General features: G+C 46.5%; 1 protein-coding gene across 1 annotated transcript; it reads right to left on the reverse strand.

Annotated features, from left to right (window-relative positions):
• Positions 1-322: 322 nt before the first annotated feature.
• LOC108933588 (zinc finger matrin-type protein 4-like) lies at positions 323-51,363 on the reverse strand. Its single transcript, XM_029259108.1, has 7 exons — positions 51,090-51,363; positions 34,477-34,581; positions 30,207-30,299; positions 22,743-22,902; positions 18,485-18,739; positions 10,394-10,493; positions 323-1,444 (listed from the first exon to the last, which is right to left on the reverse strand). The coding sequence occupies exons 2-7, from the start codon at positions 34,579-34,581 to the stop codon at positions 1,423-1,425; spliced, it is 735 nt and encodes a 244-aa protein (XP_029114941.1). The 5' UTR covers positions 51,090-51,363; the 3' UTR covers positions 323-1,422.
• Between the last annotated feature and the right edge of the window lie 5,918 nt (positions 51,364-57,281).

Below are 57,281 nucleotides of genomic sequence, written 5' to 3' on the forward strand. Positions count from 1 at the left end.
GTTTCTTTCTTTTATTCTACTTCCTTTAGTTTAAACTTAACGCTCTCCAACTTCCATAACTGTCTGTAACGATGAAATTCAATAAATTGCATTATTTTTTAAATAAAAATCTTTCATTTTAGTAAATTTACCTGTAATTATTCATTTGTGGTAGATTTTATTTAAAAATCTAAATCACAAAGACTTGGCAATCGTGCGATCGATAGACAAGCCATCATTAGCTGAGGCCATGCTGCGACAAAACACAGAAGTTCCAGATGTTCAAGAGTGAAAATGACATGTCATTGGGTTTGTTCACATTTACACAGCACAGAACAGAAATGGCACCACGAAATGCATTTGTTTTGAATTCACTCCTCTTGCCTTTAACACAGACACACATAAAAGAATAAACGGGATCGATCGCTATTCAGAGTTGCAAGAAGACGTAACCGGTGCACACTGGTAATTGACCAATCATCCACTTTCGGAGAGCTGCCGAACACTGTCGTTTCTCAAAAACTCTGAAAGCGACTGGGTCTTTCATTGTGCTCATTAAGGTTTCAGAACACAGAAAAACTTGCAGGAGAAATAGTTATACAGCTGAATTTAATGCAGTGCATCACTCTCAAGCTTGAAAAAAATTTGAGCGTTGAGTAGTAACAAACACAACTGAATTTTTCTAGCATTTATATATATGCTGTATGTATGTTTTTAACTTAGATGACACATCCCTGCACAAAACTACATTTCAAGTCTATAGTGTTCATGACATCATCAGTTAAAATTAATAAAGTCAAAAGATCAATACTACTTTTTCTGTTGATTTTTTCAAACTCTTCCAGGTAAGTCTCTTTAGCCCAGCAAGCTGCCACTGTTTTTCCCCAAGAGAATGTCTGCATGATTGAGGTCACAGGACTGAATCCATGTCCCCTTTAGGCTACTATCAGGTTCCCTGTGCAACACCGTATCTGGTGTTTGTCAAAGGCCACCTGTACCAGTCAACCATCAGGCAGAATGTAATATAATAGCACTACAAACTGCCACAAACCAGTTGTTGCTTCAAGTGCTCCAATGTTATCCTCTTGGATAGAAGGTTGCAATTCACAGCTTTGCTGAACATCACCACCCTCAGTTTTAGACCTTAGTATTTCTATGTGGCAATTGTTGTTATCCTTATGATTTTCATCAAAGTGACATCAATTAAGATTAGCAGTTGCAGAGGTGATTACTATAGCTCCTTTACATATGAAGACAGTTTGGTCATTTTGTTGTTGTCAGTAACAATGTCATAATAAGTCATTGGTTCCTGGAAATGAATCCCAAAGGTACCGATTGCTGCTCTGATGTCAAGGAGCCAGAAAAGTTTCTGCAGGTTCTGTGTTCCCATTACTCCTCACTGTTTTGGCAGGGGTCATATTTGGTACCCAAGCAGATTGGTCATCATTTCTGATGCTGCTTTAAGCTGGAAGAGGAAAAAAAGGCAGAGATCAGTCAGTTGCTAGAGCTAAAACAGAGAATCAGTAGTACTGGTGGTCAAATTTGATGTTGAGTTGAGTTTGCACCAAGCTTACCACTTTTGGTGCAAATATTTCTTTACTCATCAAGATAACACTGTCAGAGTGTTGTAAAGAAACCAGGAAAGATGGATGAGGCTAATTATAGTCCTGATTACAGCTGGTTGATCAGTTTGTGATTGATTTATTTCCTTGGCTCTTGACCTGCACACAAAAAGGTCAACAACTAAGGTTCAAGATCAATCACAAACAAATCAGTCATCATCACCATACATCACAGAAAGTCAGTCTTCCTCTGAATACTCCTGGTTCTTGCAAGACGTCATGTTTACAGAAATTTTTACACCAGTCTTAGAACCTATCTCAGAATACCGTAACCTGCAGAGGTTCTAACTCAAGCCAAGCTTCTCAAAGTTTACTCATTTACACAGTTGGAAGTTTATAGATATACTTCAGAGTAAGTACCCAACTTGAGGGCATAATAGCTATACCCCAGCTGAGATATGAACCAGTTACCATCTGGTCATGGATGTACTTACTTAACCATTACCCTAGACCGGCAAGGGAAGGGGATCTTAATGAGCCGTTTAAACTCTTATTGACATTAGAAAAAAATGTTCAGCTGCAGTTCTTAACACCAAACAAGAGGTAAAGTTTGACCCAATGGTTTTAATTTGGGCAGCTTTGTTTCTTGATAAAGCAGAGAAAAAGCAGGTGGCAACAGAGTGAAAATGGTTTGCAAGTGTCAGTGGAGAGGGGGTTAAAACAAAATGAGCTGCAATAATCTATCAGAAATCTGACTCGGTGTATGACAGTCATGATTTGCATTGGGGATTTGTTACCATGGTATCAGAGTTCATTTTTAGGAAGGTCAGTTAAATGTCCACAGGACACAGCAAGCAATTAGGCCTTTCTTCTCTTTTCCTAATTAATGACATTCTGAAATAATTCCACAAAAAATCACCTCAAAAAAGACCAGAAGCTTCAATTATTGCACACAGATACAATTATTCTGCAATAATCTCATTTCAGTTAGAGTCAAAATCCTCTTAGCATGATTTTATGGCATTACTCTACGGTTCAAATCATTTGCAAAAAAAAAAAAAAATGCACCATACAAAGATTAAATATGAACTGTTTTCTAAGCTTTTGTCGATTCGTTATGCAGGGTCATCACAGTGTGCAAATGGTAATCAAGTCATTACTGTGCTATATTTTTCCATCAGCCTCCTTTGCAACATTTATTTCTGTGCCAGATATTCAAAGCCAACCGTGTTGTTTAAGAAATTAATTAGAACAGAGAGCAAGGGTGGGGGCTTGTGGGGGGTTGCCTAGAAATAGATCTTGTTTACTTCAGAGGAATCTAATATTGAGCTGCAGAGACTTTTAAAGCGTAACACAACTGCAGCTGGTGAAAAGTCAGTGTGCCACTGTCAACATTATTCACGACAAACTCTGCTTTTTATTTTTCTTCTTCCTGTGCATCACAATGTAGCAGACTTATTGATACAACTAAAGGGAGAACTTGAACCTCAAATGGCTCCAGGCAGAAAATGAATGGCTGTTATCACAGTTACAGATTTTGCCAATACATTGATGATTCCGGTAACCGGTGTAAGTTGCCCTTGATGATACATGCTTCAGGATCACGTGACTTGCCCACATGGGAAAAAATGTATTAATAGAATGTGGAGTTTTTCAAAGGGGGGGGGGGTCAGAGCAAAAGTGACGTGAGGATATAAACATGACTGAAGAGAGATTGCAAAAACTAAATGGAACGTTTCTGTCTAGCCTACTAGGCTGGAACATTACATAAAAAAATGTGCTGTCAAAAGACGTTTTGGCTGTAGGTAATAAAACATGCTATCTCCTACACCTACACTGCTGTCACCCAAAATCATCATGTTATTCTACAATAATGAAGAATGATTGTAGTGGAAGGGTGTGTCAACACATAAATCTGCACCTGCCAGTCTACGCTAGGCCTCTCTCAGTCACCTCTGCTCATCTCCTTCAATACTTGGAACATGGTGGGGCCTGTGACACAATTTTGTTACTGGTTCGGGAGAAATTTGAATTCTCTTGCCTTATTTTTTTTTTGACTCTCTGCAGTGGGCAAATGTTAGATGACACAATCCAGAAATAGGAGAAAATTCAAAGGTGTCAAAAAACAGGTCCCTGAGGAACACCTTTGTACCTCTGGTGGAACCCTTGACCTCTTTCTAAGTCTTTGAAAAAGTAGCTGGAACAGCCTGACGCCAAATAGCCAAGGAGGCTGTCTAGTCCCCAGAGGGCATAAATTCCTGGAGAGAACATAAATGAATGCCCAGGTGCCTATCTGACTCTACGATTAGTACAATACAGGTTGCCTTGGTAACCACATAGAGCAGGTACATCACTGGAGCTACGATGGCCAGTAGGGAACTAATTAAAATTAACTTCCTTATCATAAAATTTGGAACCCCTAAAAGACAGAATGGGGCTGGCAGAGAAACCTATCTTGTACATAAAACTCCCATATTTTTTGGCCTGATGGTCCACTTGCGCCAGTTGATGCAGGAAAATGAAAAATTTAGTTTGCCATCAACTCAAAGAAAAAAATCCAGTAACCTCTCAGAGGTGCAACCTGTCTGCCATTCTGTGAGAGAAAATGCTTCTTTAATTTAATATTTATCTATTGTCACATAGTATGACATACACACACATTTTCTGAACTGCTTGTCCCATACGGGGTTGCGGGGAACCAGAGCCTAACCTGGCAACTCAGGGCGTAAGGGACACACCCAGGACAGGACGCCAGTCCGTCGCAAGGCACCCCAAGCAGGACTTGAACCCCAGACCCACCGAAGAACAGGACCTGGTCCAACCCACTGCGCCACCACTAGTTTGATATACTGTATGCTAAATACACACACACACATACATTTTCAGAACCGCTTGTCCCATACGGGGTCGCAGGGGAACCGGAGCCTACCCGGCAACACAGGGCATAAGGCCGGAGGGGGAGGAGACACACCCAGGACAGGACGCCAGTCCATCACAAGGCACCCCAAGCAGGACTCAAACCCCAGACCCACTGGAGAGCAGGACTGTGGTCCAACCCACTGCGCCACCGCGCCCCCGTATGCTAAATATTGTTCCTTTATACTATTGAAATATATACTTTTATTTTTTCATCTTGTAAGTGCATGATAAATGTGTAAGTGTTTATGTTTAATATTTTTTGATAAGAAATTGTAAAATGGATAGCCTTTTATAGACATTCTCATGTGATGTATAGTGGTTCATATGGTGGGATGTGACAAATTGAGTGTAATGCACTCAATGTATTTTTCTCTGAGCATCTGCTCAATGAATAAATCTAACTGTAAAGCCTTGATAAACCTTGTGAAATAGACGGTAACTTTTTTGCAGCACCACATCTCCTACAAAGGGGAAAAAAATATTTTCTGTGCACTTCAGCCTTAAGATTTCTATTAAATTGCTGGCACCTTTACTGTGGAATCAGGGATTTTGGATGAAGAGGATTTCAGTTCACTCTCCCTTAGAGTATAGCTGCAAAGGGCACTATGACAACCAAAGCAATATTGACATACTGAAGGCTGCAGAAGAAATGCAATGTGGCGGACACGTGTGTTTGTTTGTATGTGCGTGCCTTTGGAAATATAAGCTTATTTGTGCAGGGGGAGACATCTGGGATAAGTAGCAAGACACCCACGCAGAGGATCTATACAGGATGCACCCCATCCCATCTGCTGAGTGAAATTATTACTATTCTTCATTTATTTATTTATTCTTTATTCTTCGTGGAAGACAACCTACAGGGCCAGAGTGACAATAGCAGATCCCTCTAGAGTCTGAGCGGTATGAGTGGTATGACAAGGCCATGGCAGTTTCACTGGTGAAAAATGATTCTATGCCATTGGCCAGGTGACTTTCAAATGATTGGCTAGGTACTCCACACCAAGGCACAAAACAACCATATTCACGACAAAACACATGTTCATTGCTAAGAACCAGTCCCTAAGTGCACTGAGATGAGCACTTGCATTTCTGGGAAAGCTCTTACTTTATTCTCCTCTAGGAAAGGGAAAAGTAGAGGAATTGGGGGTGGAGGTGTGTGGTTACCCTCAGACCTGCTGGCATATTATCTCCAGAGCAGCACTCCTCAGCATGAAAGTCTAATCAATTGACATCAAATCCTTTGGAAGAACCATAATTTACCTTTTCCTCTGTTTTTTTTTCTCACTTTTTTCAAGGCTTTGAAGGTGACTTTTCTGTGCAAAGCAGTGTTGTTGCTGTCTTTATAATGAGAGGTTTGACACATTTGAAGTGCGGCTGAAAATACATGGAGAGGAGGGCACGATGCGAAATTGATCGCTCCTGCTCCCATTCCAGTTCCCTAGCCAAAATACACTGCACAGCAGATTAGAGGACAATGTCACAAATTAATCTTTAACAATAGAGTTCTCAGGAAGCAATGCAAGCCAGCTCAGAGTCTCATCGCTCTGTTCACTTATTGAGCAAGACAAGCGATGAGATTCTGTTTTTAGAAGCGAACAAAACTGTCAACGGATCAATGAGTATTTCCTGCCCCAAAAGGCATTTTGTGTAAGGCAGTTCTCTGTCTGATGTCCAAACTGTGATCGATATGCTTAAAGGGTTCTCCTAGCTTGAGTGGATGTTGCAGTGCTTCTCGTCATCGCTACTGTTCCAAGTGCTCCCTGTGGTTCAAACTCTTAGTAACTTGCAATGAACCGGCTGCATCTGCATCTTAGAATCTCTCTTGGACCTGAGAGGACAGCTGCATGGAGGTCTGAGGCCAGTCGGCCTTCTGACCCTGAATTATCTACCCTTCCAGAGTGACCGGCTCCCACAGCTGAGATAAGCGAAACCTAATGTTCCCAAGGTAGCACAGTGATAAGGGACCATGACGTGAATGTCATGCGGTAGTGGCCACCTCTGAGGCCGGTATGTAAACTGCAGGTGGCCCACAGCACCAGGACAGATGGACAGAGCTGCAAGGCAGCCCTGGAGGAAGGTAGGTCGGCTCAGTTTTGAGACGGGACAGTTCCCTCACATGTGAGACCCAATGACTGGGTGACAGCAAGGTTTATTGGTTGGGGAGGAAGCGGTTGAGGGCAGAGAAGGAAATCACACAACCATTCACTTTGGTGGTCCATCCTGATTGAGCGTGGCTAACACATTCTGTCAGCAGCAGCTCCGGTAAACTTCGGCATGCTCGCTTCCAGCTTGGCAGCTCCAGTGTAGTGAACCTCAGCCCGTGCATCTTTACCACCTCTCGTTGGGAAATCTGGACAGGCCAGGGATTGCAACTGGCCTCGGGGCAGGACGAGGGGACAGGAGAACCTATAAATAAATAATCCCAGTCCATGCAGGCTGCTTCACTCTTGAGATCTTAACCCAACCTATCAGAAGAGAATGAAGCTAGAGCAGCTCTAAAGGAAGACTATGGACCCTGTCATTTTCAAGGTGCATCAGAACTCTGACATCTAATAGCCACTTTGCTCTGAAAACAGCCAAGCAGCAAGCTCTGAACACCAGTCTGTCTGTGGTGCCAGAGCAACTCGCAGTAGGCTTTTTCGACGCTCTTAGACGGAATTGCTTGGAAAAGCAAGCACACTGTACATAATGACAACAGGGCTCTGCGACAGCTGTATGACAGCATTAATGTCCACATTTAATCACACTATTCTGCTCAACAGCCATTAGTGAAAGTGATCTGCCATGATTTGAAAATGAATACCAGCTTGTTAGACGTGTGTTCCACCTGGGCTCTGGGAAAAACAATTCCAGCGGAGAGGACCGGCTTCGTCCCTCTCTATCATACTAACAAGCAAAGAAATAAACGTTACAGAAATAGTGACACTGAAACGAAAACAGAGAACGTGAAAAGTTCACAATCTCAGCTCATGAACGTTAGCTAACGCCGCCCCTACGAGCGATCTGAGTGACAACAGTAATGAAAGAAAACTAAGTTAAACTTGCTGGAAGGATAATAAATGGGGAGGAAGCAGCAAACGGTCTTTGAGGGTTACACAGATCATCTGGAACGTCATTAGGCACCAACGCTACCATTATCCCTCCATTAAAATGCGGACCGCCTTTACCGCAGTAGGGACAGTTCCCGTAAGGCTGATCATTTCTTCACTGTTTGTTTAGCCACGCTACATTATTATTGCGTTGTTCTGTTGCTCAGCAGACTAAAGAACGGCTCATTTAAGATTTGAAAAAGAAAAAAAAAACATGCAAAGTTACACCACAGGGAGTGTTCCTAATATGCATTTGATAATAAACCCCTGCTTATCGTTACTGGGCTGTTTTTCTTCCTTCTTATCTTCCAATGCAACTGTTTCATAGGATTGCTGGGGGTGGTGTGGATGATGAGAGTCTGCAGGCCCTCTGCGCTGTTAATGACTGGTCTGCGTTTATTGGATGCCCCCCACGCTCAACCCGTGCCATGCGATAGCATCTGTCCGCAAAGAGTGCTTTTTCTCTTGCGAGGCAACGGGTTGCCCGGCAACTTGGACGAAGAGGAGAATGTGAGAGCACTTCACAGGCACGTGTGTGCGTGTGTATTTTTAAAAATTACTTTGTCATAGGACATCTTCATATGCCGTGGTATCTGCAGTACTGCTGGTGGTACCATACAGAGTCCCACACCTGCTTCTTCACGCCTCAGCTCCAATACCTGTGCTAATCTACCATGAGTGTGTCAAATGGAGACCTGCTATTCCACAGTGAGCACCATCGGTATCCAGAGCAACAAGCCAAGTCCAAATGCTCTTCTATTAGGCTGGACTGGAGATCAGTCCTCTCTGTCTCCTATTCCTCATACTGCCTCCAAGGGATGGGATGTCAGGTGTGTGCAAATGTGTGAGACAGCATCGTCCACTGAAATCATTAATTATTATTACTGTTTCATCTTGTCACATCAGATTAATTAATTCTGCTATTGACACTCTAAAACATCAGTGTGAAGTGATTTACATCTCTGACTCCACGTACAAAGATAAATACTGTATATATACAGTCCATCAGTGCATGACCGGACCTCGGGTGACTGCATATCGGAATGACTGGACAGCCTAACGGATTACAGTTATTACCTTTTTAATATATATATCCCAGAATTTTCCAAAAAAATCTGGTAAAAATAGTAACTGGAAGGGAACTTGTAAAAAGATTTATTTTGTTTCCGTATTTGAAGTGATTTACTTGCATAAAATTTTAAAACGAACTTATGTTTTAAATGTAGCTTTGATATGGAAGTGCTATAAATGCTGCATCAACACACTCGCAGTACAGTTCATTCATAAATTATACACCATTTTCCAACAGGCCATCAAGATCACTTGAGTTGTTGGTTAATTGGTGAAATGAAACTCTGACTGTTCAAAATCACTGTACTATCAAAGTGAAAATCATGTATGCAAAACATTGGAATGACTGGACTCCATCCTCACCCTATTAATCTAGTCATGTGAGGATGAACTGCATGTGCAATTCAAGTTAAATAAACACAAAGGTACAACTGTTGAGCCATGTCTAGGAACCTTCTGTTCACAAAACCACATCCCTTCTGCCTAGTTCTCAAACGCTGCCGGATGTGAAAGCCATGTTTTATATCGTACACTCACTCCTTTTTTTGGCTGCATGAATTTATCGCAGCAGTTTCAGAAAAGACCTTTTAAAATTCTTGTTTTCTTCGATGGGGATTCTCCAGAAAAGTATAAGCACGTCAGAAATAAATATAATTGATCCCATGAACTCAAATTAACGTGGGCTGTGTTCAGAGCCGTTGAATCACGGAGACAGTGTTGTCCATCCCAATGAGAAAGAATCTCCTGGGAAATCTGAACCTGAGCGACCATTTTTTAAATTATGACTGGTTGAAATTGGGAGGGTCTTGGCGGTGGAAATGGGTTTGAGCGGCATCCGAACGGTGTCATCTGTATTGCGTAATTTTATACCACGAGAGACTTCAACTCTTGGAATTCTGGACTGAGGGCTGCTCATTACGGCTGAATCCACTGGTTTGCAGTCTAAAGTCATGCTAAATTTAGCCCTATTGTTCTCCTGATACTGAAAACTTGTACTTGCACAAATTGTATTTTCTGAGATGTACGTCGCTTTCCGTCCTGGGTGTGTCCCCCTGCCCCTTCAGCCTTGCGCCCTTTGTTACCGGGTTAGGCTCCGGTTCGCCGGGACCCCGCTCGGGATGAGTGGTTTCAGCCTGTGTGTGTGTGTGTGTGTGTGCGCGCGCGTCACTTTGAAGAAAAGCGTCTGCTAAATGAATAAATGTAAATGTACATGTAAATGTAAAACTTGTGACACAACAGGGCAATGGTTCTGATCACATTTTTGTCTTTTTTCCCTTACTTTTCTCCGGTTCCTTCTGCAGGGCTTTAATGGATTCTCATTGACAAGGGTGTGTGTCCGTGGTTACGATTAACATGAATAATGAGCGGCACACGCGGCATCATTCCGCACATTTGACAGCTGCATTAGAAGAGCTGTCCGTACAGGAGAAGGTCTGGTTTAAGCTGCCCAAACTGAACAGAGAAAAACAGTCAAATTGACTTACAAGAAGATATGATGAATAAATAGAATAATAACAAAATGTCAGAGCCAAGACGTTAACTCAGGGCTGTAAAAACTGTAAGGATTAGCTCCTATGTCTGAGGAAATTGTACTTGGGCTAGTGTTAGCATGTCCACTAACGCAAGCATTAGCTGGGCTAGTATAACAGGATCATTTATTAGGACACCTAAGTGAACATTAACTGTGCTATCATTAACAGGGCTAAAGATTAAGTTACCGGCAAAACCCATTAGCAGGGTTGGCACCAACTTAGCATAAGCGAAACAACTCACTTGTTCTGGTGCTTGGAGCCACGGAGGTGAGCGTGATACTGCTCGATGGAGTTCAGGATCACGTTGCACATGCTGCACGAGTAGCTGCTGCGCAGGCCTGCTGAAAAAAGAAGCGTGTGGACAAAAACACAAACACACACACACACACACACAAACACGCATTTTAATATCCACCAGCTAATTTCAGCCCATTGCAAAAGTACAAATTAACACACACCGGAGCAGTGTGATAAAAATCACAGCGAAAAGAGAAAAGAAAAAAAATCCATACTTTTTAAATCTTTAAATATTACAGGAAGTTTCAGAGCTAAAGTGAGCGGACAGGTGAAATTGAGCCCATTCTTCTATCGCCTACACAAATGACATTTTGTTCTATCCGACGCTTGGGATTTAAGACTTGTAAACCGGGACAAAAGCACAAAATGCTCTCTTGCTCATAAAGGGCCTCTAGAGTATATGACTTTTTATCCCTGACAGAGGCTGCTACACATTTATTTATACATTTCTACACATTTTACACCCATAATCTCGACTGGATTGCGGGATCCATCTCGGCACTCTATGGGAGAGGGGTCTCGTAAAACAAATAGCCGTTGCCCGTAATAGCTCGTTTTAGGGCGGAATACATGTCTCCAGCGCTAGTCATCTTTGTCAAAGAGGAGGTAATTAACACATAAGGAAATGAGAAATTCCAGGGCTGCGGGACGAAGCCATGGGGAGCTAATGAGATTGTCTATTTGGGGGGCCGGTGCAGAATGCTGCTTCCAGGCCGTGGCAGAGGAGACGGGAGCCAAGCGGCGCCTATTAGCTCTACTGCTGATGGAGAGGAAGCAGATGTGCGCTAATTAAAGGGTTTGCAGGTGGCGCTCCAACTGCAGTGGCCCGAAATAGGACAAGGACGTTGAGGTGTCGGGATGCAAGGGTTCGGGGGCGCACGACGGGCGTAGACGTCTCCGCACACGCACACGTGGTCCGTGAGGAAATAATGTGAAAAGCTGCCCCTTGGAGCATCTGCACACTGGTTCACTTGCACAGGTATCACTCCTCTCCAGTATCATGTCTCTCTCGTCGTCTGACAGCCGCTTTGCAATTTTTGGGATGCGAAACTTGTAGGAGAAGCACTTCACCACGGAAACACAAAAAAGCTCTTAGTCGGTGGTTGAAGATGTTCAGAATATGAAACCTCTTTTGAAGGGGGTGTGAGCTACATGGGGGAAGAGGAAGGTACATTAGGATTATACACCACCATGAAAGCATCACCATGGATACGGGTGTATAGATGCAGTCAGCAGCATGTTGGTCAAGGATGCAAACTGAAAGTTGCAGGTGAAGTCCCAGGAGGAGTAGTGCTGTAGTATCCTTAGGAAAGGCATCTAATCTGAACTGTTCCAGCAATACATTCAGCCATATAAATTGGTACAAGTGCAAGTTTTGGTATAAGCATCCATGAAGAAGAGTAGTAGTGGCACTTAATTTTCAGGTTTTAAACTTTTTTTTAATGTTTGGCTAACATGAGCAGAAAAAGAGCAGTGTGCGATGCAGGCTGACTAAGCCGCAATCTGTCATGGAGCTGAAGGCCTGGGTTTAACGTGAAGTTCTTGCCCACCAAAAACCTTGCCGCGATTCATGCCAAGCGCTATAATCTCTTAATAAGACTTCTTTTGATGAATCTTTTAGTATTGCGAGCATCGCTCACCAACTGCCGAGTTCCGTTAACAAACTCATTCGCTAGAGTCTCACGTTCGCCCGTGATCCAATGTTAATTAAAGCATGATGGGGGGTAGCTGGGGCATCAGACAGCATGCAATCTGAGAGAAGCAGCAGGATGCAGGGTTCCCCAACACTGCTCTTTATCCTACCTGAGTGATTAAGCAGACCGTTGGACTAATTACATTTACATTATTTCACTTAGCAGATGCTTTTCTCCAAAGCAACTTACAGTGTCAAAGTACTTGAAATTATTTAGCAGCAGCTCTACCCACTTTGCTACCAGCTACCTATAAACTACAGGTGTTTAAAAACCGCTGGAACACCACTGGAAAACCTGAACAAGTTACTGGGCTGGGTTCGGGCACACCACGTCTCTCTCCATTGGCCTCCAGGGTCTCCCACGAATTCAACACTCTGGTTACAACCAACAAGACAGTGAAAGGATCAGTACTCAGATGCCTACAGAACAGCTTGCTGATCACTTGCCAATCACTCACTAATCACTCCCAGGCAGACTGCTGCACTCCTCCATCTCTGGCTGCTTGGTAGGTCCTCTCACAAGGGGTCCAAAATCAAAAGCCCAAAGGTTTACCTACCCCATAAACTTGCACTACATAATCTGTTGACAAGTGATTAAAGTCTTTTTTAATTCTGCTCGGTTCTATACGCAGCTGCTTGTGTAATATGCGAAGGTGAAAATTGTGGTTTCTGAATAAATGACTGTTGTTTGAGAGTCATGTGTCCGCATCTAAGTGCAACGCCCCCTTGTTTACTCTGAGTTTTATGTTGATTTGGAGTAAAGTATCTGCTACATGAATAAATGTTAATAAGTGTAAGTAGAATCATTTGAGTTAAGAGGCAAGGGGTTAGTGTAACTGTACTGCTAATGGACAATGGTCCTGCACCCTTGAGAAAGGGCTTTGGTGTCAACAGCTTCAATTAATGTTAAGCAGCAAAGATTAATAAAGTGCAGCACTATAACCTGGGATAGTTGCCCCAGTTAAACAAAATAAGGACATCTGCAAAGCAAGTAAATCATACGAATGTAGAGATTTTTCCTTACATATAAATCAACATGATGCTTTCTTATGTAACTTTACAACAGTTCTAAAATTATAGCACCATTCACAAAGGTACTTGCCCTGCATATGATAGCTGTAGTAAATATCAAGAGTACAAATGTATACAATTATATGATTTGTAAGTTGCCCCAGATAAGCGCTCGCCAAGCAAGGGCATCTGCGAAATGAATAATTCATGCTAATAATGAGGTCAGTTTTATTCAAACATAAATATAGATGATTTTCTATGCAGCAGTGCCACTTATGAACTGCTCACTTTCAACAAGAGAAGGATCGGAGCTCTGGGATCTGTGCAGCCTGTTCTGGTCGTCCAAGAGCAACAGTGCACAGAAAGCGCCATATATAAAGGATTTTCATGCGTTCCATTGAACAGGAAATACATTCAATGGCAAGTGTGTATTCAGGGTGCTGAAATACTAGTTTATGTATTATTCTTCTTCTTCTTCTTCTTCTTCTTCTTCTTCTTATTATTATAATAATAATAATAATAATAATAATAATAATAATAATAAATACTATACCTAATTCAGTATAAAGGTGTGTGCACTTGATTAGGTATAGTATTTAAATATAAATAGTGCAGTGCATATTGCATATTGCAATATTAAAGTCCTGGGATTGAATCCACAGTGTAGAAGTGTGGTTTCAATCCCAGGACCTTGAGATTGCAATAGGACAACCCTAGCCACTACACTACCAGCTGCAAAATCCCTTGCGAAATCTATGGAACAGATGATTTCACAGACTGAATTGTTAACGTGCCTTATGATGAAATATTTTTGGATTCTGACTCAGATAAAATTATTAGCATCACCAATAAAAAATATGAATAACAGACATGTAAGGTATAAAAACTGACTGCTGAGAGGCTCGTTATATTCTAGATGTGCAGAGGAATGTATAAATTGGACGTGTTATTTTGGGTCATATTCGCTCCACACATGTCGCCTTCAAATGGCAGCAGCTTGCTCTCTTTGCTAAAGCATATGCAGACAGCAGACTTGGAATACGAGGGGGGGGGTGACCCCGACCATCTTTAGACCCTGAAGACACTGCAATTAGAACCATTTAAGGCTTCTGTCTCGTCTCTGTGTTTCCAGGCCTGTCAAAACCGAATGTCTCATAATGACGACACAGTACATTCAAGCAGCCCATTGCATTTTAAGAAAAATGACTAAGGCATCAGCCAAATAAGCATTTATTCGTTTAGCAGGGGCACTTTCCCTTAAGACAACATACACTGATTTACTCTTTTATGCAGCTGGGCAATTTTCATTGTTTCAGTGGCTCAGTGGTACGATCAGGGGTACGACGCCAGCAGGTGGGATTTGAACCTCGTTCCAAATCCCACCCCACTTTAAACACGGGTCCATCAAGTCCAAAGGCAGCGGAACTAACCATTAATCCACCTGCTGAACTGACTCTTCGATAAAATCCCTTCGCAGAAAAACATTTTCTCTATTTTTTCATTCTCCAAAAAAGCCATTTTCTTACATGTCGAAATCAACCTGCCATATAAACTGTGTACAAATTAGCATTATGAGAACACACGCCTACATTCATTTAGAGAAGACACCAGACATAGAGACTAAAACCGGCTGAATGTCATCAGTTCAGATTTATGCCTCGGCAGGCCTTCGAGCATTTAATTATACTTCCATAAACGCCAGTAATTAAGTCAGGTGAATTACCAAAGTGTCTCATTTTCAAATTTACATCCAACTGTCACACATCCGACACGTGACCAGCTCCTGATACAGCCAAATGGAACCCCTCATTCTGTGTTCGAAATGAGAAACATGTCCATACGGGTGTCTTTCATTAGCACATAAATGCGAATATGAGTTTGACTCATTCTGAGAATGCAGGGAGGGGTTATAGAAGCATAAAGTGTTTATCTTTCTCCATTAAAACTGAGTTAGAGGCTCCCGTTAGCAGGTGAACACAGACACTATGCTCCATTTTTCATGTATAACTCCCCTCCCCCTTCCCCTTCTACACGAGCGAGAGTGGCTTTCGGCACGTGAAGTCCAGAGCGCCGGCGTTCTGCAGTCCAGGCACAGCATGCTGTCTTATCAGGCCGATCCAGACAGGCTTTCCACACCAAGGTTCTGCTGCTGTTTATGGATCATAAACCGAAACGGCCAAAGACGTGCAGGTGGGTGGGGGCAGGCTGGGGACGTCCACATGGCCTGTCCTCATCTCCGGTGTCCTCTCCCGCTTTCCTTCAGAAGCAGGCTTACAAGGGCCACACCGTCTCAAGTTTCGCTCGCTGGAAGGAGCTGTTGTTGGTACTTTTTAATGAGACATAAAAGCTTATTCGATCACAGCATCTCGCTGTATTTGGAGTGCAGAGAAAGGGGAAAGTGTAAGACCACCATAACAACTGACTGCTAAACTACATATAGGTCATAAATAGGATATTTAGAAAAACTAATTCAAATTAATCTAACTGCATTTATTTTTTATCGTATTTTTGCTCACATCGCTTCACACGCGTTGCCTTCAATTCCAGATGGTTGGACTGGCAGTGGGAGGGGCTGGGACGCCGCTTCCAGGTGACACGCCTGCAAACGTCCTTTCTTCATCCCCCGTTTCCCCATCATTCCTTTCACTATTATTTATTATTTACTATCGTTATAATTTCTTTGAACTAGTTTGCTTTTTCATTCCGTTGATGCTGCTAATTTTCTTTATGCTGATGCTAATTGCAACTTTTAGCACTGTTGTATTTATATTTATCTTTTCCGTACTATGAAGCACTTTTAGAAACTGGTTTTAAAAGTGCAACATAAAATAAAGTTCGTTACTTTTTTATGCACCACCGTGACCCTGCGTGAAATAAGCGGTATACAACCGAGGACGAGTAAGTGAGTGAAGGATTACTTTATTATTATAAATTACAATTATAAATTAACTTCAGTGCGAGCAAATGTCATGCAGGAGCTGCCCGTGTTCTTTAGCAAGATAGTTTAGCTCTGATCTATTTGGCGTCCCTTCAGTGACAGTGCGGCCACTGCTCTGGAAGAGGATGAAAACACGTTGTGCTCCTGTGGGCGACACCCCATGTCGATTGGTGGGAGAGACCGGGGTAAGAGTGAGCCCACTGAGAAGCGGTGCAATTAGAAGCGAGCATCCACGGGAGTTCGCCCAGCATCGGGTCTAGGTCGGGTCAAGTATAAAGCGGGTTGACGAGGGCTGGGGGGCAGGAAGGGCGGAACTTGGCGGAGGAGCTGAGTATTGCACTTCAACAGCGTGACGGCATCAAACGAGAATGATGGATTAGATAAGGGCAGGTTCCCGGTGACCCCCCCACAATGCGTACACACGCACTCGTCATCCTTGGAAACAGAGAAATGAAGATTTGTTGTTTCTTATTCTGCAGCAGTTTAACTACTAATTAAACCATCTCCAAGAATGTGGAGGATTGGCACCAGGTTCCACAGTCAGCCAGACGTGTCAGAGATACCGTCAGATCCCATGGTGCACAGCATGGCCCAGGGCGCCTGTTCCCAAGGGTTTGGACAGGAACATATACCACGAATGCATAATTTGGTAGAAAAGCCACTGTGACGTCATCCATGACCTTGAGAGACTCCTGCATATTTCAGAGTGTGCTGCGCTTTGACCGGCATGCGGCTCCCTGCTGCACGGCCCTGTTTCCCGATTTCATTTGCGTCACCGGCAGAGGCGCGGTCACTCAGGTGGAAGTGCAGTCGAGCGTGCTCTTTAAGGTTCAGGAAACCCCTAATTGGTTCTAGAAACGAGGGGTGAGAGGGGGGATGGAGACTCTGTCTCAACCAGAGAGGCCTTAAAAGACCTCCTGAAAATACAAACGGTTGACTGCCTCCCATTGTCCTTAAGAACCTCAGCCCTCATCCATCTGCCTGGCAGCCTCCTGCATGACCGGCCTCAGCGGAAGGTGAACGCCATCATCCCAGCAGCAGAACGGGAGCCTCGGGTTCTATAACAAACTCGTTTCACCGGCCCGAAATACAACTAACAATTGAGCGTTCTTCAGCTGTACATAGCCCTCCTCACGTAGGGGCCACTGGAGCCTATCCATCCCCGGGACCACCGCAAGACGTGCGGATCTGGGTCACACGCAAGAAATAAGGAGTGCGCGAGTGTATTGGACACGACGCGCGGTCGAAGCCCAGAGCACCATGGCGCCGTGACTCAGAGTTTAGTCCAATTAAGTCCCGGGGCAACACTGTGTGTCATGTCACTTAATGCACGTTGCTACGTTAAACGGAGACATCGCCCTGAAACGTGCATGAGCCTCGGAGCTTAGAAATGTCTCCAACTGAAGGGGCTCCAAAGACTGTTTGCAAGGAAAACACACAAGTGCACTGCGGCAGTACTGACTCTGTGTGTGTGTGTGTGTGTGTGTGTGTGTGTGGCTAGCTGTTAGCTGACTGAATCTGGATTGGCTTGACCTCTGCCCCTCACTGCTGACATGACTTAAAGTACAGTTCATTCATCCGTGCTGTGCCATCTGACAACACGGCATTATGATCACTCTTGAGAGAGTGGTGGGATGAAACAAAAAGGGTTTAAAAAAACACTTTATTTGAAAAACTTTGAATAATAAAATAAAAATATTTCATTTAAAACGCAGCTGCGGTAAGAGCGTCACACGTGTGTCATAAACAGTGCACCATCTTCCAACATAGCATCATAATTAAGAGGTTAATCTGAAATGAAACTCAGATTGTAAAAGGAATCACTTAATGAACTGTTTCGTCGATGATTTCATAAAGTAACACACAAAACACTTTGGAATGACAGGACAGTCACATGACCAGATCCCGGAAGTACAGTCAGTGATTGACAGGTCATTGAACAATAACGTGATTTTCGTAAGTCATTATGACATTATATTAAAGTTGTTATATGTACATAATTTTTCTTTTATTTTGGCAAAACAGCACAGTTTGACAAGACAATAAAATACACACACTGTGTTGGAAGATGGCACAGTATTAAATACACTATTTTATTGAAAAAGTTCTGTGCAAATAAATCATTCACCAACACTGAAATAAAGTGATTTTTCTTTTAACAATGTGCGTTGCACTTGTGTTTTGAGACAGGTTTTTTTTCTTTTTTTTTAATTCTCGAAAATATATTTTAAAAATAACATTATGATGCACTGGGCTGGCAGTCAGTCCTATATCTGGTCACTCAAGATCCAGTCATAGGCAAATGAACTGTAATTTGAAGGAGGGGGGCCCATGTGACATGATGGCAGTGTCACACACTGAAACCTGTGATGTCATGGAGACCCCCAACTGACCTGTGGTTTCTGTGGCACCAAGGCTGCCCGCCAGCTGCTCCAGTAGCCTTGCCCGTGCTGCATTGCGCTTGTGCTTCTTGCCCTCATAGTGCTGCTGCGCCATCAGCGGGTTGTTGAACCAGGCCCCACACAGGCAGCAGTACTTCCCCGCTTCGCCATTGGCCAGCAGAGGCCACGAGGGGGGCACGAGCGGCGGTGGCGGTGGGGCGGGGGCCAGGGCGAGGTCCACGGGCTGCGGAGTGCCGGGGGCACAGTCTGCAAGGCATGGAGGAAACAGCACAGGGATATGTGAGGTCATTCTACCAGAATACCTCATCCGAGAACAAATCAGAGCACGGGGATTCTCTGTCGTCTGGGAGCTGGGGTGAGGTCAGGGAGGGGTCAGGAGGCGGTCGCTGAAGCACAGGAGACACCAAAATATACTAGTCTTAGACTAATGGAAGGTTCCAGAAGGTCTGAGCTGGAAAGAGGCCCTCTGGGCAACAGGTAAGTGTGTTGCCTTGGTAACAACCACCCCAAACCACACAAGGGCACAGAGGTGAAAAACAAAAGATAAAGCACGGGATGATGAGACACTAAAGGGGACTTAAATTGGGTTTGAGAGGGCAGAAAAGTGCCTTATTTGTTGCATGTCTTGGAGAAATGTATCTTTTATTGTTTTCAGCTTTAAGGCTTGTGCTGGAAAAAATATTTTGAGGAATAATCCCCAGCAGTCAGTCCATTAGGTCCAGTGCTGTTGAAAGCATTTACAACCTGCAACGCCCATAAAGGTCCACCACAATGATCCAGCACATCATCATCATCATCGCTCTTGATTTACCAGCACAAAAAAAAAAAAAATCTAAGATTCCCTTTACACCCTTCTGGTCCATGGGGCTCACTTGGCAGGAAAGGCACCACCATCCTCCACATCTCCTTGATACAACTGTACCCATGTCTGTTCTCTCTCCACAGGCCGTTGTTCAGGCATCGCAGATGGCCAGCGTCAGGGGAAGTTCAAAATCTTCCACAAAAAAACTGCCTGCGTGACTCATTATCGTCATCTAGATGAGCACACTCTTAGGGACCATGTGCTGTAAGCATTAATGAACATTTAAATCCTATATAGAGTTTCGGTGAAAAGAACACAGCACAAACCAAAGTAAAAGTGTGAAGAGGACCACATGGTGGTCGTGGCTTTGCTCTGCTCAGGTGTCAGGGGGTACATGAAATAACAATTTTAGTTCTTGGAAATGCAAAGAAATGCCCTGCATGCCCAAGTCAAGGTATCAAATTAAAATTCTTGTAACCCAAATGGCTGTACCTTGGGTATGAGAGAGTTTCCTATGTGTTCTCAAATTTTTGACTGGTACTGTAGTTCTAGAAGATCTCACTCACACACACACACAATCTGAGCCGTTTGTCCCATACGGGATCGCAGGGAGCCAGAGACTAGCCTGGCAACACAGGGTGGGGGGCCGGAGGGGGAGGGGACACACCCAGGACAGGACGCCAGTCCATCACAAGGCACCCCAAGCAGGACTCGAACCCCAAACCCACCAGAGAGCAGGACCCAGTCCAACCCACTGTACAGCCCAGAGGATCAGTGTTTCTTAATGGTGGAATCATTACAGAATCATTGAAGATGAAAACTCTGAGACTCACTCAAATATGAAGAACACCAATAACCACACAACAATCTCCATCTCATATCACTCATCAGGTAGAAATTCTGCAATAACAAAGAAGGACCAAGCAACCTCAGACCAAAAATGAGTGCGAACGTTGGACCTTAGATATCCCACTGAAGAGCACTGAAAGTGAGCACTTGGACTGATCCCTGTCATCACTACCATTTCGCATTAGTCTGGAAGACTGAGATGCTCTTTATGTTTTTCCAAGAAAAAGAACATTACACAGTGGTACATCACACAGAGATGCTTTGTCAGGGGTGAAAAAGTATAGGTGCGAATCTGTCCCTGGGTCTGCCCATCTTCTTGTGGGTTTCCTCTTGTTTCTAAGGTTTTGTCCCACATTGCAATAGTAATATGAAAGTACAAAAGTAATGTTTTTCAGATGATGATTTACTCTGAGTGATCATGTGGGTTATCTGCAATGAACCCCCTGTGTGTGTCCAACCAATTCCCAGGGTCAGTGTCACTCCAACTATACTGACGAGCAGGAAACAGTTAAAACATAATGATATGCGTAACTGTTAAAAAGCTGGATACTTGAAGCATTGAAAATGCTCGGTTTTTTTGCACCTTGATAAGCCATACATTACTCTGAACTGGAAATTTTTATTTTATTCTCGGTTGGGTCTTCCATTAAGGCCATACTCATCCAGAAAAGTAGGCTGAATAATTGGGATTCTTAGATTCCATTTTCACAGAAGGTTGAAGTTCAGTAGAAATTCAGCTAACTTAATGGAGCACTGCTCGCTTGGCTGGATCCGAAACTCACTGGTTCTGCTGAAACTTCTTTGCTTGCGATCCACAAGAGGGGAAGAACTGGACCACAAACTGCTACCCAGACCAGACCTGAACTTACACAGCAGGGTTATTTTTTGCCAGAGTCATTCGAGATAAGTACCTTGATCAAGGGTACAACAATGGGAAGTGGGATCAATTAATGAATTTAATTCAACTATTTATTACACACACACACATCTTCAGAACCGCTTGTCCCATGCAGGGTCGCGGGGAACCGGAGCCTACCCAGTAACACAGGGCGTAAGGCCAGAGGGGGAGGGGACACACCCAGGACGGGACGCCAGTCCGTCGCAAAGCACCCCAAGCGGGACTCGAACCCCAGACCCACCGGAGAGTAGGACCCGGTCCAACCCACTGCACCACCGCGCCCCCCATTATTTATTACCTCAACCTCAATTGATTAATTATCAGAATGAAAAACCTCAGTTTTGGGAAATCCTGCTGAAGGGTTTTGGTAGCAGACCTGTTGCCTATGCGGACCGAGTGAAATTGGCCCCAAAAAACATGCTGCTCCAGTTTTACTTGTACCTATTCGTTTTTGTCTGGAGCACAGCCGGTGTTGGGAAAACATTCATTATCTATAACATCGCGGGTGTTTAGGACGGCATGCCGTGAGAAAACGGCACTGTCGGAGTCATGCGATTCTGTTCCCGAAATGAGAAATTATGTGTTCAAAGGAACAGTTGGAGGCTGCGACAATTTGTCCCAGCAAATCCATGGAAAAACAGAGGTTTTAAAGACCCAAAAGCTTCTCCCTTTACATTGGTGCAAAAAAAAAAAAAAAATACACACATACAATCTTTCATTACAACAAAAAATCTAAATCCCTTCAGTCTTAGATGATGGTGAAAGTTGTTCGATAATAATATCCACGTAAAGGCATGAGAATTTTTTTTTAGCTCCGGATTGTTTTTTTTCCACTATGCGTGACATTTTCTGATTTAGTTTTAGAAAACGGAGAGTACATGTGCTCACCTGAATTGACTTGAGGTTGGAAGCGAGCCCCAACCCCTGCAGACCCCCCTCCCCCACCCCCTGCCTCTCTGCCCAGAGCTCTGCTGTTGTAGTAAAGAGGTTGACAGCCTACAGGATGTGTTCTGCCCTTCCCGGAAAGCCATCCTCTAGTGTGTGTAAGCAACGGGGAGTTTGGAAAAGGGCTGCCCCTGAGCCGTGTGTGGACAGGCTAACCGTTGTCACACCCTGCTTTATGCCACGCTGGGAATATTGGACACGACAACCAATTAGCGATGACTCGCGGGAGAGCGACACACGAATGTGGGGTGTTGTAATGACGAGCACCTTTCCCGTAGACAGGAGTGCATCTGATCTGTCGTGTTGCTTGATAAAAGACTCTATGGCGCAGCGCGCTGATCGTGCTCCACACCAGTTGTGTGAGTGTGTGGGCATCTCAGAGACAGGTCCAGCATCACACTTGCTTGCCGACAAGCCACGACAGAGAGCTATGCTTGATCCCTTCGTGCCCCCAGCCCCTACAAGTTGTCCGAATCACAGCCATCGCTACAGATGATCCAGCGGTAGCGTGTTTGTGCTCCTTGCACCCAGCTGACATGTGACAAGCAGAGCTGCATGAAGGGAAGGGATGAGATCCAATCCAATACATGGGGGGAGGGGGACTTGAACCTGGGTCCCGCGAGTCCAAAGTTCATGGCCAGCCACTGAGCCATTATTGGGGTTGCACATCTGTACGGTGAGTGAGCCCCTGACCAGGATCATGTGCTTTTTAACCCTCCTTGGATGGGAAGCAGGGCTGTTCGGAGTGCCCTTACCTGTGGGAGGAGGCATGCTGGGGGGCTCGCCCAAGACCAGGCGGACCCGCTTGGCGTGCGTCTTGCCCTGGTAGTGGGACTGGGCGACGATGGCTGAAGTGAAGAACATGTTGCAGAGGGTGCAGCACTTGTTCTGGTCCACTGCATTCTCATCGCTGTCCTGGGAGAGGGGAGAGACGTGGGTCAGGTGGGTCGAGTGCTCCATACAATCACTCAATACAGAAACACACAAAACGGAGCCAGCAGCGTGTGCGACGCTGTCTGTGAAACACGTGGGAGAGCCAACGACCCAAGGATCCCAGGTATAAAGCGGTCAGATTGCTTCCCTAAAAATGCAGCTGTAGAAGCAGCTGGTGAAGTGCTAATCTGTCATCTACGTAAGTCACCTTGGACAGCGGCAACTGCTGAGCAAATAAATGGCAGAACGCCTGTGGGCTGCTGCACACAGATGCATTTATAACATAAACAGGAAAAAGAAAAAGGCCAAAAAAAGACATTTATAAAAAGCATTTTTTATACAAAGCCAACATTTTTGTGCATTTAGCCAGTTTATACTGTAGGTGTTGATGATTTCCCAAAAATAGTTGAGTAAAGGGGGGTGCGGTGGCGCAGTGGCGGAGTGGCGCAGTGGGTTTGGTTGGGTCCTGCTCTCTAGCAGGTATGGGGTTTGAGTTCTGCTTGAGGTGCCTTGCAGTGGACTGGCATGCCGCCCTGGGTGCGTCCCCTCCCCTTCCAGCCCTGCGCCCTGGGCTGCCAGGTTAGGTTCCGGTTCACCGCAACCCCGCTTGGGACAAGCAGTTTCAGTCAGTGCGTGTGTGTGTGTGTGTGTGTGTAGTTGAGTAAACAAATATCTTCTGTGCTCTATTTTGATTTTTAATCGTTACGCCACCTACAGGCCAGGTAGATGTACATAACCACTGATACAATATCAGAGGACAATGAAATGTAACAGGAAGACAGGTGTGTGGACGCAGGCTTCTGGATGTAAGAATGCGGCCCATCGGGGCTCCGGCGAAGAAGACACAATCCAGTAATGTAGGTGGTGGGTTTCCATACTGAAGCAGAAATTTAAGTGTCATATTTTACCAGCTGCGGTTTCCAGAAATGTCATGGGAAGGAATGCTTTTCGTCTTCAAGTGAGGCACAATGCACGAACGTGGTGTACAGCAGACCCGTGACTGAGTGGAGTAAGGATGTCACTTGAGCACAGATTCAGGTTAGTGAGGTTCATTGTGATATCCCATCCTTCCCAGTAGGGTGGCCCCTGAGCGCTTCAGCTATCCAGGTCAGCCTCCGGCATCCAAGCACCTCAGTCTGGGATCTGGAGCGGAAGAACGGGCACCTACCGACACAACCCACCGTCCAGCAGGTTTCCATAGCGGACAACGTGATGTCTCGGATCTACAGAAACCCCAGAGATGAGAAATAAAAATAATACAGCATTCAAATGAGACCAAAAAAGGATTGAGCTTTGGCGGGGAATCCATAGCGGTCATGGATGAGGTCCACCACGACCCCATGAGCCCGCAGTTTAAGAGGACTCATAATGGAGCTCTACAGTTTAAAGCCCTTAATGACACTGGAGCCTGTAGCTTTGCCTGTGGCTACGCTGGGATTCGTTGATAAAAACAGGGTAGTCAGCAAGAGTAAAAATGGAAAAAAAATTGTCTTCCTCATGAGGTATGGCGAGAAAAAACGATCCCGTTCTTTATGGGTTCAGTGTTTCCACATCTTCTGTTCGGTTTGCGTTTTCCCTCCGTTTCGGGGATGAGGTGTTAAACTCATAGACAGGTGGGCACGACCCAGCGCCCTGGTGCCGCAGTCCATCTACACATGACTGCACTAATAAGGGGGTGAGGGTCTGTTCATTTGACTGACCGCTCATTCCAGGTGTAATATTTAATTTACATCATTTTTAAAGTCATTTAAAAAGTTCATTAAGCAATTTCATTTATCTCGTCAATTACCTAGCCACTCAAGGGAAAAATTACTAATGATCATGATGCCGGGTTAGAACACGGAGCTGTGTTTACAGCACTCCCTTACCAAATCTGCATGTATAATAAAAATTTTAATGTCATTAAATGTTTTATGCATGTAAATCAGTATTTTGAAACAGAGTGATTTAAAAAAAAAAAAAAGTTGTGTTCCACTTTCCCATTTTTTCCTTTTTTTTTTTTTAGTAATTCTGGAAAATGTATATCAAAAAACAGTATTGTGGGGCTCTGGGCTGTCCGGTATTTGGCCACCCAACGTCTAGTCATGTGCAGATGAACTGCTTTTGCACATGGCAGTTGTGAACCTCTGACCCCAACGCCATCTGGGAATGCCTTCCCCAACCCTAAGCATGCCGCACTCCCTCTCCATTAGCCCATTTCCTATTTCTCATACTTCCCTCCCCCTTCCCCCACCCCATGTCAGGGGCACTATCGTCTCTCTGATTCCAAGACGTTAATCTTGAATAATTTATCATTGCCGGCGGGGCCGCGCCTCCCCTCGCCTCCCTACACATTCCTCCTCGGAGAGGTGTAAAGAGCGCCGAGCTCCATCCAAACCGCCGGCTGTCAGTCAACATCCAGCCCTTCCTGCCCTCAATTTCTGCTGCTCCTTGAAACTAAACGAAAGTAAACAAAACAAAACAACAACAAATCGAAAATGCTCCGCTGCACTATAGGGAGCTGATCTAACCCCCGGAGCGAGAGTAACCGAGGCGGCGGCTGCGACACACCTTGCATCACCCGTCGTGAGGAACAGGCTGCTTAGCGTCACCCGCAGGGGTTTGGGGGTCAGATCCGATCCTGTCGGGCTTCCGCTGCCTCCCTCTGCCCTCTAGTGTCCCCCTCCTGTGCCTGCCAGGCTCCCACATCTCCTCCACCGCGCTCTGCGGGGCCTGAACCCAGCGTCGGCGGATAAGGGAGAGCGGCCGGGGATTTTCCAGCCCCCTCGTTGCTGCCGTGACGACTGCTGAGTCTTGCCAGAAAGGCCCCGCTTTGGCAGCGATGCCCGCGTTACCGTCGTCCGCGGAGCAGAGTGCGAAACGTGGTTCAAACTCCCTTGAACCGCAAGCGATCCGAAACAAAAGGTTAATGGCTTCCCGCACCGTGTAAGTGAACAGAGTAACCAGCAATGAAGCGAGTTAAGCGTGCCCTCAACACATGAGAGCAGCTGCTCATCTACAGATTATAATAAGCATCATCATAAACCTCATCAAAACCCTAACCCTAACCCCTCCCGGGATACTAGGCCTGAAATGCTGCTTTGCTCTCCATCAGGTGTTACCCTGGGTAGGAAGGAGGACCGTCAGAGCGACAGTCAGCCTCTAGCCCTTTCTGCCCTCAGTTTCAAAGCTCTGGTTTGGTGCTCTTGGGAGAGCAGTGGCATCTCCGCATAACTCCATGGATGAGAGATGAGAGATTCATGGTATCTACGTGCGTGTGTCTGTGCACGCGTGCGTGTATGTGCTAGGACTGGAAGCTGTGAATGCGAGTCTGGTACCATAATTCTATTGGCTGCATTATAATTAGACTTTTTGTTTGTTTGTTTGTGTGTGTGTGTGTGTGTGTGTGAGAGGGAGAACTTGCTGTACGTAGCTTGTGTGTGAGTGTGAGAACTGTAATCACGTGTGTTGGAGCTGTGCACTTTGTGTGGGTGTGTCACACCCGGAGGCTGTGAGTGAGCGTGTGGGTCTGTGTGTGTGTGCGTGTGTGTGTGTGTGTGTGCGTGTGTGTGTGTGTGCGTGTGTGTGTGTGTGCGTCTTGGCAGAATGTATTTACCACCTGCCTTGTTCCAAAGAGGAAAACACACAATTCTCAGTCTGTCTCCCTGCAGAGGAACACAAGATCGTGGAGCTTGACACCCAAGGACACAAATAAACTCACCATGCTGCTCATGCTCCTATAGCTCAGCTGTCATCTCCCTTCTTCTTGTTCACACACTAACGTTTACATTTCATCATTTAGCAGACGCTTTTCTCCAAAGCGATGAACAGCTCAGCGAAAACAACAGTGCTTTTCACCAGCAGACGGGGCAATATAGACACGTGATTCTCAAAGTACAGTCAGTTTGTCTGATACCACAGTTTACAGCAGCATACATTTCATGGGTATCTGCATATCAAAGTCATAGAAACTACAAAGGAAATTGTGGCAATAATGCAAACATATAGAGCTGACAGGAGGTCCAGAGAGAAGTGAGACTCTTCTTGACTGCTGAGAGAGATCTTCAGCAGTTCTGAGTGACAGAGGGAGACAATTCCACTACATTAGAGCCAGAACTGAAAACCTTATAGATTTTGATTTTGGCTCTTTTGTGTGTGGGATCATCAAGAAGCCAGCCAAATAAACAGACACATGCACACACATATACACACACCAGGAATCGGGCCCATGCAGCTCCCATTCACACACACAGTGGGCATTTTGTTGCTGTAACGGAGAGGAGAGGCCGCGGACGGAAGGGTCTCTATTTTCATGTGCAAGCTGAGGAAGACCATCAGCTCATTGCCCTCCAATTAAACTCCAGATGTGCTTAAATTTACAGAATTTCTAAGCCCCTCCCCTAAACATTAATAAAGCAAAGACTGTTCTCTGTAATGTACATTAGGGCTCAGAATTGGAGCATGTATTGTTTGGGAGACACACTTTACAACACGTGTCTTCCAGAGCAGACAAAATGAGCAACTGGTTCTCAGAAGGGTCAGTGAGCCACTCAAAACTTTTTCACAATTCAGACTCCATTTGGGGAGGTGCAGTGGTGCAGTGGTGCAGTGGGTTTGACTGGGGCCTGCTCTCCAGTGGGTCTGGGGTTCGAGTCCTGCTTGGGGTGCCCTGCGACGGACTGCTGTCCCCTCCCCCTGCAGCCTTTAGCCCTGTATTGCTGGGTTAGGCTCCGGCTCCCCGCGACCCCATGTGGGACGAGTGGTTTCCGATGATCTGAGACTCCATTCAGGTGTCAAGAGGTATAAAGAAGGCTTTAATCTGTCGGGAAAACTGGTTTTATCGCCCCGGGGGGTTGACCCTTGAACTGTTACTGAACTGCTTGGCTGCGCCACTGTCGATGTTCTCCTCGGGACCAAAGGCTCCCTGTACTCGCCACTTCTGGGTGACTCGTGAACTCGCACTTTCTCCACAGCGGATGAACCCCCTCCCTCCGCTTGCTGCGCCATCACGCCCAGGTGCATTTGCATATGACCTAGTTCGCCAAAGAGAGAGAGAGAAACAAGTTTCGAGCGCACTCCCGAGTCTGGTGCCGGGTTCGCCGAGCCTTGCCCTGCCCCCCGATGACGCCTTTTTCGGTTTGCTTCTGATCGAATGTGCGCTGATCTTCTCCGCCCACGCTTGACTACACCAGCGCTATGCCGGGGCGATGCGCGACGGGAGCGGAGGTGCGAGAACAGCAGTGCAACAGGAGAGAAATCACAATAACAGCACTGCAAGAGGAGAGTTTGTTCGCACACGCTGTGTTCTAACTGCAGAAGGAGAGAAATAAGCCGTTATTAAAATGCCGCGCGCGTCGCTTCTCGAGAGCCTCGCCGAGATTTCTGGAGCAGCGCTCATGCAAATGCGGCCCGACGTGCTCGCGTGACAGCGGTCGGGGGGGGGGGGGGGGGGCGCTGGTGACTCACACTCAAGGTTCAACAATTACAGCATTTTACAGTAAATACTGTAAAATACACAGCAAACAGGAAAATACACAATCTTTACAAAATCAACTATATTTAGAACCTGGGAGAAAAAAAACGAGATGAGCAGGTGTTTCTCATGCGACCTTCAGTGACCTTTCGGACTCTTCAGATACAGCAGGACTCCTTCATAACGTCAGAAGGAAGTTGTCGGGTTGCTGCTGGTATGATGTTGTTACGCAAACGCGTTGCCTTGACGACTACACCGCAGAGTACAATCTAGGGGCATCGCTGGGAGCCAGCAGTAGGGCTTTAAAGATGGCATCCTGGAATGGATCAGGACCTTTCCTCCTTCACACGGCTCGGCCTCTCGAGATGCAGAACACGGGCCGGGTAGAAGCACAGGTGTTCTTTTGGGGAAAGAGCGGAGGGAACAGGGTGCGGATCCATAGCGGATCCTTGGCCCATAGGAGGAGAAACAGAAATTCAGCCAACGTGACCCCCGTGCGGCGCTCTGCTTCCCGAGGAGTAGCAGCTCATCTCTAAGCAGCACGCAGGGAAACAGGCAAATCTCATGGCTAACAAACTCCTAATGAGCCCGCAGCAGCAGCCTCTTATCACCAGGGTAAATTCTTCACTGGGGTGATTAATCCCTTTACAAGGTTCACAGGAGGGGAACACTTAGCGATCGAAACCGGTGGAAGGGTAAAAAGGACAAAGCAGCAGTTAGAGGGTAAAACGGTAAAAGAGGAGTGAGAAGGTAAAGGGGCTAAAAGGGGAGGCAGAAGGTAAATAGGGCAAAAAGAGAAGTCGAGGGTATAGGGGTTAAAAAAGAGGAGATGGGGGTAAAGGGACTTAGGAATTGAAGCAGGACAGCAGGTGGCGCAGTGCTTAGAGACACTGTCTTGAGCCTAGTTTTGAACACTACCCTTTGCTGTAGTACCCTTGACAAAGGTACTTGCACTGAACTAACAAGGTAAAAACTACCCAGCTTTATATACATGCGCACACACTGTCTGAACCGCTTGTCCCGAGTGGGGTCGGGGGGAGCCGGAGCCTAACCCGGCAACACAGGGCATAAGGCAGGAGGGGGAGGGGACACACCCAGGACAGGACACCAGTCTGTCATAAGGCACCCCAAGCGGGACTCGAACCCCAGACCCACCAGAGAGTAGGACCCAGTCCAACCCACTGTGCCACCATGCCCTCTCCCAGCTTTATAATAATATGTAAATATATATCATAATATAAATAACTAGTCTGCTTTGGGGAAAAGTGTCAAATTAATAAATAAATGAATGTAAAGGGGGTAAAAAGAGGTCTCTAAAGGATGCACAGTCTGAGGAAGATCAGAGGAAAATGAAGAAAGTGGTGTGACAAATAAAGCCTTTGTGCTAACAGTCTGTTCTAGCACCACATTGGGTCCAAACCCACAGCTGCACACTGAGAAGATAAAGATTAAATTCCCTTCCTGGACAGGACGGGGAAGAAACATCTCTAAGGGTCAGTTGTGGGAAGCAGGTGATCTCTAACCAATGCCACAAAGGGCAGCCCATTTCACCAGGTGTGATTTCACGGCCCAATGGGATTTGTCATTTGAATGCAGCGACCCCCCTGGGGTTGTCACACCTTCGGTGGTTGCTGGTACACTGGCAACTTCAGCACCGAGACACACAAATTCAATTTGACAGCAAAAACTGCACACTATGTGTACTAACCGCACATATGTACGTATGAGGGGAGCAGCCCTTGTACCCTGGGGTTCAGAACCTACCCTAAATTGGTAAAATAAAACACCTACGGGCTGCTGTGTAACGGCCCCAGGGTGCGCGCGGGGTACGTACCGCGTTGTCTGGCCTCAGCCGTTTGGAGGGGGGGCCGCCGTCTTCAGGGTGCAGCATGTAGAAAAGGCGAACTTTGTTGGCATGTTTCTTGCTCTGCTCAGAAGGGCGGGGGGGCGGGTGAGAACAAAAGGAGAAAAGGGAATTAGATCCGTGCCCATCCTGAAAGGTACGGATCATGTGCAACACATCCAGCGCATCCAGGCAGCCTCAAGAAGGATCCCGATTCATATCCCTTTTGCACTTATCTCCAGTCAATTCTGTAAGCTGGTACTAGCGTAAAGTGTCCGGGCAAAGTGGTGGTACTGGACTAAGTGACCGTACTTCATTTTTCATTTACATTTTGACGACTGTATGTCTGTGTTGCAGGTTTGCATCTCACCGCTGGCTGTAGTGCCCTTGAACAAAGTACTTACCCTCAGTTGTTCCACTGAAATTGCCCAGCTGTATCAATGGGTAAATAATTGTAGGTACATTAACATCGTAAGTTGCTTTGGAAAAAGCACCAGTGAAATGAATGAATGTGGTTGTCTTGTAACTGCAGTAGAATCAGAAGGTTGTGGGATTGAAGCCCAGCTGTAGAATGTACTTTCCCTGTATTTTTCCACCAACAATCAAGTCGATGATCTTTATGAAAATAATGCTGACTGTCAGCGTGTGAGATGATTACTGTCAAACTCTGGGAGCAAACACCCCCCCCCCCCCCCCCCCCCCCCCGTCACATCTTTATGGAACAGCAGAAATGAAATTGCAGTTTCGAGTTTCAGGCGCAGGTGATCCAGTAGCACAGCAAGTAGCCACACAGCTCAAGAGCTCTGGGTCTGAATCCACTTTGTGGAGTTTGCATGTCCTCCCTGTGTTTGTGTGGGTTTCCTCCAGCAGTCTGGCTGTGCGTTAGACAAGTGGCGACTGATATTGGATGACTGATGTCCACACCAGGACCGCACTCGGGGTCCAGTATCACACACTAATGAGGATGTCCTCAAAGGCCACGGGACTGCTCTCCTCCAGCTCGATACCATGGCCCACCTGCAGGCCTGAAGGCAGCGCTTACAAAGTGGTCTACAGAGGAGCCTCAAGCCCAATTACACCCCCTCGTCCATTCCAAAGCCAAATTCTGTCTCTGCTGCAAAAGTCCTGCTCACAAATGGACGGACGACACCGCTCTCAGGATCAGTCACCACTCTGGCTCCAACACGTGCAAACCACTGTCTAAGCTCCCGCCTGGATTTGGTGGGGTGTCATGTACCCTGCTTTCTGTTACAAAGATATGATTATGCCAAAGTCCCACTGGACTTGTGAATAAGCGTGTCCCCTGGTGGCAGTCATTCAGGAGCCACTTGTTTGGTTACAGACTAAAAGGGGGTCCCCCTGTCTCTCTCTCTCTCTCTCCCTGGTCTCGAGCAGCTGCAGAGATGTTAACGGTTACATGACGACTCCAGCAGTGACAGCTCCACTTCATTCCCGATCTATATCTTCAGCATAATAAGTACAATTCTGCTGTATGATGGAACAAAAAAAATAATAAAGCTCACGCTCGGCTGCCCTTGTCACAAAGAGGCGCCATTTCTGGAAGTTTTGGGTAAAACTGACGATGTACTGCGGTAATTTGGTTGCATCGGGTGCCAAGAGTGGTGTTTCAGAGAAACATCAAGGTGCCATTGCAAATAAGTCTATTGCAGACAAAAACAGAAAAAAAAAAATGCTTGTCAAATTACCCAGAAGGCTTTGCGCAAAAATAACACGTAAACTTTGTTGGCAAAAAGGGTAGGTTTGACTCACAAAGGCTGTAAATAAGGATACCAATGTCCGCACACAACTGTTCTTGTCAACCAATTTTTAGCACAGAAATATGAACACACTGAAATAAGAACACACTGAAATATGAACACACTGAATTATGAACACATTGAAATATGAACACATGACTTAAGTAGGTGATGTCATTTCTCATGCATTTGTGAAACAGTAGATGGGACTACCAACAGTGACAGAGCGAACTGAAGCATTACCAAGCCTTTCTGGCTAAATCCAATATGCTCATTAGATTCGGTTCAAGCCGTGTTTGTGTGTCTGGTCATGACGAGAGACTAGTAAACAGGAATCGCACTTGTGACCAGAAGGTTACAGGTTTAGGTGCTAGGAGGCAGGGCCCCTTAGGGTTTTTTGGCAAGAATCAATCACCCGTCAGACTTCTTCCTCTAAATGAATAATTAATAAATAAGCTATGGAAAAAATACATAGAGGTCATGAAGTAGGGAAAATAAAATTTGAATGTGTAAATAAAATATTGCTGACAGGTAATTATTTATTATACATCCACAGAACACAAATTTATACTTGAACAACAGAAAAGGGACTCCAAATTATTTTTACAATGGCATTTGGTTACGTGAAAAAATAGATATATATTATTTACTGCGCAGACTGACACTTCCTTTCATAGAAACCAAAACCTAGAAAGTGGCAGTTTTTCAAAGACATGGGGCGGCGATGCCACATACACGGTTTATGTCATATATAAGGCAGCAGATATTCAGTTTTCTAATAAAACTGTTTCTGCATCACAGAAGGTTTTTTTTTTTTTGCTAATTTTTTGGAGTTTATTTTCTTGATTTTAGCAGAAAAATTCTGCTAAAAATCCCAAATTTGAGCCCTGCCAGGAGGGACCCTTTAAAAAGGCACCTATAAGGTTCTTCTATGTAAATCAGAAGGTCTGCCAGGTGTATAATAATCACCATCGATACATGTCATAATGGTTTCTCCCACACCATCGTAATGTCCTAGTCCGTCCGTCCGAACCGCCCTAGAAATGCTGACCCCTGACCTCTGACCCCGAGCCCTGCAGTGGCTCGCCGCACAACACTGCCCATCTCTACCCTCGGGAGGCGCTCTCACTCCGGCCCCTCGGGATTTGTGAACCGTTTCCAACACCAGGGGCAGGGAGCTTTTTCAGAGTTACCCTTTTCCAGCAGAGCGCAGAAGGGCTGTTTATGCACACGTGTGTGTGTGTGCGTGCGTGCGTGCGTGCGTACGTCCAGGATTGGAGGCTCTCCCTGGGCCTTGCACAGACAGCAGGGAGCTGTTGCTGTCTGCTGGTGTGAGAGAGAAAGTCAAATAGAGGGAAGGTGAGATATGCAGAAACTTGTTGTTGTTATTGTTGTTATTGCTGTCGGGGGGGGGATTTTACCAAGCAAATGCGTTTATTACAGCAATAAAAACCTGGCGTTTGATTGGGCAGGGAGGGAGCGCATGTACGTGAGCTCGGTGCAGGGAGCAGCTTCTATCCACCTGTGGGGCACACGAGACCGATCCATTATGTCGACAGCCGGTGTGTGCGGTAGGGGGTGGAGGGGCAGGCGGAGGATCAGATGTAACCCGCGCGTGAAAAGGCCTCAGCACCCATGTTATTAGCTGGAACTTTCCATTTGCACCTCCTCCCATCTCCCCCCCTCCCAGGGGCCCCAGGAATGGTGTTGAAGTAGGGGTGGGGGAGGGTGGCGACGACACGGGATGCCCGAGGTACGAGCTGACTCCCCCAGCCTCTCCACACCGCCAGCTCATTTTTCCCCTATCAGTGTGCTGCAGGCAACACTGGAAATTTCCCCGTGAATATTCCCATGTAAGTGTGTGCTGTGCTACACAAACGTGGGCCAGCAGATGGCGCAGCAATGAAGGAACCGGACAATCGAAACCCGCGATTAAAAATCCCAGTAATGGTAAATCTATTTAATCTGTATATAGAGGGCAAGTCGTGAAATTGCGAAATATGTGTCTTCTCTGCCAGTAAGCACTTCATAATAATGAATAGGGCAAATAAAAACAAAGAGCCCAGCGTTCAAGGAGGATCTGTACTTTCTGATTTGTTACTCTAATAAGAAAACAACAATTTACTTAACTGTTCTTTCATTTAATTATTTCATTTATTTTAGGCCATAGATTAAACACACGTGGGGTTGTTTGGTGGGGATTGCTCGCATTTATTAAGGTAAACGCACGGAGTGCAGTCATGTTTGATCCATCGAACGCAACTTGCCAACGGTCTGCAGGAAAGTTTCTAAGCATCAGTGCTGTCTCTGCTTGAGTTTTCATCACCGGGACCTTTGGTATATTCTGTAGAGAGCACCTGCGACGCACGGGGACAGGGGTTGAGGACAGGAGCGCGATGACAGGTGGGGAAAGGTGCGAAAGTTTCAGCGGAGAGGTGCAGGTGGGGGTTGGGCCAGGTGTCAGAGACAGGTGTGGCGGACAGGGGCCCGTGGACGTGGCTCACCTCATAGTGTGCGATGCGCTGGGACTCGGAGATGAGCTGCGCGTTGCAGATGTTGCAGTAGCTCTCGGTGAAGAGCCCGCCGTCGGCGGCCCCAGCCGACTTCATCTGTGCAGAGAGACAGGGCTCACGTCAAAGCAACGCTGCCTTCCTCCTCAGAAGAAGCGTAAAGGAATACATCTCACACAGTGGGACACAAATACTGTGACGATAGTCATCGCAGGACCAGACTAATGGGGGCAGAGCCGAGCGGTCATTCCAGTGCATCATATACAGTACGTATATATAATATATGAGTGATGGAGAGAGTGTGTTCCACTGATGTATGGATGAATGACCCAGTGTAAGTAGGGTATCTAGCAGTGTAAGTCTCCGCGGTGAATAAGGTATGTGGGCTGGTAACACTACATAGCATCCATTGTAAGTCGCTTTGGAGAAAAGCGTCTGCTAAATAAATACATGTAATAAATGTAAATGTATGTGATTTTCAAATTGTTTTAGGATGATAGGAAACAATATTTTCACAAAATTTCAACTTGTTCAAATAAAATGTTTTTGTGTTGCGTTTAGAGTGGGATGTTTGCAGATCACTCGAAATATTGAAATAAGTTTTTAACAAGTTACATCTCACTGAGAGCAATAAGGCTGAGGCCAGTAAAGCGACTCCTTCCAGTTTTGCATGTCCAGAAAATTCTTGTGTGTTATGCTTTGAGGTTTATGCTTGAAGGTGCACTTTACATATTAAAGTGATATTTTTTTTTGAAGCAAGCTGTGTTTCATTTTGCCTATTAACCAACCACTTGTTTCCTTTTTTGAAAATTCTGGACAAAAATATTTTGAAAAATAATATTGTGATGCACTGGACAATGTAGATATTCTAATATCTGGTCAGCTGAGGTGGTGTCATGCTCAGATGCACAGTAATAACAATAATTCCCATTATTCATATGGCACCAGCAGCTCAGGACACCTCAGAAAAAAGCTACTGAATGAAAAAATAAATGAAAACTATCAACCATGATAAAGACATGGTAAAAACATAAGAGATTACGTCAGATGTGATGTGTCAACCTGGTAATACCGCCACCTGTGCTTGTAACTACAGTGCTATCGCAGTAAGTCAGGACAAACAGTGAGTGGTTGTGCAGACAGTGAGGTCAAACACTGATTTTTACCTTTACACCATGAGAAACCAGGATTGGAAGATCATTCCAAAACCCAGACGACACAGGACACACAGGGTAAAAACAAAGCCCTTCTCATCTTTGTCGCCACCTTCCATTATTCATAATTCCACCGAAGAACGTTTGGCCACAGAAGCATCTCACTTACAGCATCTTATGCTATTAAAAATAAATCACAGCATGCATAGGAAGGGGCAGGTGTGCAGGAAGGGTCCTGCTCAGGTGCTCCCCCTGGTGGCCTCACGTTGCGCTTAACACTGGGAAGGGAGGGGGGGTAAAATCGACCAGCCAGCGAGAACTCAGGGGCGTGCGCTGAAACTCGGGGGCAGCGAATATATTTAAAGGCGTCGTGCCCTGGGCATTGCCCACACGGTTACTCATTAAGCGCTCCTCCAATTGCTTTAATGGAAGAATGGAGCTTCCAGTAGAGTAAACGATGTCCATTAGGAGTGACAACCCCCTTTATTACCTGGCTTATGGTGATCGTAAACCGCTCCAGGCATGAACAGGTAGCCGCTCGTGGGCACCACCAGCACCACTGCTGTCAGCTTGCAGAAAGAAGCGTCTTTAATCACTCTCCCCTCTCGCACAGATTTATAAATCTCATGACATCGCTTTTGTGCTGCGGAACTGCAGGGCAAGGTGCGGGACAACAGGGCAACATCTCTGCATGTCAGGGAATTCTGGGAAATTCTAGTAATTCTGGGACAGGCGCAAGGACGTAATAACGGAGCAGCGCAAGGCGGACCCCCCACGGGCCTCAGAGTGGACCTGAATCTCAAAGGCACAGCCTCACCCCCTCAGTTGTAGGAACCCCCCTACCGAACCCCTCTTCACAAGATGCCCAGGACACACACTCAGCGAGGTCAGACAAATTCCCCCCCCCACACATGCATGTGTCCCAGAAGATCTGCCTCTATTGCACGTGCAAAAGACATTGCGGGGGGGGGGGGTCCGAGAAGCCTGGAAAAAAAACTGCATGCACACAACACGGCAAACAGTTTTTGAAATTAATTCTTTCTTGTAACTTTTAGATGAACTTTCACACAGAGTTTGTTATATAAAAGTCACTCTTTTACAAAAATACATTGCTCTGAATAACTGTCTCCCTGGCGATGAATTATTCATTATTGACTGATAACACGCTGCTTTTAGAGACGCGCTTTGCGGGGCTCGGTGTGTGTCGACAGCTCTCTCGTTCGGGCGCTTGCACGCAGCCCGTGCTCAGTTCCGTTTGAGCTCCCGACCCGTTTGTGGTTTTGAGGGATCCTGTCAGGGAGGCTGCCGCTTACAGTCTGAGACGGCTCTCGCAGGCACCGTGCGCACGTGCGTCCGCCCACACCGTCACCCGGGTACGAGTAGCACGGATGCCAACGCAAAGCCCTGGGCAGGGCCACCAAAGTTCAGCTGCTTCACCTGTCTGCTGTCCAACGCAACCCGGGCAGCACGAGGCCAGCTTGCGTGAACTGGCCTCAGAATGCAGATGTGTCGTCACGGAAACCCCACGCCGCTCCATCGGCTTTCAACTACCAGGACGCCGCCTCATTGATAGGAGGGATCGGGAAAGATCGGGCTTTCTGTCGCCATGGAAGACATGTGTGAGTGAGACACAGCGATCCAGAAGAAAAAGGCAGGTTCTATAATCCCTGGGCATGGAAGACGTGTCCCTCTGTGTCTTTCGTGTCCCTCTGCCCCTGGGGAAGAGATGCTCAAACAGGATGGGACTGATGTGTGCGTGGGTGTGTTTGTACGTCTCTGTATGTCTGTGATTTGAGTGTTTGTGGGTGGGTCTCAGTATCCTCAGTTGCATCTCGACCGCCCCACCCGTGCCATCCTGCCCCACCCCCTCCTCCTGCTGTCGCTCGCCATCTCTGGGCCCTTTTCACACCACTAATAGGCTGCTGTCCCCCAAAACAGCCGCCCTTCAGTCACTATGCCTCCTGATGGAAACTCAAAGTCATCTGAAGAGACAGTTATAGAGATGGAGTGTGCCTCTTTAGAAACCCAGCGCGTGCACACACACACACATACACACACACACTCACACACACACACACTTACCCACTGTCAGCGTGGACAGGACGCCCATTCTGCCACCGTTCTGCTTCCAGAGGCACATGAACTCTATGCCTGATTTGAAAGATGAATTTCTGATTCATCTCCCCACATCACAGGTATTCCCCCCCCCACCCCCCAGGATTAGTGTCCCCTTCCCCTCCAGGGCTTGCAGAAAACGGAAGGGAAAAGTTTCGTTCTGAAACATGTGCCTCAGGATTAAGTGGTCTGTCCTCCCAGGCGTCACGCAGGAAAGGTGTGTGAATTTTTAATCTCTGCATTCCAAGCTGCTTAGTTTTCCAGGCAGCGGGGCTCAAATACTCAGCGTGGACACACACACGCACACACGCACCTTGAGAAACACACAAACACACACACACACACACACACCACGGAAACTGACCAGGATTCAAACGAGGAGCACACACACAGAAACGCATGCATCCGTGCATCAACACAGGTGTGTGTGGCTCAGTGTCCTCAGTTTCACTGAGCAAGTGTCCACATCCCAGAAAGCGCCAGTCTCTGTCTTGCCTCCTACCCCCATCCCCTCTTCTGCCTTCCCTCTCCATCCCTGGGCCATTTCGCATGGCTAATTGGCTGCTGTCCCACAAAACAGTCACTTCAGTCACTTGACCTCCTGGTGGCAACATGAAGTCATCTGAAGAGACAGTCTTAGAGATGGCGAACGCATCTTACAAACCCAGCACACACACACACACACACACACATACACACACACACACACACACACACACACACAGGGACACATACCCCTTCACCCTTCTTAGAGTCATAGACAGAACACTCTGCCACAGCAGGTTCTCCATCAGATAAAAGTACTGATTTGTAACCTGTGGGTTGCTGGGTCAAATCCCTCGTGCAGCACGGCTGTTGCCCTTGAGCAAGGTGGTTTCCCTGAACCGCTCCAGGAAACACATCCCGGTATTCAAGTGTGAATGAGAGGAAAAATTCATAAGTTGTTTATGAGGAAACTGTCAGATGAATGGATTAATGCAAATGAATGTACACACACACACACACACACACACACACACACACACACACACACATTTTCTGAACCACTTGTCCCATACGGGGTTGCAGGGAACTGGAGCCTAACCTGGCAACTCAGGGCGTAAGGGTGGAGGGGACACACCCAGGACAGGACGCCAGTCCGTCGCAAGGCACCCCAACCAGGACTCGAACCCCAGACCCACCGGAGAGCAGGACCCAGTCCAACCCACTGCACCACCGCGCCCCCCTTGAATGTATATAAAAATACATAAAGATTTAATATTCATTTCCATACATACTATAAACACAGGTGTTCGTTCACACAGCTGAATTAAACTGGAACATTGGTGCAGAACAAGCACGCACAAGTAGTCCAGGGTAACAAAGGGACTCTTCTGGTCCCTTAGGAGAGTGAGGCCAAGCGTGAACGAGAAGATGTTTCCCTCCTGCTCTCCTCGTGACGATCTGCACCTCCCCGCCATGGCAGATTAAGGGTGGTTCCTCTCCCACGGTGCCTTCGAACCCCACGCGGGGTTCGAGGCATCTGAACCGCGTGTGGGGGAGAGGGTTCAAAGGGCAGTGTCCGTCCCACTAGAGGATAAAGACAGCAAAGAAACAGCCTGGCAGCCTTAAAAATGAACCCCGTGGTGTGTGGTGATGTGTGCTCTCAGGAATAAAACCCATGGGGTCCTTGATCTCCTGAAGGTCCACAGTGTGACTGTCCGTGGACCCAGGAGCTGTGGATACCTCCGTGGGGGTGCAGCCCATGTGTGCAGGCTGCCGGCCAGGTGAATTATGAGTATGCATAGAGACTGGGTCGGGAGGCAGCTGCCATGGAGACGCGACGAGTGGGCAGCCTTGGAGACACCGTCCTGTTAATGGCGGGCATCACACTGTGTCTGGAGAGATCTGCGGCAAATTTTACCTTAAATTACTCGTTTCCGATATTTTAGACACCTCGGTTGTGTTGAACAACTAACTGGACAAAGTAGTATAGCTCAGAGCTCCCCCAGAAATCAATGCACTGAAACCCTGCCCCTTCCCGCTCTTGTCCAATCATGCCAGTGGAGGCCTGGGAAAGGATTCACGTGATTGGCTATGAGAGAAAAGGGGCGGGGTTTCTCGCAACGAGAAGGTGAGAGGAAGGGCAATGGATTCAGCACTTTGGCCCGTGAGGCTCCTGACAGGAGGACACATGTGTAAGCATCCACCAACTGGTATCAGTGCCTTAAGGTGGACAGTGCAGTAGCCATTGATAGGAAAGGGTCGTCACACAGGAAGCTGGGATTCTGAGCCACAAATGAGAGTGACCGCAAACGGTCACCGCAAAGATCAGCAGGGGTGCAAACGAGAGTGAGACATCCCACGTTAACCCCGTCTCTGTTTAGAGAAGAACGCCCCTGCACTGTATTTACACACACAGTCCCTTGACCTCTGTGATAGGGCCAGCAGGTGGCGTAGTAGTTAGAGCATTCACCTCGCAATCGGTAACACTCCATAGAGTTCATTGGGAGTCGCTTTGGAGAAAAGCGTCTGCTAAATAAATAAATGAAAATGTAAATGTAATCGAAACACCCAGGTCTAAATCCTCGCTCTTTCTGCCTTGGTACCTATAAGTGAAACAATAAAAATGACCACTGCTGTATAAATGGGAAAGTTATTGTAAGCAGTGTAGTGTACAAACTCAATATTGTAAGTCACCTTGAAAAAAAGTGTCAGCCAAAAGGAATAATAGTAATAATAATAAGAAGAAGAATAATACCTTTATTAGGGCAGTGATTAAAAAATATTAGGGCACTCCGATTGCCCATTTACTGTGTTTCCACGCTAACTGTAGACGATTAATTACAATTAATTAATTGATCCATTGAGTCCTGGGAGGTTTGTTAGGCTTCAACACACTGTTCGGTGAGGGTAACACACCCTGTCTGAAAATGCGTGAATGTGCAGAACTCCACAATGCACTCCTTTATTTTTTTTTCCGGTTAGTGTGCAACAGCAACCTGGACTTAACTGAAATAAGTCTGCGTTCCGGGACAACGCGGAAAAACATTCTGGAAGGTGAGATTAGCTGCATGGCACGGCACGTCTCCAAGTCTCCAAACCCAGGAGAGCTAAGCGGATTTCTGTTTTTCCAGCGGGGAGTGCTGTCACTCGGGATCCGGCCTAACAGCCATCCGCCCCACCCTCGGAGCGCTCTGTACGCCACGGCGTTAGGGAGGGGCACGGTTACGCGATAAACTGTTCAAGCAAAAACACGTTACTACCCACTTACTAATAATTAAATGGAAAACAAATATAATGAAAATATACTGAATATTCTAGAATATAAATTAGTAACAGTAAATTTGCCTACATGCATCAGTATATGGAAACACACCTAAATGTGATATTCGGTAGGACTACAGGTCTATTAAACACCTGTCTGAGGTTAAATACCAAGCGTGTCTGGGAGGAAGTTATAGGCACGAATCAAATGGCTGTGTGCACTTTAGGCAGCCGGTTTGGTGGTGAGATCAGCAGCTTGCAGAGAAAATTATAAAACATGTACAGTGCATAAGTGAGGTAGATGCAACGGGTTAATCTGGATAGTGTTTTCACCTTGCAACCTGAAGGTCATTGGGTCAATCCCACCTCCTGATGTAGGACCCTTGATCAAGCCACTAAGGGTCTTGCACTGGTAACAGTAGGAATACACTGCTGGATATATAAATAAATGATGGTAAGGCTGCATATTTAACACTGTAAGTTTCTTTATGCAGGTGTACAAGATAAATTGATGATAAAAGTCGATGAACGTGACCGCTTGTGAAAAACAAGGAGCTCGATGGCATCGCCACCAGTCGCTGGACCGATGCTGCGTCTGAAGCTCACAGCACGCCGGCCGACCAGCTCGCGGGCACCACAGCGATGTGACAACCGCTGCAGCGGCAGAGCAGCGACAGCGCGCCGCCGACACATCCGCAACACCGGATCGCAGCTGGTGCATGAACAGGCACAATTACCCCTTTGGCTGCTGGGTTATTTTCAAAACAATCATTCACAATAGTCAATAACCAACAGGGTATTTTAACTGAATAATTTTCTTTAGCTCTTATTAATATGACGCTTCCATTTATTCAGCTATGACACTTTTCTCCAAGTTGACACAGTATTTTTTTTTATATATTGTGCTGTTTGTAATTAAGGGGATGCGGTGGTGCAGCAGGTTTGACTGGGTGCTGCTCTCCGGTGGGTCTGGGGTTCGAGTCCCGTTTGGGGTGCCTTGTGATGGACTGGCATCCCGTCCTGGGTGTGTCCCCTCCCTCTCCAGCCCTACACGCCCTGTGTTGCTGGGTTAGGCTCAGGCTCCCCGCAACCTTGTACGGGACAAGCGGTTTCAGACTGTGCGTGTGTGTGTCGCAGTGGTTAGAGGTCCCTCTTCCGGGCTCAGAGGCTGTGGTTTAAATCCTGTGTTGCTGTGGAGAAAACTGGCAGTTAAAAAAATAGTGTAAATTTATACAGCGGGGTCGTTTTTATTGCATCAGTTCAGTATAAATACCTTGATCGAGGTTACTAAAGCCAGAGTGCTCTTCGAACATGGGGCCGTCACCCAGAAGATCTCTAACCGCTGTGCCAAACTGTTGCCCTGACACATTTAAAATTTACCCACCGAACAAACCGACACCGATATGTTGTACCTGTTGAGTGAAACGAGCCTGAACACGGACCCTGCCAGGGGAGTCTCGACCCACAGGATGGGAGCAGAAGCGCTGCGAAAATGGAAGCGCTCGATAAAGCTGAAGAGATAGCAGCAGCTGCGGGGGGAGGAAGGGACTGGGGGGCAGTAGGTGAAGATGGCACGCGGGACCAGGGAGAGACAGCATGTCGGTAAGCATCGCCGTCGGAGCTGCGGCCGAGAAAGAGGGCGAGAAAGGGAGAGAGGACCGACACACAGCTAGCGTGCCCCGGCACACCCAGTCACCCCGTATGCCCAGCACTGAGCCTGCAAACGGGTAACCCAATTACATTCAACATCTAAGAGCAACTACTACTTCTTTCTTACGTTGACTGCTATTCATTACATTTATGTTTATCCGTTTACAGCCGGTAGTGTAGTGGTTAGAGCTTGGGTCTTTGGACCTGAAGGTTGCAAGTTTGAGCCTCACCTCCAGCTGTAGTACCCTTGAGCAAGGTTGTTCCCTGAATTGCTCCAGTAAAATTACCCAAATGGGTAAATAATTGTAACCTTGACACTGTAAGTTGCTTTAGAGAAAAGCATGAGCTAAATAAATAAATGTATTTGTTTAGCAAAACTCTTCTCCAAAGCGAGAATTGATCTGACACCCTTATCCAAGGTAACCCTACAATGCTACATGCGCTACACTAAACTCCCTACCGTAATTCACCCTTCTGTACAGCAAAGTCATGTGAGACACACACAATGTGGACAAGTTGGAGCAACCAGGAGGAAGCCACTGCACCTGGAGGAAACCCGCGAGAACATGGAAGTTCCACACAAACTGAGCTGTATTTCCCCCGAGGGAGGCACCAGCACTGCCTGCTGAGCCACTGTGTCCACCGTACACCCCATAAGATTATTATTCCAGCGACACATTTGCATTCATTCATTTAGCAGACACTTTTCTCCAAAGCGACGTGCATCTCATAGAAAATACAATGTGTTCATTACATTAGCAGAAAGAGAAACACAAATGCAGACGTGTGATTCTTAGGTGCACTTAGTTTCTTTCTTTCCACCATATGAACCGATGTTCGTCACATGAGTAGCTGCATAAAGCTTTCAGAATATTGACGTTTCCTGATCATCTTCCTACTAAAATTTTTTTTTGAGATACATATAAACACACAGCGGGCGCGGTGGCACAGTGGGTTGGACCGGGTCGTGCTCTCCAGTGGGTCTGGGGTTCAAGTCCCGCTTGGGGTGCCTTGCAATAGACTGGCATCATGTACTGGTTGTGTCCCCCCCCTCCAGCCTTGCGCCTTGTGTTGCTGGGTTAGGCTCTGGCTCCCTGGGACAACCGGTTCAGATAGAGTGTGTGTGTGTGTGTGTGTGTGTGTGTGTGTGTATATATATATATATATATAAACACACTTACTTTACAGGAGTAGCTTATCCAGGCATGATCTTAAACACATCATCAGTAGAGTAAATCTAACCTGTCTTATAGATACTTATGGGCTCTGGCTATAAGATGCAGTGAGGTGTCTCCTAAAGGTTTATATCACAAAATTATTACCCGCTCACTAACTGTGTGTCGCTTCCTCCAAATTGCTGTCCTCTTCGCAGTGTTAAACGGCGATCGCTGCACTGCGCTCGGCCGCAAAAGCTGCAGATCTTAACCGAGGCATCAGCATTTCAGAGCCACTGGGAAGGGAAAGGCATGACTTTGGGGCAGGTGCAGAGCTGGAGAGGCTCAGAAGCTCAGCATTCTGTGCCGGGCCATTGAAGGTCTGGAGGTGGCGGCGTGAGCCTCTGGGGAGGAATGGGGTGGGCGCCCGCGTTTGTACGCAGAAGGTCAAGTGGGCTGGCTTTGAAAGTCCACTCGTCTGATGGAGACGGCCGGACAAACCCCTCTGCCCGACAGAGGATCCCACTATTCGCAAGCTAAGCCTCCATCTACTGGCAGCCTCCACGGGCAGGTGTTCTACGGACCCTGACCTTACCAAGCATGACTCAATACGGCCTGAGATCAGGGCCGATATCAAGTGATGGGAGAGGGAACCTTGGGCGTTAGAGGTACCGTAGAGACGAGACAGAGTGCCATCCCCAGGACAAAAACAACAGCAACGGTTAAATAGAAAACAATCACAAGTTAATAAAAGAATGTGCTGGTTAAGCAAATATAGTGGGACGGATTTAGTTCCACCAAACTGCAGGGCACATCCGCTTGGAACTGTGCTGCACGAACTCTATTTGGGGCCTCACTTTAGGAAGTTCATTTATAACGGGAGGGAGAACAGAAACTTTGGTGTCCAGTTGCTTCGCTGTGTTATATTAACGGGGAGCAGGACGTAATTTTCTTCCTTTTGCTCAATTTTTGTACAAATATGCGAGAGATTTTCTTTTGTACGTGGGGACTTGTTGAGGAGAAACACGGTATACCCCATCATTTTCCGTCCGTCTGAGCGGTCGGCACACGGTCCTGTCTGCGGACACACTTTACTTTCCCGTGTGCTTTATTTCTGCCTCCTCGTAGCGCCAACGTTGCGCTCGTTAACGAAGCGTATCGGTTAAAGGGCTCGTTCACACGAGCTTTCGTACCGGTTCGAGGACTTCTGCCAGGTACAGCGAGACTGCAGGGTAAAGTTAGCGTCAGCAAAGTAAGATACCGTACCGTGCTCAATTTTGGTAACGGACACGCTGCCGGAAACATGTTGACGTACCGAGTTCCGTTTCGGGAAACGCGGCGGGACGAACGTAACCGGTACGGATACTAGTTACTGAATGTCGTACGCGGTTGTCGACTTGCCGCGCACCTCGTCGTACCTGAGTGCTGTCCATCTTTCCATCTTGTGTCCACAATCAAGAGCACGAGAAGAGACTCGTGGACACCTTAAAGTCGACCTCCTGCAGCCGTGCTTGAGATCAGCTGTACGCTGTACGTACGCCTGTGTGTGACCGTGACCGTGGCCATGACTGGTGCTGTGACTGTGGCTGCGACCGTGACCATGACCGTGGCTGTGCACTGCCTCTTTCTCATCTCTTTTCTTCGTCCTACAGGTCTCTTTGTCTTGTGGTCCTTTTTGTGTGAAAATCCGCTATACCATCCACTCACGTTATCTGAAGAAGGTATTTTCCTACAGTTTTACTATAGTGTCAGTTACTGTGTCGATAATCCTGCGCGGGAAGGAAGAGGTGGCTGTGTCTGTGAACACACACGAGAGCAAGTGTGTGTACTGTACGGCTGTGACTGCGACCGCCTGCTTGCCTGACGCGCATATCTTCAGTTCAGGCCACAGATTTGGAGAATAAAAACGCGACAATTATACTGTCCCCCTAACAACCCCGACACACAACCCTGAGGGGGCCTCCACAGTCCCGTGACGGGGCTGTTCAAAAACCCACGAGAGCGGGCCTCCGCGGATATCGGCTACGTCCGGTTCTGCCGCTCAGACAAGTCGGGGGATGGGGGGCTGCATAATCAATAGGCACATTGAGGCCACCCATGCAGCATCAGCTGACATTAGAGCGCCGCGCTGACTTTCCCTCGCCGTCGACAGAACGCAACACAGATTCTCGTCTCTGGCAGGCTGCCATCGGCAGGCCACTCGGCAGCTGCAGAAACACGTAAAAATGGACTATAAAAATACCATTAATCACGCATATTGATGTAACTTTAGGAGGGAGTCAAGAGGCACAAAATACCGAGTGGAGAATTTCGTTTTTTTGGGCTGCGCTGCGGGAAAAAAAAAAAAGCGAAACAAGAAGAGCAACAGTGTCAGCATCAAACAAAATTAATTTGTTTACGGGAAATTAAAAACAATATCATCGAACCTGCGCCTCCTCATCACACGCGGCGGAGGGACGCGGCGGAGCTGTCGCACCGACGCTCGCACCACATTAGGCAGCGCAGAGTAATTAATGAAGACGCGGGCGGTGGACTACGAAGGCCTCGCTACGCTGGTTATGATGGATTCGTGTCCAAGCGCAGTGCCATGTTTGCGTCCACAGCAAGGGCGGGCGGCCGATTGCTTCTGTCTGCTAATCACAGGAAAGTCAAGTACAAAAAAATGATGTTTGCTGCCAACGAAATAATCCCGTACTCCTCCCCACCCCTTAAAAAACAAGAGGGGGTGTAGCGGTTGCAATGCAATTAAAGGGTCCAGGTTCAAATCCCTCGTACATTTATTCATTCAGCTGACACTTTTCTCCAAAGCAACTTACACTGTTAAGGTTACAACGATTTACCCATTTACACAGCTGGGTAATTTCACTGGAGTAATTTAGGGTAAGTACCTTGCTTAAGGGTACCGCATCCAGAGGTGAGTATCAAAGCTGCGACCTTTCGATCCAAAGGCAGCACCGCTAACCACTACACTACCAGCTGTCCCCTATGGTAATGCTGTTGTACCTTTGATCAAGGTACTTATATTGAAAAGAGACAAGGTAAATGTTACCCTGCTGCCTAAATGGGGAAAACACTGCAAGCATGTTTTTGTTCATGCTGTACTCCACTCCATCCAAGTTCTTTTGGGTTTACACAGTATTTTCGTTCATTCATTCACTCTTTAAGTCATTTTATGGTCTGATAAATTAATACGTAATACAATACTAGTGCACTGTGTGCTTCACCTGGTGGATTCACTCATCTAATCCACCGCACTGAGGACAGCTGATGACATCACACTGAAAAGGAACCCCCGAACAGTCACTGAACAGAACAGACACTGAACAGTCATATAATGGCGAAAGCAGCTCTGCTTCACATTGATTTTGTGGGAGGAGTTTATTTTTCCCCAGGAGCGACTTTGTCTTGTGGGCCCCTGCGAGCATTTTTAAAGACAACGTGAGAAGTTCCGGGCCAGAAATAAAACTGTTCGTCATGACGGTACCTGTGTTCAAGCTATAAAACAGTGTATGGATCCTGACAGTGATGCATTCATGATATTCTGTGCTGCAGGAACTGAGGTGAGCGCCGCCACGCACAGGAACAGGTGATCTAGCATGACTCATTAATCCAATTTTTCATTCCTTTTTCTAAATTGTACCAAGCTGCTATTTAGAAGATGCCGTGTCGGGGGTGTCAGACTCAGTCGGGGGTGTGTGCGGGTTTGGAGAAAAGCATCTGCTAAATGAATAAACATAAATATAGGTGTAATTCTCCAAATTCTTCAGTTAATTGCAATATTTACACAATTGCACCTCAATGTATTTTAATGAGGGGGCGTGGTGGTGCAGTGGGTTGGACCGGGTCCTGCTCTGCAGTGGGTCTGGGGTTCGAGTCCCACTTGGGGTGCCTTGCGGCGGACTGGCGTCCCGTCCTGGGTGTGTCCCCTCCCCCTCCGGCCTTATGCCTTGTGTTACCGGGTTGGCTCCGGTTCCCCGTGGCCCTGTCTGGGACAAGCGGTTCTGAAAATGTGTGTGTGTGTGTATTTTAATGACCATATTTTTTGCAAATTACAAAGAAATAAGACAATTCACTGCAGCAAAATTTTGTGCAAATTAAACTATATATACGTTGTTGGAAATAAATGTTTGCGGGTTCTGCAAATGGACTAACTGGGCCATTTAAGGGCCATTGGCTGGGTGAAAAACCAGCATATACACAAGTGCACAGTGGCCCGAGTGTGACAGCCCTGCTCTGGAGGGTGTGTGGTGGGTCCCTCATAGATATAAGGAGAGCCAGCTTCTCTCTCCAATGTCCTCCAAAACGACCCTGAGCAGAAATGAACCGGACCGGCCGTCGGCGTGAGCCGATGGAGGCTTTGGGGTCGGCGCGGGCGGGCAGGGTGTAGCGGATGTCGTGCCCCTGGATGAGGAGCTGGGTGTCACACTGAGAAGAGTCACGGGGGGAATCGTGAGCAACCGGCGATGATGTTTGTTTGGCCGAGTGAGAGAGCGTGACCCGCTGACCATCACCCGCCACGCCGGCCCCCAATGCCGAGCTGCCCAAGTGAGGCTGCGGGGACTCGAATCATCACCTCGTCTCCTTCTAACAACATGCAGCCGCCCTCCTCTGTCGCTGGGGCTGCGTGTGCCGATAGGGCCACCTGCGGCTTCAGTGCCTTACATTACATGTATTCATTTAGCTGACGCTTTTATGCAAAGCTACTTACATTATTACCATTTATACAGCTGGGCAATTTTACTGGAGCACTTGAGGGTAAGTACCTTGCTCAAGGGTACTACAGCTGGAGGTGGGATTCAAGCCTTGGGTCCAAAGGCAGCAGTTGAAACCACTACACTACCAGCTGCTTCCATTCAATAAACAAACACAAAGAACGCTGCACGTTTTACTATAACACCTTACTGCACCTCTGATTCTACAGGACATCACTTTGAATGCAGCAAAATTGTGTTTTAGGGCGACAGAATGCAAACGCAGACAGGGAGGCGGCGCTGAGCGCAGCTGGAAGTGTGTTTGGTCAGCGAAGGAGAAAACCGGTCAGACTGAAGTTAAAGGGACTGCTAGGCTGGTAGGTAGTGGATGGTGATGACTCCTCCTTGTGAGAACTTTCTCCATCTCCTATGGAGTCTGCTGTGATGCTGACAGGTTCTGGCCTTTGTGCCGGTCCTCGTGCACCTTCGTCTCGGTGGCGATCAGTATGTCCTGGGTTTGGGATCGCAGCATTGCATGTACTGACACCGCCAGGCACAAATGCGGCTTCCCTCCCGTAAATGATTGATGTCCACAGTCTGTGAGGACAGGGCATTGAGACGCTCACATTTATTTATTTAGCTCACAATTATTTAGCAACACAACACAGTGCAATGATTTACCCATTTATATAGCTGGGCCATTTTTTGCTGCATCAATTCAGCGTAAGTACCTTGCTCAAGGACACTACAGCAGGAGCAGGTTTGGAACCCAGGACCACCAGAGCGCAAGGCAGCGGCCCTAACCGCACAGCAACCGCATCCCCACCCACGGCTGCGACGTAACCCCGCCAGACACAACACCGCTCCCCATCAGTCGTGCCTCAAGGTTATTCCAAGAGCACTGTGGGATACCGATTACACGTTTGAGCCGGGCTTCCCGCTGCCTTTGAAGACACTCGTGGTAACAGTAGCGTAAATAAGACACCAGCTGTACGCTTTACTCCATGTCCGCCTGAGAGCCGAGAGCTCCCGACACGGCAGAAGACACAGCGAGCTGCAGGTTCGAGCTCCACCTAAAGCTGTCATGACACATTTATGACAGGTCAGCGATTCAGTGCGAAGACAGAAATGTTTCATTTCGTGTCCTTGGGCTGTGCGGAGTAAAACCAGCGGTGTTAAATCAACACCGAGAGGGTAGATTTGGTCCTTCCACCGTCTGCTTCAGCACAGACAGAAAAGGAGCTTCATTCAGCCACTGAAGTTTTATACCACATTCCAGCATACTGTCTGACACTAGAGTTGAGGTAGGAGAAATTCTTTCATATTCAAATATTCTCCTTTAAAATGTTCCATAAAGTACAAGCTGATTTTTCCAGCCAACATAACGGAAAGACATTTTGCCTTCAAAACAGCATTCGCCTCAAATCCACGGTCTGCACTTTTCTTCTTTCAAGAGATTGTTTCACACTCACACAGTCGGCTGAGGTGCGAAGCATCTTCACGAAAACACGGAGCGTACGAATCCTGCTTTTTCGGCAACCAGGACACTGCCAGGAAATGCCCCCGGTAGATGCCCCAGGAGAAACCCCAGCAGACAGATGCAACAGCGGACACCCTGAGGAGATACCCACCCACTGTCTGAACCACTTGCCCCATACAGGGTCACGGGGAGCCAGAGCCTAACCTGGCAACACAGGGCATAAGGCTGGAAGGGGAGGGGGCACACCGAGGACGGGACGCCACTCTGTCACAAGGTATCCCAAGCGGGACTTGAATCCCAGACCCATTGGAGAGCAGGACAAGGTCCAACCCACTGCGTCACCGCACCCTGCCCCAGTAGATACCCCAGTATGCAATCCTGGTAGGAACTTAGATAGATATCCCAGTAGACAGATGTCAAAATAGACACCCTCACTTTATATCTCCCACTGATACCAGCGTGTACTGCGGTAGGCAGGCCAGTTTACACTACACTACATAGGTACCCCAGTAGAGAGATGGCACAACAGATTCCCTCAGTAGATACTTCTGGAAGATACTCCCAATAGTTGTCCCAATAGTTCGCCCAGTAGACAGATACCGCTGCTGATAAAACACCTCATTAGACACCCTGTAGAAGGACAACCCAGCAGACAGCTCCAGTAGGTATCCCAGCATCTAGTCAAGTAAAAACTTAGACAGATGCCTCAGCAGACAGGTACCTAGTGGATACCCTCAGTAGGTCCTTCAGGTAGAAACTCCCAAGATGTCCCATAGATACCCTCAGTGGACACTTCTAGTAGATACTACCAACAGACACCCCCCTACTACTAGACACCCCAATCTCTCTGAGTGCAGCTCCCAGGTGAACGTTAAGAGATGCGCGGAATCCTCACTGTCCCGTGACTGACTGTGGTTAAAGCGCATCTCGGGACCGGAGGAAACTCCGCTGCAAGACGAAGATGCCCGGATGTACCGCCCCCCCCCCCCACCCAACCCCGGTCTCCTGGTGAGGAAACAGCCGTGAGCAACTGGTCCCACCCCACCCACTGCGACCACCGGCTGTCCCACGCTCGGGCACGCGGGCGGGCGCGCTCCGGCGCGAGGCTGAAACTCACCTCTGCGCCACTCTGGGACGTGGAACACACGTGTTCTTCGGAGCCAGACGTCTAGTGTCCTTCGCAGGAGGCTCCGCGGACCGCGGTGTGTGCGGCGGGGACGCGCTCTCCGAGTCCGTGCGCTCCGCGCGCTCGCATCGTCGTCCCGGGGGGCGCAAGAGCGCAACAGCGCAGAGCCTGCACGCACACACACACACACACACACACACACACACACACGCTCAGCTCACGCACAGCTCACACGCAACGGTCCTCAGGTTGTTTCAGGAGCTGCTGGTCCTGGGTCCGACTGGATGGAGTGAGAGAGAGAGAGAGAGAGAGAGAGAGAGAGAGAGAGAAGAGAGAGGACAGCGCAGCTGGAGCTCCTACTGCTCTCGCGGAGTCGCGCTGGTAACTGTGGCATCGCTGCGCTGGTTTCTCTCCCTCTCTGAGTGTGTGTGTGTGTGTGTGTGTGTGTGTGTGTGTGTGAGAGAGAGAGAGAGAGAGGGACCCTGAGCGAAAGAAAGAAGCAGAGAGGAGCAGATCATGTGTGAGAGATCTCGCAGACCTACAGTAAACTCCGCGGTGACCACAGTTTTGAAGAAATCTCAGCACTTGAATGGGGAAAAATATCCAAATAACAATGTATACATATAACAGTGTAACAAACATAAAAAACGCATCGTACACTATGTAACGAAATAAGAATACAGCAATATAAGAATATAATAATGAAACGAAATTAAAAATCATTAACTTATCAGTATTAAATATGACAAAGTAACTATAACAACATAATAACACAATATAACAAATGATACTTATGCTATGGGCTCATTCATGCAGACTTGTCATGAGGAATACACTTGCAATATGCCATTTAGTGTCATGCAATATTCTGTGCCAAATGTATATTCTTTTATATAACTGATTGTATGGTAAGTGTAGTACAAGAGTATTTTCTTCTATTAGCCTGTGAGTAGACAAGCTTTTCCAATCACCAGACCGCTAAATCTTGTTCAGCGTGTGGGTGGTCATCCCTAAGAGAAATCTGACTGTTCTCTTCTGTTTTCTATTTATGTGTCAAAGCTATTAATGAGTTGTGAGAAGTTCATGTACACCCTCTTACCACCTAGGATAAATAAACATAGCAAAGCAGTTGGACCTAACTGTCATCCCACCTTACACTTGCTAGGGTTTGTGGGGAAACAGATGGTGTGACGGGTGGGTAGAATAGCTTTCTTCTCTCCAGTCGGAGCATAGGCCCTTCACTGCATGTCTCCATAAAATGGAGTTTTTGCAGCGTTGCTTTCTGTAGCGATAAAATTTTTGCGGGGTGGGGTCGCTAGCCCCCTGCCTAACCCTCCTCCTTTTGCAGCCGCGCTTGGGACCGTCCTTGGCAGAGTTAGAATAGTTTTACTTTCCTTTTACTTTTTTAAGTAAGCGAAAGAGAAAGTCGCAGGATGTAGTAGAGAATCCTCAAGGAAAATGTAAGCGCCATGAAGACTGCCAGGATGAGGAAGCCCAGATCTTCAAATGAGGGTGATTTTAATGCATTTTGGAGATGGGTATTGCATGGAGGTTTACCTTCTCAACCATGCATCAAGTCCCTTTAAAGTGCAACCAGAGTGCAAATAATATTTTTCACCACTACAGGAATCAAAGAGAACTCCTAATCAAGAAGATTCCATCGTGGGGAAATCACATCTGATGGTCCAGAGGTAAGGTGAGACCTTCAGATTTTCCAGAACGTCACTGGGGACAGTAGGTAGTGTGGTGTTTGGGGCAGTCACATTGCAGCCTGAAGGTCCCAGGTCTGAAAGCCTCTCCTGCTGCACTCCCCTTGATAAAGGCACATACTCTAAATTTCTCCAGTATGAATACACACACACACACACACACACACACACACACATACATACATACACACACACACACACACACACACACACATTTTCCAAACCGCTTGTGGGGAACCAGAGCCTACCCGGCAACACAGGGTGTAAGGCTAGAGGGGGAGGGGACACATGCAGGACGGGACGCCAGTCCGTCGCAAGGCACCCCAAGCGGGACTCGAACCCCAGACCCACCAGAGAGCAGGACCCAGCCCAACCCACTGCGCCACCGCACCCCCAGGCCCAGTATGAATATTTGGCTGTAATATCATGAAGTGACTGTAAAGATAATTATTTAACACTTTATGCTGGGCCAAGGTGTCAGCAAAATAAAGGTTAATAATGGTGATAATAATGACAAAAAGGCTCTGTAGTGATTTAAAGAGTTGTCACGTGCCACGCTGGTTGTCAGCCCACGCATAGCTGCCTGTTCTGGCACGTGCTCCTGCTGGAGAACATCTCCACACTGTTGTCGTGGTATCCTTTAATGCTTAAGATACACAGCGAGTTCAGTTTAATAACAGAGTCAAATTGTATTTCTGTATTGCCTTTTTAACACCACGTGCCCTTGATGAAGTGATTTTCTCTCTCTCTCTCTCTCGCACTTTGCATAGTGTTCATTTTATAATTAGATGTTTTATCATTTAAATTCTGCTCATTGAAATGGTTGCACACTGTCACTCCGGCACTCCAGAGCACATTCAGACTGTACAATGAGGCTTCGTTGCATGCTTTTAACCGACCTGACAGCTGTCTTAAGTGCGGGAGTCAGACATTATAGGAAGACAATCTGAATGTAAAGCGACAGAAGAGGCCAATTTATCAAAATGCCCACTGAACATCCCATGGATTCGTCCTTTGACAATGGATATTTATGATTCAATACCTAAAATCATATATATTAAAGATATACAGTATATAGAGAGACGTATATAGATATATATGTAACACGTAACTTAAGCTAAATTTACAGCCTATGTTTGAAGAGCATAATAGACTCAATTTAATTTGAAGACTGCGGCGTAACTGTCTTGAGCATCTGTCCCCTAATTAGAAAAGCTCTTCTGAGTGAAAAGTTATTTATATATTTAAAAATAATTTGCCCAGTGAATGCTGAAAAAAACAAATTTAACAGCTGAAAGCTGGGTCATGGACTGTTTTGAAGCATTTTAGTTTTGAACCATTGGCTTCATCTGCTTATCCGCTCTTTTGCTTTGTGGGTGGTATGCTTGTGTTGACCTTTAATGCATTGTGTTAAAGTAGGAGTGATGGACATGGGGGACAGTATGAGCACCACACGAGCTGAAAGCCATGTCTGCTAGTCACTCTGACTCTGATCTCTCTCTTTTGGTGACTCAATCAAATCAGACGCACACTTCCAGCCAACTGCCTCATCCAGATTCACTGGGTTGTAGCTTCACTGCGATTCGGTCCACGTTTCTACAGTATCCTGAGCGCTTATCTTCCCTGCGTGACCTTGGTGCTCCCGCTTCTCCAGGTTTGGTTTGACATGCTGGGGCACCGGTGTTCAGGGCCCCGGTGGCTGAACCAGGTCCCGCTGACAGGGTAGCAGGTGGTGCTGGACCGGCACGGATTTCCAAGGTCAAGCAGGACTTGATTGGCACAACTACCCAGTAGCATTAATTCCCCCCGCAGAAACAGCGCTCTCTAAGTTTCCTAAAAAAAACTCTTCCTAGTTCCCCAAAAAAGCAAATAAAATTTGCTTCTCAGATCCTTGAGCAATCCTGATTGCCTCCCAACTGTTGTCATGCAAGGTTAATAAATAGATCATTTTCTTTCCAAATCTGTTTCTCTTTAATTCACTGCTCTGGGGCAAAGAACTGTGTGCCAGAAGTGTGAGTATTAGTCTCACCGGGGGATTGGGTCCAGGAGCAGGTCCCGTTAGCAAGCTGATTGTGATGCACGCGGCACACTGGGGAACCGTTTCGTGACCTCTGTCTGTTTCCCTCACCTCCACCGTACTGGCCGCCCTTAGGCACCCTGTCAGTATTACGAGAGCTTGGTGGACTGACGTCTTAGCCATGCATTTAAAAATAAAACACTCAAAAAACAGCCATCAGAGGTCTATCCAGCCAGAGAATGTGTCACAGGGCCTTCAAAGTCTCCAGATCTGATATCATGTGCTCTAAGTGACAACGTTTGCAGGCCGGCGTCTCTGCAGCTGTCATGGCAAAAGTTTTATTTTTTCTTTATGTGCCGTAAACCTCCTCGGTCCCAGGACTGGGTTTCATGCTGTGTCTGCATTCAGTGCAGATCGGAATGTGAGCAGCGGAATACATCTGCCTTTTGTCATTTCGCCTTTTTAGAGCAGCTTGCAGCCTTTCAACTTTCAGGGCACCATTGATTTTTATTCTTTCCAGTGAAAAATAGCTGACTACCTGTGAAAGGGTTTTGTAGAAAAAAAAAACTGTTTTTCACTCCCTTGAGCTCGATCCTCAGAGATAAATAATACTGGTCCTCTTCAGTCCATTAGCACTAATTTAAAAACGACATCATTTGCATTTCCTTTTCCTAAACACACTCTCAGGCAGTTATAAATATTGTACAACATCAGTCACGTCACATGCGTTCATCAATTTATTTGATGTATCAGCTGGCATTCCTTATGCCGTGAATACAGCGAACAGCATGAACTATGAAACTTGTCAATATTAGCATATTTACATTTAGAAAACAACCGATACATGAATTAATCAGAAAGAATATACATTCTGAGCAGTAACAAATATACTGCAACATAAAACCTCAATTTCATTGCATTAATCTATTACTTCATACATAATTAAATCTTTCTGTGACCCAGCAAAAACAGATTTTCTATATACAGTATATTTCTATGATTTTTATGAATTTGTCCAAGTCCCACACTACAGCACATTTTACCACTTAAGAGCATACAATGTCCTCCATAAGATGCAATAGGGCTCAACATTGTTGCGTGTACAGTTTCGGAGTTACACTTGAAAAGGTATGTCTTGTAGAGTGGACAAAAATAAAAGGCTGGCTCTCAGATGGACATGTCTGCCGCTTTTAACTTTTTGACAGTTAAACTACATGTTGGTGTCAATGGGTATAAGAAAAATATGACTCTAAAACATTCATGTTCTTTAAAATTTATCTGACTGAAAAGTTATTGTGTACATGACACCCCGCCCCCAAAACCTATGAGAACAGAGGTCTCTCATCTTCAGGAGGAAACTGGGACACTGAGGCCCCCTGACACTCCAGCAGAGGTGCGGAGAACCCATGGGGAGACACTAAGCACCCTGGTGCTTTTTATTCCGATTTCATCTCTGCATCTTGACTCCAGCTGAGCTGTAGGTCACTTCTCTCAGAGTGTACGGAAGGGAAACTAAGGACGAAATTGTTAAAAAATTGATTATGCTCTATGGTTGCTCAGTATAAAAAAACAACACACCCTTGGATAGTTAGGTTAGGTTACACACCTGGCAAACACATGCTATAGCCCTCCTGCAATGGGATTTGACCCCATAACTTTTGGGGCACATGCCCAGTACCCTAAATACTATATCTGCTTCTGGCTTAAGTGAGATAAATGACATTAGACTCCACAAGATACAAGCTGAGGACAAACGCATACATTTTAGGGATTTTTACACTATTTTATACCATTTATAATTTTTTTTTTTAACCATTAAAACATTTTGCCAACTGAACATTTAACAAAAATAACTTATTTTCCAAATTGTAAGAGATATTTTCCTGTTTTCATATCCAGGTTTAATTTGTGTCTAAGGCAAATCAATGTATGGACTGATCATAGGAACTGCATTCTAGGCTAAATGCAAAAATGTCAAAATTTAATAATGATGTCACTGAATAATTGAAAAAAATGTAAATGTGATGCAAGTGTTGCAAGATATGAGCAGTGTGATTTGTCAGCATTAAATGGGTTTACGTTTGCTCACTTACCTGACCCCTAAAAGAATCCTACAGCAAGGTATGAAAAGTGGTACAGTCAGCATTCGGACAGTTGTACAGTAACAGCATCTGGAGCATCCCAGAGAAAATAAATCATCATAGGGGGGCCTACACAGCACAGTCAGTATGGCTAAGAAGAAATGAATGAATGAATGAATGAATGAATGAATGAGCTTTGTTGCCAAGTATGTTTACACATATCAGGAATTCGTCTTGGTGACAGAAACTTCCTCAGCTTACAGAGAAGCAATAAGAGTGAGGGCACTGCCTTGACTTTCAGGTAGCAAGAGCAATATTTCAGAAAAGTGAAAGACAAAAGAAAGGTGATATATTTCAGGGTATTGGCCTAAGGAGG

The sequence above is a fragment of the Scleropages formosus genome, chromosome 16 (assembly GCF_900964775.1).
Source record: "Scleropages formosus chromosome 16, fSclFor1.1, whole genome shotgun sequence".
NCBI classification, from domain to species: domain Eukaryota; kingdom Metazoa; phylum Chordata; class Actinopteri; order Osteoglossiformes; family Osteoglossidae; genus Scleropages; species Scleropages formosus.

What these genes read in the sequence shown, in the direction of transcription:
- LOC108933588 (XM_029259108.1), bottom strand. Translation starts at nt 34,581, where the DNA reads ATGAAGTCGGCTGGGGCCGCCGACGGCGGGCTCTTCACCGAGAGCTAC. An exon ending in TGGTGCCACAGAAACCACAG is followed by an intron (nt 10,494 to 18,484) that starts GTCAGTTGGGGG and finishes TTCTTTTTTCAG; the next exon opens with CAGGCCTGCGCAGCAGCTAC. An exon ending in GGCTCCAAGCACCAGAACAA is followed by an intron (nt 1,445 to 10,393) that starts GTGAGTTGTTTC and finishes TTCCTCTTCCAG; the next exon opens with CTTAAAGCAGCATCAGAAAT.